The sequence below is a fragment of the Miniopterus schreibersii genome (genome assembly GCF_964146895.1).
Source record: "Miniopterus schreibersii genome assembly, chromosome: 1".
Taxonomy (NCBI): Eukaryota; Metazoa; Chordata; class Mammalia; order Chiroptera; family Miniopteridae; genus Miniopterus; species Miniopterus schreibersii.
Genome location: NC_138101.1, coordinates 140,797,345 through 140,869,433, shown reverse-complemented (window position 1 = coordinate 140,869,433; position 72,089 = coordinate 140,797,345). Strand labels below are relative to the sequence as shown.

Below are 72,089 nucleotides of genomic sequence, written 5' to 3'. Positions count from 1 at the left end.
GGATCAGAACACAGGTAAATAGAGAACAGGAAAATAGAGAAAATCAATGAAATCAGAAGTTAGTTCTTGAAAAGGATCAGCAGATTGATAAACTTTTAGCTACATGACTGAAAAAAAGAAGAATCAAGTAACTAAAATAAAAAATTTTTAAAAAGTGGGGTCATTACTATCAGTGCTGTACGATTAAAAAAGTATTACAAACTTTTGTACACCAACAAATTAGATAACCCAGATGAAATAGGCAAATCCTAGAAATACAAAATCTGTCAAGACTGGATCATGAAAAAAATAGAAAACCTATTCTGTATGATAGATCTATAACAAGTAAGGAGACTGAATCAGTAATCTCAAATCTCCTAGCAAAGAAAAGTCCTGGACCTGGTGAATTTTAACAAACATTTAAAGAACTAAAACCAATCATTCTCAAACTTTTCCAAAACATGAAGAGGAGGGACGCTTCCTAGCTCAATCTATGAGCCTAGCATTTCCCTGATATCAAAGCCAGACAGAGGTGCTATAAGAAAACTAGAGCCCAACCAGCATGGCTCAGTGGTTGAGCACCAACCTACGATCCAGGAGATCATGATTCGATTCCTGGTCAGAGCACATGCCTGGGTTATGGGCTCCACCCCCGATGGGGAATGTGCAGGAGGCAGCAGATCAATGACTCTCATCATTGTTATTTCTATCTCTCTCTCCCTCTCCCTTCCTCTCTCTGAAATAAATAAAACATATTTAAAAAACAAACAAACAAACAAAACTAAAGACAAATTTCCTTATAAACATTGATGCAAAAATCCTCAATAAAATGCTGGCAAATCAAGGCCAGCAGCATTTCAAAAGACTTATGTGCCATGACCAAGTGGGACTTATTCTGGGAATGCAAATATGATTGAAATGAAAATTGATCAATGTGATACACATTAAGAAAATAAGAATAAAACCACATGATTATCTCAGTTGATACAGAAAAAGCCTTTCACAAAATTCAACATCCTTTCATGATAAATACACTTAACAAACTAGAGATAGAAGGAAAGCACCTCAATATAATCAAAAACCACATATGAAAGACTTATAATGAACATCATACTCAGTGATAAAAAACTGGAAGCCTTTTCAGGAACAAGGGAAGGATGCTGGCTTTTACCAATTCCATTCACTACAGTGTTGGCAATTTTAGCCAGAGCAATTAGGGGGGAAAAAAAGTAATAAAAGGCATCCAAATGGGAAGGAAAGAAAGGAATAAAATAATCTCTGTTCACACATTTAATCTTATATAGAGAGAAAATCCTAAAGGTTACACACAAAAACCTGTTAGAACTAATAAACAAATTTAGCGAAGGAGTAGGATACAAAATCAACATGCAAAAATTAGTTGTATATGCAGACAATAACAGCAAATAATTTGAAAGAAAATTAGGAAAACAATTCCACTTACACTAGTTTTAAAAAGAGTAAAATTCTTAGGAGTTAACCAAGGAGGTGAAAGACTTTAATAATAAAAACTACAAAACATTGTGTAAGAAATTAAAGAATACATAAATACATGGAAAAACATCTCATGGTCATGGGTTGAAAAACTTAATATTAAGATGCCAATATCACCAAAAGTGACCTACAACTTCAATGCAATCCCTACCAAAATTTGAAAATCTCCATGCTTTTTAATTTTTTGTTTTGCAGAAAAACAAAAAACCCATCCAAAGATTTATATGGAATCTCAAGGACCAGTGGATAGCCAAAATAATCTTGAAAACAAGATTGAAGGAAAAAATGGACTAACACTTCCTGATGTCAAAACTTACTACAAAGCTATGCGGTCCACTGTCAAGACCATGTGGTACTGGGATAAAGACATGCACATAGACAAATGCATCAGAATAAAGGGCCCAGGAATAAATCCTTGCAGATGTATTTAAGTGATTTTCAGCAAGAATGCCAAGACCATTCAATGGGGAGAGATCATTTTTACTTTCAACAAATGGTGCTGGAAAAATTGATTATCCACATGCAATAGAATGAAGCTGGACCCTTACCTAACACCATATACAAAAAATTAGCTAAAATGGATCAAAGACCTAAACATAAAAGAGTTTAAACTACAAAACTCTTAGAAAAAAACATAGTATAAAACCTTTACAGCATTAAATTTGGCAACGATTCCTTGAATGTATTAACAAAGGCATGGCAACAAAAGAAAAAATAGATGTATTTGACTTCATAAAAATTAAAAAACTTTGTGCATAAAATACATTATTAGCAGAGTAAAAAGCAATCAACAAAGTGGGAATAAATATTTGCAAGTTATATACATATACATATACATATACATATACATATACATATACATATACATATACATATACATATACATATACATATACATATACATATACATATACATATATATGGTAGATTAGTATTCACAATATGTCAAGAATTCTTTTTTTTTTGGATCTGAATCATTTTATTTTATATTGTTAAATTTTATTTTTGTTTAAAATATTACAGATGTCCCTTTTTCTCCCCAATGACCTGTTCCACCCCATCCTATCCCCCTCCCCAGTCCCTCTCCCCACCATTGTCCATGTCCTTGGGTTGTGCATATATGCGTATAAATTCTTTGGCTACTCTCTCCCCCTCCACCCACCCACCCTCCTCCATCCCTCTGACATTCATCAGTCTGATCCATGCTTCCATGTCATTGAATCTATTCTGTTCATCAGTTTATTAAGTTCTTTAGATTCTACATATAAGTGAGATCATATGATGTTTGTCTTTCTCTGCCTAACTTATTTCACTTAGCATGATTTTCTCCAGGTCCATCCATACTGTCCCAAAGGGTACGAGATTCTTCTTCTTTACAGCTGCGTAGTATTCCATGGTGTAAATGTCCCACAGCTTTTTCATCCACTCATCTACTGATGGGCCCTTGGGCTGTTTCCAGATCTTAGCTATTGCAAACTGTGCTGCTATGAACATTGGGGTACATATATTCTTTCTGATTAGTGTTTCAGGATTCTTATTTACCTTTTCAAAGAACCAGCTCTTGGTTTCATTGATTTTTTGTATTTTTTTTTTGTCTCTATGTCTTCAATTTCTGCTCTGATTTTTATTATTTCCTTTCTTATACTTCCTTGGGGCTTTTCTTGCTGTTCTTGTTCTAGTTCTTTTAGTTGTGTTAGATGGTTCATTAGATCTTTTTCTTGTTTCTTGAGATAGGCCTGTAATGCTATGAACTTTCCTCTCAGGACTGCTTTCACCGTGTTCCATAGATTTTGGGTTGTTGTCTGTTCATTTTCGTTACTTTCCATGAAGTGTCTGATTTCTTCCTTGATCTCATTGGTAACCCATTCATTGTTTAATAACATGCTATTTAGCCTCCATGTGTTTGAATATTTTTGAGTTTTTTTATAGTGGTTGATTCCTAGTTCCATGGCATTGTGATCCGAGAAGATCCTTGATATGATTTCAATCTTCTTATATTTGTAGAAACTTGACTTGTGCCCTAACATGTGGTTCTATTTTTGAGAATGTTCCATGTGCATTTGAGAAGAATGTGTATGCTGCTGCTTTGGGGTGAAATGTTTTGTAAATGTCAATTAAATCCATAAGGTCTAGTGAGTCATTTAAGGTCTGCGTTTCCCTGCTGATTTTTTGTCTTGATGATCTGTCCAGTGCTCACAGTGGGGTGTTAAAGTCCCCTACTATGATTGTGTTGCTGTCAATCTCCCCTTTAAAGTCCCCAAGAAATTTTTTATATATTTAGGTGCTCCTGTATTGGGTGCATAAATGTTTATAAGAGTTATTTCCTCCTGTTGGATTGATCCCTTTAGTATTATGTAGTGACCATCTCTGTCTCTTGTTATGTTCTTTATTTTGAAGTCTGTTTTGTCAGAAATAAGAATTGCTACTCCAGCTTTCTTTTCCTTTCCATTTGCCTGGAATATTTTACTCCATCCCTTCACTTTTAGCCTGTGTGAGTCTTTTGCTCTCAGGTGGGTCTCTTGTAGACAGCATATATTTGGGTCCTGTTTTCTTATCCATTCAGCTACCCTATGTCTTTTGATTGGACCATTTATTCTGTTTACATTTAAGGTTACTATTGATATCAACTTATTTAATGCCATTTTCCCCCATTATGCTGATGTACCTTTCTCTCACTATTTCTTCTTTTTCTTAAAGCAGTCCTTTTAGCATTTTTTGCAATGCTTGTTTGGTGGTACTGAACTTCTTTAGCCTTTTTTTTTTTTTTTGTCTGGGAAGCTCTTTATTTCACCTACAATTTTAAATGATAGCCTTGCTGGATAAAGCAACCTTGGTTGCATGTTCTTGCTCTTCATAACTTGGAGAATTTCATGCCACTTCCTTCTGGACTTAAGAGTCTCTGTTGAGAGATCGGCTGTCAGCCTTATGGGGGTTCCCTTGTAGGTGTTTGCTTGTCTCTCTCTTGCAGCCCTTAATATTTTCTCTTTGTCCTTGACATTTGCCATTTTAATTATGATGTGTCTTGGAGTGGGTCTCTTTGGGTCCCTCTTGTTTGGAACCCTCTGTGCTTCCAGAACTTGTGTGGCTTTCTCCTTCGTCAGCCTAGGGAAGTTTTCTATCATTATTTCCTCCACCACGTTCTCTATCCCTTGCTCTCTTTCCTCCCCTTCTGGCACTCCGATAATGTGAATGTTGTTTCAGTTTATGTTGTCCCAAAGCTCCCTTAGACTGTCCTCATGCATTTTAAGTGTTTTTTCTTTTTGCTGCTCTGATTGAGTGATTTTTTCTACCTTGTCTTCTAAGTCACTTATTCTATCCTCTGCTTCATTGAGCCTGCTTTTAATTCCTTCCAGTGCATTCTTGATATCAGATACAGCATTCTTTATCTCTGTCTGATTTTGTTTATGGTATGTATCTCTTTTTTTATGTTTTCACTAAGGTCCTTTATCTTATCTAGTGTCTTCTTAAGTTCCTTGAACATCATCATCAATCCTCTGAACTCCGTTTCTGATAACTTGCTTAACTCCATCTCATCAAAGTCTTTTTCTGGCAGTTTTTCCTTTTCTTTAATTTGGGGGTTGTTTCTTTGTCTTCCCATTTTGGTATAGGTCTTAATGTTTGTATCTATATATTAGATATATTTGCTGTCTCCCAGTCTTGTGGTATGGGATTTTGTCTTGTGGGTCCAGTGGAGCCCAGAGGTGTATTTTCCTTATACTTCTGAGCTCTTTGCTCTAGGCGTGTCCCACTTGTGGTGTTCCTTTTGTGGTTTCTTATGTTCTCCTGTTGTGGTTGGGTCTAGATTGTCATTGATCAGTTCTTGGGAGGCCCCTCCTCTCAGGTTGGCTGTGTCTCAGCCCCAGCCTCGTCATGTAAGCTGTTGTACAGGTCCTGGCAAGGCAGGACAACACACAATTAAACTTCCAGGAAACAAGAGGTATCTTACAAAATATCTTGACAGTCACAATGAAAACAACCCATGTGAAAACAGAACTGGGAGAGTGAAGGGAGAACACACACAAAAAATGCTTTAAAAAAAGAAAGAGAGAAAGAAACTAATGCTTAGAGAGAGATGTATATTGTTGTTAAAACTGGTGAAAATTTAGAAAATAATAATAAACTAAAATGTAAAAAATTGAGAAGCTACTGGGAGATAACAGAAGCAAAGAAAAGATTCTGAGAGAAGGGCCAGCAGAAAATTAAGGGAGAGAATAGGAATAGGATAATAGTTGAAAATGAGAAAACAAAAATACAATAAAGAGAATAAGAGAAACTAACAACCAAACAAAAAGACAGAAGGGAGGATAACAAAAGAATGAAAGAAAAGTAGAAAAGGAAAAGAGAAAAAGAAAAAAAGTTATGACAATGGATCGAGAGGAGAGAGAGAGATAAAGCCCAGACAGGGAGGTAGTCTGGTAAGAGATTTGATGGAAACTATAGAGGAAAGCAGTAAACTTGGTTATAATGATAAAGTCCCAGTCAGTAAGCAGGGATATCAAGAAAGTTTTGATAGTAGAAGCAAGGATAAAACAAAAGAAAGCAAATAAACAAAACAAAATTAAAAACAAGCTAAGCAAGACAAAATTCTTTTATAAAAAAGGAAAAAAGTAGTTAAAAATGTTCTTTTAAAAAAATTTAAAAAAAAGTTATAAAAATTAAAAAAGAAGAAAAAACAAATTTTCTCCCCTTTCTCTTCTTCCTAAGGAAAAAGGAGAAAAAATAAACAAACACACAAACCAAAACCAAACCAAACAAAAAAACAGAAGAAAAAAAGACAGTCCATCAGGTGAGTTTCTTCTGGGCAGCTTATGTTGTCTGAGACCCACTGTTTTGTGTGCTGGTTTCAGTTTTCCTGGGAGGTGCTTGTGTATCAGCCAATGTGAGGAGCCGTCTAGGTTTGGCTCTGGTGTCCTCAGGTAGATGGTTGATCTGAGGCTCTCCATGGACCACCTCCTCTTGTCAGCTATTTTGCAACCTTGTAGTTGCCTGGTCGTACTCCAGAGTCTTCTGTAGAGTCTTTAGGGTGCAGGGTGGCTAGTGTATCCCAGGGATTCACTCCCCTTAGAGGTGTCGCTGTCAGGCGCTCACTCTGCGGGAGTTAGTCTCTGCTCCACAGCCAGCTCCTCAGTCCCTACCCTGTCCTCTGATTCTAGTTCCCCAGGCTCTGGCCTGCTGCAGCTTCAGATTGATTTCAGCCTGTTGCCTTTTCTGTCTGGGCCGTTTCAGCAGCCTGGATTCAGAGGGTTCGATTAAAAAAACATTTTGGTGAGTCCTTTGCCTGCCCAGCCCCCAGCAGGGGTTTTCAGCATTTCCTCCAGCTCCCAAACCACAGTCCCTGAGAGACTTATTCTTGTGATGTCCTCTGTGAGCTGCTCTCCTTCCCCCTCAGGACTGTGCCCTGCGGGGTGTCTGGGGCCTCAGTGAGGGGGACCCGCCCCTTTCCTGTTGGGGGCGGTGCTCCCGGCTGCAGGAGAGGCCGGCGGGCTCCGCCCCTCCCTGCTCAGCTCTGGTTGGCTGGTCGCTCCAGGTCCCCCTCCAGACTGTCTGCTGTGCAGACCCCAATCCCAGCCTCCGCTGGTCTGTCCGCGCAGTGCACGCCGGGAAGGTGGGAGCCAGTTCCGTGATCAGACTCACAAACGCACAAAGCAACACGCAGGCAGAGCCCGCCCTGCAAGGTCCCGCTGCCTGAGCACCAAGGCCCCCAGCGGGAGGGGACCCAAAGCCAGCTCCAGGCAGCTCCCTGGTCTCGGCAAAGCTGGGGCGGCTTCACGCGCCACCACGGCGCCCCTCAGGGCTGGTCACCGATCCCAGCCTCCCGGCACCGGGAGCTCAGGGTGGGGGGGCTCCTCCCTTCGCCCACACCACGCAGATTCAGCGCTTTCTGGGGCTCAACACAGAGCCCCACAGGGAGGCCGAGGGTCCCCGTGTGCGGCTGCTCAGCGCAGTCCCCTGGTCCCTTACCACTCGAGTGCCACAGGCCTTGGGGCAGCCTTCCCTGTGGTCGGCACCCCGAGCACTAGACGCCGGTCGCAGCCGCCACTAGAAGCTTTGTTTTGCTAGGAAGGCGCCGGCCGCCATCAGAGGCTGTTCCCTAGGAGGGCGCCGGCCGCCATCAGAGGCTGTTCCCTAGGAGGGCGCCGGCCCCCATCAGAGGCTGTTTCCTAGGAGGGCGCCGGCCGCCATCAGAGGCTGTTCCCTAGGAGGGCGCCGGCCCCCATCAGAGGCTGTTTCCTAGGAGGGCGCCGGCCCCCATCAGAGGCTGTTCCCTAGGAGGGCGCCGGCCGCCATCAGAGGCTGTTCCCTAGGAGGGCGCCGGCCCCCATCAGAGGCTGTTTCCTAGGAGGGCGCCGGCCCCCATCAGAGGCTGTTTCCTAGGAGGGCGCCGGCCGCCATCAGAGGCTGTTCCCTAGGAAGGCGCCGGCCCCCATCAGAGGCTGTTCCCTAGGAAGGCGCCGGCCCCCATCAGAGGCTGTTCCCTAGGAAGGCGCCGGCCCCCATCAGAGGCTGTTCCCTAGGAAGGCGCCGGCCCCCATCAGAGGCTGTTCCCTAGGAAGGCGCCGGCCCCCATCAGAGGCTGTTTCCTAGGAAGGCGCCGGCCCCCATCAGAGGCTGTTTCCTAGGAAGGCGCCGGCCGCCGTCAGAGGCTGTTCCCTAGGAAGGCGCCGTTCCCTCCGGGACTCGCCGCTCCCCTGGGTCCCTCCGCCCTGTGGGCAGGGCGCCCCTTCCCCTCTCGTCACTCCGGGTGTGGGGTCCCCGCTTTTGGAGGCCGTCCGCACTCCCGAGGGGAGGGAGCTCTGCAGCCTCCAGGCCTCGGGGCTCGGCGCCCAGCACAGGCTTCAGGGGGCTCCCCCTCCCTACGCCCCCTCTCTTACCGGACTCCGTGATGTGTCTTCAGTGCCCCCCACTCGCACTCCGTCCACTCAGGTATGTTTCTCTGTTTTTTCCAAGCTGGCTCCATAGGATTTTAGGAGGAAATCGGGTCCGTGGCTGGGAGCGGGGGCGCTCTGCTCCTCACAGGGCCGCCATCTTCCCCTCCCAAGGATTCTTAAAACTCAAAAACTAAAGAGCAAATAGCCTGATTCAAAAATGAACAAAGGACTTGAACAGATATTCCAAGAAGCTATGGCCATATAAGTGATAAAATGGCCAATAAGCACATGAAAAGATGCTTTACATCACTTATTAGGGAAATGCAAATCAAAACCTCGAAAAGTCACACCACTTTACACCTATTAGGATGACTACTATATTAAAAATACAGCAGGTGACAAGTGTTGGCATGGATGTGGTGAAGTTGGAACCCTTGTGCGCACTTGGTGATGTACAATGTTATAATCACTAGAAAATAATATTCCTTAAAATAATATTCCTTAAAATTAAACATAGAATTACCACATGATCCAGCAATTCCACTTTTGGGTATATATCCAAAAGAATTGAAAGCTAGATCTCTTATGTTGTTGTTGTTAATCCCCACCAGCAGGTATTTTCTCCATGGTCTTTTAGAGAGAGTGGAGAGCGGGGGAAGAGACATTGATGTGAGACACATATTGACTGGTTGCCTCCCACATATGCCCTGACCAGGGCTGGGGATCGAACCTGCAGCCAAGGCATGTGCCCTTGACCAGAATCCAACCGGGGACCCTTCAGTCCTTGGGTTGACATTCTAACCACTGAGCGAAACTGGCTAGGGTGAAAACTGGATCTTGTAGAGATATTTGTACACCCACGTTTATAGCAGCATTATTTACAATAGCTAAAATGTAGAAGTAACCCAAGTGTCCATTGATGGATGAATGGGTAAGCAAAATGTGGTATATCCATACAATGGAATATTATTTAAAAAGAAAGGACATTTATACAAATGCTACAACATGAATAAACGTTGAGAACATTGGTAAGTGAAATAAGCCAGTCACAAAAGAGAAATATTGTAAAATTCCAGTTATATGAGATGCCTAGAGTAGTCAAATTCATAGAGACAGAAGTATAATGGTGTTTGCTAGGGACTGGCAGGGGGTAGAAGGGTGTTATTGTTTAATGGTTATAAAGTTTCAATTTGCAAGATGAAAAGAATTCTGGAGATAGATGGTGGTGATGGTTGCACAACATAATTATAATTAATACCACTGAGCTATACACTTACAAATGGTTAAGATAGTCAATTTTGTGTTATGTGTATTTTATTACAATGAAAAATGTTAATGGATGGCCTTGGCTGAGTGACTCAGTTGGCTGGAGTGTAGTCCCATACACCGAAATGTTGTGGATTTGATCCCTGGTTGAGGCATGTATGGGAGGCAATTGATCGATGTATTGCTCTCACATCTATATTTTTCTCTCTCTCTGTCTCTTTCTTTGTCTCCTCTCTAAAACCAATGAAAAAGCATACCCTTGGGTGAGGATTTAAAAAAAATGTTAATGGACAATTTGAACAGACCGATAATAATTAAGGAGATTGAATGAGTAGCAAAACTCTTCCAAAAAAGAAAAGTCCAGGACCAGGACCATGGCTTCACTAATGAATTCTACTAAGCATTTAAAAAAGAATACCAATACATCTCAAACTCTTCCAAGAAATTAAAGAGGAGGGAACACTTCCAACTAGTTTTATAAGGTAAGCAATGCCTTAATACCAAATAAAGACAGATAAAGACACTACAAGAAAAGAAAGTTACAGGCCAATATCCCTAATAAACATAGATGAAAAAAATCTTTGACAAAATTCTAGCAAAACAAGTTTAACAACACAGTAAAGGGATCATACACCATGGTCAAGTGGGATTTATTCCAGGGATGCAAGGATGGTTCAACATATGTAAATCAATCAATATGACACACCACATTAACAAAATGTAGGACAAAAATCATTTCAGTTGATGCAGTGAATTTAACAAAATTCACTATCCTTTTATGATACAAATTAGCTATGAAAAGAATGTACCTGAACATAATAAAGGCCATATACGAAAACCCACAGCTGACTTTATACTCAATGGCAAAAAGTTGCAAGCTTTTCCTCTAGGGTCAGGAAAAGTGTGCCCATTCTCACTGCTTCTATTCAACATAGTACTGGAAGTCCTAGCAGATTAATTAGGCCAGAAAAAGAAATAAAAGGTATCAAATTAGAGAGTTAGAAGTAAAACTGTTAGTTTGCAGATGATACAATCTTATACATAGAAAACCCTAAAGATTCCACCAAAAAAAGCACTAAAACTAGTAAGCGATCTAGTCAAGTTGCAGGATACAAAATCAACAAATGAAAATCAATTGCATTTCTACACACTAACAATATTTTATCTAAAAAAGAAATGAAGGAAACAATTCCATTTATAATATCTTAAAAAAGAATAAAATATTTAGGAATAAATTTAACAGAGGAGGTGAAAACTGCAAAACACTGATTAAAGAGACTGAAGAAGACAACTAAATGGAACTATGGAACCTACAGATTCAATTCAATCTTTGTTCCAACGGCATTTTTTACATAAATAGAAAAAAACAATCCAAAATTTTCTATGGAACTACATGAGTCGCCAAATGGTTCAAGCAATCTTGAGCGGGAAGAACAAAGCTGGAAGCATCACACTTCCTAATTTCAAGCTGTATTAGAAAGCTGCAGTAATCAAAAGGGTATGCTATTGGCATACAGATAGATCAGTGGAACAGAATAGTGTCCAGTATTAAACCCATGCATACACGGTCAACTAATTTTTTACAGTCCTCAAGAAGACATAATGGGGAAAATAATCTCTTCAATCAATGGTTTTGGGAAAACAAGATATCCAGATGCAAAGAATGAAATTGGATCTTTATCTTATACCGCAGACAAAAATCAACTTAAAATGGATCAACTCAAAACATTTAGAGTAAGACCCAAAGCCATAAATTCCCAGAAGAAAACATAGGGGAACAGTTCCTTAACATTGGTCTGATTCTCTGGCGATGTAGAAGGTTCTTCTATAATCTAAGCATCACCAGGAGCCACCCACTCTTTGATACTAGCTAAGATTGCCTTTCCTGCCATCCTCCACATTCCATGTAGTTTTTCTTTTTTTCCCCTAAAAATTTCTGCAAGTCTTTTTTCCTAGTTACTTCTCCATTCTATAATTGATAAGGCTGTTGATCTCCAATCCAGCATTGATTCAAACTTGAGCCATAATCCATTCTTTTCTCCCAAAATTTGCTTGGAAGAGTCAAAACAAGACAACTTGTAGAGGCAAATACCTACAACCATGTGTGGTAGATTTTACTGGTGTGATTGAAGTAAGTGTGTGGGAGCATAGGTTCAGCACTATTTAGAAAATAAAATAAAATTGAATATTAGCTTTTCCTGTCATCTGAAAGTCCCTTGTTCATTTCCACCAACTTAGATTTCAGTGTCTCATTGCGTTGCTCAGCTTTCTCTCTTGCTTTCTCTCCCAGATGTGACAAAACTTCCTTGTATATTATGGTTATAAAGAGCATTTCAGCTCTAGCACTTACCACTCCCCCACAATTCACACTTTGCATAACTCAAGATTTATTAATGTGCTCTGATAAAGGTTGATGTGTTCCAAGTGTCACCCTTTCTTCTCTTGCCTTTCCTGTTAGTTTCTATAGGAGCAGGGAGAGAAATATGGAAGTTTATTTCCCCAGAAGTAAGAATTATACCTTTACCTTAGAAGACAAGATGGTAAAGTTGATTTCAGTTTTAAATAAAAATTGCATCAAAATTACCATTGTTAGTGCCCCACCCTAAAGAGTTAGGAAATGCTAGTTTACTAGAAGGACCACTGAAAAGGGACTCCGGACACCAGGTTCTTATCATGGTTCTGTTACTAACTAGTTGAGTGATCTTGGGAAAGTACCTCACTGGGCTTGAATGAACAATCCCTAAATTCCCTGCCAATTCTATGAGTCTGTGATTCGTTGGAGAGTCTCCAGTTGCCTAATTCTTCTATATATACAACCATGGCTGGGATTTCCCCCTTCACAGGTAGGAGAACATCCCAACCCTCTGGACTATGCCCCAACCTCTCCCTGGCCAGCTGTCTGGTCAACATCTGCTGTCAACAATAGGGATTTTACAGGCCAAGCTTTGGAGCCAGACATAGACTTGGATCTTGGTTGTTTCAACTCAGAACTTCAGTTGTTTCATTTGTTTTCAGAACCAGTTTCCTTATTGTAAACTGGGCATGATAATATTTACCTTGTGAGATTGTGTTTAATATAAGAATGCAAGTGAAACACTAAAGTGCCTGGCACTTAATAAGAGCTCAATAAATGAATTTATGATCATTAACATCATGTCTGTTATGAAGGGTCTGGGTGAGTGTCATGGCAAACTTATGCCTTGCTCTTTCCTGATCTGCTGAGACATCTTAGTGTGGTAGAAAGAACTCAGTTTACCGTACAGGTGACTCCTAAACTGTGGTTTTGTTGAGTGGAAAATATAATCTGAGAGGGATAGCTAATTGGTTCTGGGCAGCAATTTTATTTTAAAGCTGTGTGGAGGAAGAAAAAGGCAGATTGTTTAAAGAGTACAGAGGAGAGAGGACTTTGAAAAGTAAAAAAAAAAATTACCAGGAGGGAATTTGATTCATTTCCTGCAGAGTGATGAGGAACATGCACTCGTTTCCTCTGTCTTCATGAATCTTATCTTTCATAAAACTTAATCTATGTAGCGCTGTGGAGCAGTGAGATCTATTTTTTGGATTTATCAAAGTGTGGGGCCCTGCTTCAAGGTGGGCATAGGTACAAGGACAGAGAGTATGTAAGGAAACCTACTCAGGACACGTATTTTGAAGATTTCAGGCAAGTTATAATAGCTTTGGAATAGGGCACTACGTATATCATCTATGCTTCTGATGTTCAAACCTCTCAGGTCTAGGAACCTGCTCAAACAATGGGACAGGTTTGCCTTTATCAGGGACCTTCCTCCATAAGGTCTGCGTGTAGCTGGGGTATAAAGTGAAGAAATAGCGGGACGCCTCAGGCATCATGGAGCAGCACCCTCTACTGTTCTTGAGGGAACCATGCCTCCCTGGTGAAATCAGAAGGGATGTGCCCTGCTCCAGAGCCAAAAAGCTGCTCTGTTGTCTGCACCGGTCAGGACACTGGGAGGCCAGCTGCTGGCACCTACTGCTGGCCCGTCTCAGCTGTAAATACTCAGCAGAAGCAAGACAGCCCCGCCACCAGCAGCTTCCCTCCCCTACACTTGTTTCCAGGCAGGCGCTGACCCCACGCTGCATGTGAATGCTCCCCTCCCAGTTCTCACTGCAAACGCAGAAGAGCTCCTATTAGCTTTGCTTCTTAGCAGAAATAATTTTTATTTTTCACTAGATTACTGGTTTGTTATAAAATAAATAATTCAGGAACGGACAGATGGGAAGAGATGCATAGGGCAAGGTATGGGGGAAAGGGCAAGGGGCTTCCATGCCCCTCTGAGCACATCACTGCCCCCCAGACCTCGACAGGTTCCCAACCTGGAAGCTCCAGCAGAAAGAACTTACCACACAGTGATTTTAACAGTTGGACCTCACCTTTAGAAGACCCTTGCTTCTCAGTATGCTAAAATTTAAAATTTTAATCCACTTTAAGGAACCTGCCATAGGAAACAGTAGCTCATTGTCGCAGTTTAGACAAGCAAGAGGTCAACATATTCTTTTTTTCTCAATTTCTTCCCCTCCTCTCCTTCCTCCTCCTTTTTTATAAAACCATCTAAAATACCACAGAATCTTTTTTCACTATTTATTTATTTATTTATTTATTTATTTATTTATTTATTTATTTATTTTTTATTTTAAATCCTCACCTGAGGATATTTTTTCCATTGCTTTTCAGAGAGAGTAGGAGAGACAGAGAGGGAGAGGGAGAGGGAAACATTGATGTGAGAGAGACACACCACTTGGTTGCCTCCCGCACAGGCCCCAACCGGGGCCTGGATGGAGCCTGCAACTGAGGACCGGGCACTTGGTCAGAATGGAACCTGGGACCTTTAGTCCTCGGGCCGACGCTCTAACCACTGAGCCAAACCAGCTAGGGCTTCATGTTTTATTTTCGAGGGCTACAGATACTGTAGAATCTTTTTCTACAGTAATGATGTTGCATGGTAGAAACTGTTTTGCTAACTTTCTCTACCTTCTGGGAACAGGTTTTTTTTTTTTTTTTTACTGTTGGCTCTCCTTACCTTCGGAGCAGACATGTGTGCTCTGAATTCTCACTCTCAGCTACTGTATTCTGGGTATGGCCCCAAACCATAGTCAGCATTTACCTTTACTTAAAACAACAAAAAGGGGGATTCTGAGGATTTTAAGCCTGCAGTAGGGATTTGCAATCTCTACAATAACTTTTGAGCTGTTGTCTCAGCATTATTCCACTTAGCTACAGCAGAGAAAATATAGTGATGGATAATGAACTATGCAGGAAATGAAACATTTTAAAAAGTTTTCTTAGATGACTCAGAAGCTACAATGTGTGAAAGCACCTTTTCTTTCCTGATTCCAAGTTTCAAATTCAAGAGTCTAGATGGTATACATTTCTTGCTCTTTCCTGCGTCAGGATGCCAGTAAAGGGAAGCTGGTCACACCTATCTTTCCCTTTGGTCAAAAATAAAGTCCAGTTTAATGCAGCATTGGCCACCGTGGGGAGAAACTGCCAGATTCCACTGGATCCCACAATTCCGCTGCCATTCATTGCAGGAGTAAGTAGTGTGTGCAATGTAGATCTTATTGACACGGTGGAGGGTATTTGCATTTAGGGTGCTGGGTAAGTGACACAGTTATTTGTGTTGTCAGACTACAGGTATTTGTGCCTTACTCTAATAATTGCCAAAAGAGAAGCCTTTGGTTTCCTCTGAAGACTGGAGTTAAGAATTTACTCATTACATGAAATTTACCAGATTAAGAAAGTTGCTCAATTTTTCGGTACTTCTATTTGGTTTCTTCTGTTTATTTACTTCTGTGTGGTTACTTCTATTTAAAATATTCATCTAGGGTAGAAGATGTTTTTAGTCTTTTAGAAAAGAATGGCTTTGCTGACACATGGTCAGCTGATTAAGTACTTGTATGTCATTCTCCATCTCAGACTAGCATAATACATGGATCTGATGTCACCTATTGGACATAGACATGGGAATCCCTCTTTTCTCAATTTTTCTACTGTAGGACTCATCATGTATGCATGTGATATATCTGTCTCTCCTTCCCACCTTCCCAGTGACATCTTGCTACTAAGAGGAGAATGTCCGTTCAATGAGAGAAGAGAGAGATGAAACCCAATAACATTGCTTTGAGGCTTCTGGATCCAGCCATGCCTGAAGCCCCAGATTTTTAGTTCTATGAGGCAATACTTTTTTTTTTTTTTTTTTTCTATAAACTTCTAAATTAGCTTAATCTAAGGTCACTTGCAGCCAAAGAGTTCCAGTATAAGTAGTAAGTAATCTTCTGCAATGCAGGGATCCATTTTCTTAGATTGTTAAGATCGCTAGAAGAACTGATAAACTCTAACTGCTCAGCACCTATGACATTATTCTAAAGATGACCTAGTTTGTTTACTATCTGATACTGTTTAGCGTATCCATATAGCCACAGAAATCTATTGACAAAGCTCTTTACTGGGCAAGGTCAATCTTGGAAAGACAGCATGGGGAGGAAAGGTAATCAAGCAGACAAACCTCCAGGGGAAAACTGAAGAAAACCTTTCCCTCCACAAGCTCTGCCGTCTCCTAGACTGATACCACTTGCTTCTTTTGCTCAAGGATATTTCTTAGAGGTTAGTGGGGTAGCATGTCCTCTGTCTCGAGCGTGAGGGACGGAAACAGGAAGCATCTTAGCTTCCACAAGATGCCCCTGCCCAGTATCTTGGGAAGTATGTTGATAAGGACATCTGGATTTATAAAACTTATATGAAAAAACAAGTAGCCGAGCAGTCTGATGAAAAACAGGGTGGTGAAAAAAAAATATCGAAAAATCCTGTAAAGAGAAAGCCAAGAAACTGTTAACCAGAGGTTAGAAAACCTGAAACGAAATAGTAAGTCATATGTGAGTGCATGTGTGGCTCCTTCTTGGTACTCAGATGTCTCCCACTCACTGCTGTCTCTGTTCCCAACAATCCCGTATAAAGGCAGCCCCTTCCCATAGCGGCCTGCCGGCTAGCTACTCTCTCACCACTGGGTTTCATTTTCTTCTAGCATTTACCACTGTCCCAAATTATCTTGTTTCTTTATTTTTTTGTTTAATTTTTGTTTCTGAAAATTGTTTTACAAAGTAGTGATACCAAATTATACCCCACCAGCAGGGAATATGTTTCTGCGAATCTACATTCTGTCCAACATTTGATATGATCAAATTTTAAAAATCTGGCCAATGAAATGGGTGTAAAGCCATCTCTCTCATCATGGTCTTGGTGTTTATTTTGCTGATGAACAATGATCCTGAACATCTGATCATAGGTTTATTGGCCTTATGCGTTTGCTCTTTCCCATTTACCTACTAGGTTGTTTGGGTTTTTTATTAATTATAGGAGTTCTTTACACCAGGCCTTTTCCATTGTGTGTTTTAGTGTCTCCCTCTGCTTTAGAACTCTCACTTGCCCTAAAGTTTGAAAGAACACAAGTCATTAATTTTAATAAAGTCTAGTTTATCAGCCCATTCTTTAGTTAGAATCAATGCTTTTTGTGTCTTGTTTTAAAAAAAGTCATTCCCTACCTGAAGGCCTAAAAAATATGATTTCCTATTAAGGGTTTATGGTAGTTTAAAAATACGTCCACAGATTCTTTGCTACTTTTCCCTTCAAGAGAGTCCCCTCCACTGGAGTGTGGACTGGACCTAATGACTTGCTTCAAATGAAGAGAACATTGTGGAAGTGACAGTGTGACTTCCTGGACCACATACTAAAGGCGTTGCAGCTTCCTCCATACTCTCAGGAGGAAGCCAGCTGTCATGTTGTGAGGACACACAATCGGCCCCATGGAGAGGTCCATGTGATGAGGAACTAAGACTTCCTGCCAGTAACCAACAAACTTTTCCAGATGTGTGTATAAACTACCTTAAAAATAGATCCTCTAGCCCCAGCCAAGCCTTCTAATGACTGTAACTTTAGCCAACATGTTAACTGTAACCTCATAAGAGACCCTGAGCTAGAACCATGCCCCTAAATGGTTCACAAATTCCTGACCCATTGAAACTGTGCAATAGCAAATGTTTGCTGTTTGAAGTCACTAAGTTTTGGAGTCATTTTTTATGTGGCAGTAACTAATGCCCAGTTTTTGTGTGTGTGTTTTTGTTTCTTTGGGTTTTTTTTACATTTAGGTCTTCAACACATCTGGGCTTGCTTTTTGTATCTACTGCATAGTAAGAATCTAATATTTTTTTAATCTGAATAATCATTTTTGCCACCATATTTATTGAACAAGTCTTCCTTTCCCCTCTGACACAGTCACTGTCACACTTCAAAGTTCTGTATGTGCACTGTTTCTAAACTTCTTGTTCTATTTCATTGGTCAATTTTCTAATTCCCATGACAATATCACACTGTCATAATTACTGTAGCTTCATAGGAATTCCTGGTATCTGGAAAGGCATGTTCCCCACTCCTTGCTCTTCTTGAAAATTGCCCAGGTTATTTATTTTTAATCCTTTACTCTTCCATATATAGTATTTTTTAGAATCATTTTATTCAATTACATGACAAATCTTTTGGGGAGTATGGAATTGAATTGACTCGATTAATGATTTGGAGACAATTGATAGATTTATAATGGATGTTAAGGCCTCCTATCCATGACTATGGTATTTCTCTTCTTTCACTCATGTTACCTTTAATATTTCCTAATAAATTTTTATAAATTTCCCTATGGTAGTCTGGATTTCTTCTTTAACTGATGTATTATTTTGCTCTTGTGGTTTTAATATGATTTGCAGGAGGAAATATCCATTTTTTGTTTGTTTGTGCTGGGCTGCCTCCTGCCCCAGGACAAATTCATTACCCACTTTCACTCACCAGTCAAAAACAGCCCCTTCCCCATCAGTTTGTGAAGTTTTCCTGTAGAGTTAATCTTGGTGACAGGAGCCAGGATCCATTCTAGTACAGCATCTTGGTCAGAATTCGATTCAGAAGCCCTTTGCAAACCTCTTCCCACCAGTCCCCCTGAAGCTGGATATACCACTCCTGAGAAGGTTTTGAGATGACATCTCTAGGATGACATTTCCAGGGAAAATTGTAGGAATAACCTAGCTTTCTTATCTCTGGAGTCAATGCCCAGCATGCCCGGTATATCAGTGCCCCACAGGATGCTGGAGCAGAACAAGAAGAAATACATTTGTCGTTTGATGCAATACGCTAGACTTGCAGGATGTGAAGTTCTCTTCATATTCCAGCTTTCTGAAAGGCAGACATTTCTTATCCTGGGACTCCACATGGGCAATTCCATGCTGGGCACTGGTATTAAAGTACAAGTGAAGATAGCCTAGGCATTTTAGGGAAAATTCTGCTAGTTGTTCTGGGAACTTCATATTTAGAGATACTGAAATAAGTAATACTTCACTTATCTGATATGAAGGGGTATCCCCCTTAACAAAATTTCCAGACAACTGGAGCTGACCTTTAAGCACCAATAATTTTACATTAACCATTTTGATGGAACTATTTCTAAATCCTATTTTAAACCACTCTGAATATATGCTTCTCTATGCCTTCTTAAACAGATTATATTGAACACAATTTGACCTTTTCTTGGAAATGCAGGGGCTTCGTGAATACCAATTTTACTTTGCTATGGCAGTGAATCCCTCAGGACTAATGTCCACACAATTGTTTGAATCTTGAGTTCTTATTTAGTTTAACAAGTATTTCTGAGCAATTATTATGTGCTGGGTAGTGTTAGGTGCTCTCTCTTTCACAGCCATTTCTCTCTTTTTTCTGCAGTTAGGCAGTGCTATACTTGCATTTAGAAGTTCTCTCCCCATTTTTATGTATATTTTTCATGTCAGAGGGGTAATGTACTGACACTGTAACAAGGTTTGAGGGAGGAATGTCACACACAATAGCGTGAAAACCCAACCATCATGCTTATGAACCACAAAAGGATCTCCTCACTACTAATTTACTGACGCTACTGGGGAACCACATACATCAAGCTAATTCAAATTGTTAAAGGGAAAATCGAGTAAGGATACGATTTGCCACATCTGTTTTAGGTGATACGATTCTGGTTTCTGATGGCTATTAGGCCAGTGGTTTCTAATGCTGGAAAATTGAGATTAGTAATTGCCTTTGAACAAGGATGTCACAGAACTGAGAAATGTAGTCATTGATGACACTAGTTTGTTGACTTGACCGTGTGCGTGCGTGTGTGTGTGTGTGTGTGTGTACAAGGTCTCCTTGTCTAGACTTTACTTTCTGCCAGGATGGCTAAGCATAACTCCCAACTTACCAGGAAGTGTACTCAAAGATATTTACTTACCTTTTACAGAACCATATTCCCTTCTTTTGGAGAGAATTAACCTGGGAGAAGAAGAAACATTGATAAGTAAGTAATTTCTGGCAGCTATCGTCACTATCAAATAATATTCAGTGAACCATTAGTTAAATATTATACAGTATTTAGATAATATCTTACACATTTTTATATGCATAAACAGATGAACAATTTTTAATATTTTTATTGATTTTTAAAGAGAGAGGAAAGAAGAAGGAGAGAGAGAGAGAGAAACATCAATGTGAGAGAGAAACATCGATTGGTTGCCTCATGAATGCATCCCGGCCTGGGATTGAAGCCATAACGTGGGCATGTATCCTGACCGGGAAATGAACCGGTGATCTTTTGGTGCATAAGATGGCCCCCAACCAACTGAGCTACATCCGCCAGAACAACAGATGAAAATTTTAAAGATAACCTTGTATAAAATTTTATATTATCTTTTTACATACTGATAGGAATAAATGAAGGCATAGAAAGGTAAAGTATGTTGCCCAAGGTCAGTATGCCTGGAGACACCGTGTTCTGATTCTGGGCTCTCTCAAGTACACCCTTACCTTCTCCTTAGCCAGTAATCCTTAGGGAAGTTTACAGGCTATGAAAACCATACTAACTTATTCAAAGGGATGTTTTAAAAGTTATAATGGTGTAGTCTGACCGGGCGTGGCTCAGCGGTTGAGTGTCGACCTAGGATCCAGGTGGTCGGGGTTCGATTCCCGGTCAGGGCGCATGCCCGGGTTGCCGGCTCGATCAATGACTCTCTCATCACTGATGTTTCTATCTCTCTCTCTCTCCCTCTCCTGTCCTCTCTCTGAAATCAATAAAGATATATATATATTTTAAAAACAAACATAAAAGTTATAATGGTGTAAAGGTGAGGATAGGTCCCCAATTTCTGTGACATCTCTCTTCTAGAATATTTTCTTAGTTATTTCATTTTTTTTTTTTTAAATAAAAAAGGAAGAGGAATCATGATCATTTAAAATTGTGGAAGTGAGGCTCACAGAATTGGAATTAGAAATGTTCTGGGTTACAGATTTGGTTCTATAGCTGGAGTGAGACTAAGTGGCATGCCAGCTGGTAGGTTGCCCAGGCAGCCTCTCTACAAAGATTGCTCCAACATCATAGATCATCGAACCATCATGGGATGATATTCTTGATAAAGACAATTCTGTTTGTCCTCTGATAGGTGGTCAGAGGGAATACTTTGATGAGCCACTGGGGGTAGACAGTGGGACACATCAGGGAGCATGCCAAGCTGGTTCTAGAAAGGTTAGTTAGTTTCAGGAGTTTTGTTTGCTGAGTGGATATGCAAGCCTGGGCTCAGAATAACTTTGTTCAGGAAAATGGGAACCATGACCATTGTGAACCTTGTCTAACATATATCCAAACATCTGGATGACTCCAAGGACAATCAATGGTTAATTATTGATACTTGATTTTCAGGAATAGATTAAGTTCTCTTTTCTGAGATTTTAAAGATTACCTATCTCAAGAACATAAAATGCCAACCTTGGCTCTAAAGTCAATATCAGTTTCAAAATAAAGTCCCCTAAAATTGATCTTTTAGTTTTATGTAGTTGCTGCCACAAGATGCCACATGAGCCAAGAGGCCTGGTGCTTTATATCCAATTCTATTTGCTTCAGACCTTTGCATATATTCTGGTGACATCATGATGTTAAATATGAATGGACAATGAAGCTGCATCATAAAGAAGCAATGCCTTCCTATGTTTTAATTCACAGGCCAGCTCTGGTTAGATGGTGAGAAATGCCTGGTGCTCTGTGTTGTGAAAGATTCAGGACATGTTGGGATCATGAGGAAAGAGAACTGTGGCTGTGGGAGGAGGAAGGAGTGAGTGGTGTATGTGTCATGTGCTGGCCTCTCCGTAGAGCGTAACCTCAGGTAAATATTCCTTCTTGCTTCCATTCTGAATTCTCTTAGGTCTTAGGCTAGTTTCTCTGAGAACATGTCATGCCTATAAAAAGTGAAGGCAATTGTTCCTCAGCATCCTCTTTGCTTGTTTAGGTTTGGAATGCCTTGGAATGATGTCTGGCACTGTTCTTGGAAGATGCACATGGGAAGATTGGTAGATGGTTGGTGGCTTGTGGTATTTAGGAAACTCCTTCGAGAGGCAATGACACTGAGAGAAGCTAAAGATGGAGTGGAGTGCTTACCTTACTATTTTTGTTGTTATACTCTTTTCTTGCAGAGTTCATGCTCAAGACTTTTGATCTAGGGAAAAAGAACCAAAATAAGAATTGAATAAAGTACACTCAGATATTCATATTATGTGATGGTTATTTAAAAACAGCTTTAGATTCTAAAGCTATTGTAGTTAGTGGGTACATGTAGATATTTACATTTGAATTGATTTAAATAAAAGAAATGAGTTCCTCAGTGACAACTCAGTAGGTGACTAGTTGCTATCTATTGGATAGCACAGAAACTTCTATTGGGCAGCCCTGTTTTAAGGATCCTGGCTTAGGCGTCAAACCATACCTAATGGTCAGGAAGAATTTGGGGAGACTTGAAGGTGTCCTTTAAGGGGTGAGATCTCCAAGTGCTGGTGCCCTTACCCCAGGCCACGGTATGTACTTGGGCTACTTAGAGGCTGTATGCAGTTTGGGTCTCTGTCTCTTGATTCCCAAATATTTAATAAGTAGAAATACTTCTTGACTGAATTGAGATTTGAATTCTAAAGGGGGTCAAGAAGTGGAAGTGAGGTTTTTGGTTTTGGTTTCTCACCATTTAGACTCTTATTTATAATTTATAATTTATAATTTTTAGTGTTCATAGTTTAATATAGTTTGAGTTTTATACTATGATAGCTCTAATCTGTGTCTATAGATTAGTTTCATTTTTATCACATATGGTTCCCGTTTCTTGTTTGGGGAAAGTAAGGCGGGTATTAAGTTTTAAGACATTTTCTGTGACACATAAGGAATGTCCTACTTATCAAGGTGACTGATCAATAACCCTTTTTAAGCATATGTTCTTGACCTTAATATAAACTTGAATAATTGATACTATGATAACACTATGAAGGGAGAAGTGTTTCTCAAGTCTTTTAAGAAGAATGGGAGAAGGACCTGCACTTCAAGTTGGTGTGGTTTAATGGGGGTCAGCCAGATCGCTAACAGGGGAAACTATGGGGTGGTGGGGCTCACGCAATTCCAACTAGGAACTGGTCAGAGCAACGTGTCCTCTGACCCAGGCTGAGATGGAGTTACCACTAAAACCAGGATGTTCCTTTGTTAGCCAAAGCTCACACTTCTCTCTCAAGGAACCGAGTCTCTAATTCTTCTTCTATTTTCCTCAAAGTTTCCTGGTACTTCTTCAAAGAGAAAGAAAAGAAACCACAGTTACTAATGAGAAGCTTTAGGCTTTTCCTAATCATAATAAGCATGTATTACTATGTTGTAATATGAATGCTTGGTATTCCCACTGCCACTTTATCTTCTGTCCCAGCCCCCCCCCCCCCCCACTATCGATTTCTCACTATGCTTCACCATTGGGCAGGTCTCTGGGGTAACAGGGATTATAAAAAGGAAAAGTGCTCATTATTAATTTAAGAGCACAGAGGTTGGGAGACCAGGGCAGTAACAGAACAACATTGGTGGTGAAGTTTCAAGGAGCCTAAAGTATTTTTGTAGTACCACCTTGAAGAGTTAAAATTGTTCCAGATGGCGTCCTTTGAAAACATTTCATCCTGTACCTTAACAAACCCTTTACTGTCCCTTTACTTAGGAGCTGTACCTTTATGCAGAGGGCCTGATCTTCACAAAGCTGGGCCACAAATGCAAAGTCTTCCATTACCTGAGAAGCCAAGATTCAGTCTTAAATTTCTCTCAGTAAATTGCTATAGCAATAAGAATGTACTTGTTTCCTTCTACATCCCAGACCCCAAATGCATTTTTCTCATTGTTCTAAATATGTTTTTGCTGTGCATATGACCTCACTTCCTTTTTTGAGGATAAACAAGCAGTAAATATTTTCCAGTCCCCATGGGAAATATTTGGGAACAGTTGGGAGAATAGATACTAATTTTTTGAATTTATAGATTATGGGATGTACCCTGTAAAAATGTTAAAAAGAAGTAAACCTGGGGGACTATATTCATGTTTTTTTTCTTCATCTCCTCCTTGGCCCCATCATAGTCTGGATCTGGAAACTAATTCTAACTCAGTCATTTGAGGAATGTATCAGATGGTCTGACCGAGGATCAGGTTGCCCTTTTTTTGGGAGAAGCAACGTTGAAGTTAGTCATTACCTTGGTCAGCTTCTTCTCTTGGTCAGCGCAGGCGGTTTCCAGCTGCTGTAGCTTAGCCTGTAGAAAGGAAAGGCGATCAGTGACGCAGCAAAGTGAAAACCATACAGGGTCCCATCTGAAATGCTCTCTCAGAGGTTATCTCACAGGTGGCCAGAGTACCACAGGCATGGTTGCAGATGCCTCACAGGCATGACTGCAGATGCCTCACAGGCATGATTGCAGATGCCTTTCTGATGGAGGAGCCAAACCATCCAGCGTCCTTTGCAGCTGCCTTGGAACCTGCTTTTCTACACTTTCAACCTCTTCCCATCCGTCATTGCTTCCTTCACCCTGAACTTCAATTCTTAGCTTCCTTCTTAGCTTTTGCTCTTAGGAAAAACATCAGTGTTGAAAAAATTCACTGTTCCTTTTCTGTTCATATATTCACTGCTCACTCTCTTCTCCCTCCTTGTATTCCTTCTTCCCTCTTTTCCTTCCTTAAATATTTGATGAAAGCCAATTGTTTACTGGCCACTTTGCTGGAGTGACAGGGAGGGGGCAGGGGGAGCACTGGGGATACAGTGGTATTAGGATTAATAGGCTCTCTGCCTCGCAGAGCTGACATTCTAGTCGGGGGACATAACAAATAAGTCAACACAATAATGGTAAGTGTTACAAAGGAAATGAAAACAGAGTAATGTGATGAGTGTGTGTGATGGTGTGAGAGCTATTATAGGCGGTTGGCTAAGGCCTCTCGGATGAGATGATGTTTGAGCTGATGTCTAAGTAATAAATATTAGACAAATGGATATCTGGAAGAAATATGTTCCATGTAGCAGTCACAGCAAGGGCCAAGACTGTGGAGTAGCCCAATCTGGTGTGCATGGAGAAGTTATATGGCTGGAACTTAGGAGAGGCTGGTAAGAAGAAAATGAGGTGAAGAATGTTAGACACAAACGAGGTTAAGGTGGGGCCTTATCGTTTCTAGAAAGAGTTTGGTTTTTTATTCCAATTGCAGTGAGAAACCTGGAAAAAAACTTGAAGTAAAGACACAATCTGATTTGTGTTTTTAAAGAGGACTTTTCTATGTGCAGCAAGTGGATTGTTTAGGTGTAAGAGCAGAAGCAGGAAGACTAGTTAGGAGGCTACTTCAGTGTCCAGGTGAGAGGGTGTGGTACCTTGCAAAAGGGTAGTAGTAATAATAGTAGTGCATAGAGGCAAATGGATGCAGTTGGGATGTATTCTGTAGAGAGAGCAGACATGACTGCATCTTTCCCTTTTTCCAATTTCAACTTTATTGTTCTCACTTTCATCTAGGTACCATTATTTCACGTCTGGGCTCTTCCAACAGTTCCTTTCCCCTCCGGTGAATTACAGCCAGGGCCAGACAGCCAGATGTGCTAAGGGCTATATTTTCAAGACAATGGTCTGAGTGACAAGGAGTGGAAGCAAGCATCCTATTAAATTACTGAACTGATCACTCACAAGCAAGAACAGAAGCAAAAGAAATGCTGTATATTTCATAGAATTAGAGATATCACCTGATAATTCTAAAACACAGGTGGGCAAAAGGGAATGATTGGAATGGGTAATTATATTCTAGAACTCTTTGGGGCTGGGCTGGTTGCTGCCAGGAAAATAATGACCGTTGTTCTGACAATAACCAGCATAGCCAGACTTAAAGTGCCACCACTAGATTTTGGCCAGGCTACTGTCAGAAAAACTTGTTCTGGGGAGAAGAAGGAAGAAAATAAAATTCCTGACTGTTGTAGTTATATGGCAAAGATAGTCCAGGGGCTTCATAATAGTTCTGGTCTTAGCTCCAATTTCTTCCCGACATACTTGCAGGCTCCAGATTTCTTTCTTTCCAGATAAGTTTCCTGGATAAGCATGGCCAAGGAAGTTTACTTGGTAGATTTGGACTTCCTGTGTTTGTTTGTTTGTTTGTTTGTGGTGTTTTGTTTTTTTTTTTGCCATCAACACTAATTGGACCAAAGGAAGATAGGAGTAATTCCCTGTTCTTTCATTTTGTTTCTATTTTTAGTGTTTCCATATCTTCATACAGTATGGGCTTAGGTGTGGACTTAAGTGTGGGTTTAAGAAGCTAAAGAGAAGCAAGACAAGGCAAGGACAAAGATTAACTCTACAGAAAGTATTAAGAATTTTATCTGCTCTTTGAGTAAAATAAATCTAAAATTCTTCTTGTATCTTTGATCAGATGGGTTGTGGTTGTGCCCAGATTCCTAGCTCTGGAACACAATCAGCGAAATGCCAAGCACTGTAGGATGTACTTAGCAGGGAGAGATCACTAAATATATATATTTTATATTATTTTATATTTTATATATTTTATATGGATGATGGGGATACTTTTGCCACACTCAGAAAATAGCAAAGCCTTATCAATGCAAGTGAATGAAGCAAGGACTGAGATGTGGGTGGAAGGGTGGATTTTTCTTTTCTTTTTATTTTTGTATTACAGATGTCCCCGATTTCCCCCTTTTTGCCCCTTCCACCCAAACCCTGCCCTACCCCAGGCCTTCCCCACACTATTGTCTGTGTCCAAGGGTTATGCATAGATGCATATATGATCTTTGGTTAATCTCTTCCCATCTCTTCCAACCCCCTGCCCTCTGAGATCTGTCAGTCTGTTCCATACATCCATGCTTCTGGACCTATTTTGTTCATCGGTTTATTTTATTCATTAGATTCCAATATAAGTGAGTCATGTGATATTTGTCTTTCTCTGACTGTCTTATTTCACTCAGCATAATAGTCTCCAGGTCCATCCATGCTGTCACAAAGGGCAAGAGCTCCTTTTTTACAGCTGCATAGTATTCCATTGTAGGTCACTAAATATTTGAGTGAACAATTGAGTAAATTCTTTCTGGACTGGAATCAATGACAAGGTGTGTGAATTATCTAACACATAGTAGATTTACAAATCTTAGCTTTACCTCTATGAATTTGTACATACACTTCAGTCAGACTTTTAAATAATTCCCTTAAAATTTTGTGACTTTTCAAGGTTTTAGCCCTCCAAAAAAGGGGAAAATATTTTATATGCATAATTTTTTATATGCACAACTTCATTCAATTTTCAAATTGTGGCTGGCAGAAAGAGATTAAATGTCCCAGCTTCATCTACCACATTAAATTCTGGTGCCAGGATTTAAAGCAGGGACTTCAACTACCTTCAGCATTATATATGTATTTGTGCATTTGTGTTCTGCTTTACCTGATGGAAGAGAAAGCAAAATATATGCTTTCATAGTGAAATTTCTTACTAAGGGCAGAGGAGAATTAAGCATTCAGTGAATCAGGGTTAAGCCTGACATGGTCCAAAACTACAAAGAATTTATGCCAGTGTTGACAGTTGTTTCCCTTGAAGGCTTGTTCCTGGTCACACACCCCCTAAACCCATTTAAAATTGCTTTTTTGTTTACCTTTGACTCCTCTGGGGTTCCCATTTGATTGCTTTTTTCACATCTGGTTGCCTTAGGTGATTTCCTTGTAAGCTACGGTTTCAAATAAAAAAATACACTTCAAATAAAAATACATCTAGTTAAAAGACATAGAAGACAAGGACATCCTCTGGTGTGTGGGGGCAGTAACTCGGCCTTGATGAAAAGTGCCAGGAGACGGCCTCTTGGCGGATCCTCGGGGACATCTTTATTCTACCTCCCTCTTCTCACTAGTCTTAGCCCCCAAAGGCAGTGTCCACTCAGGACAGGAGTGCTTCCCTGAGCCCCTAACCCATGCTGGGTCACTCAGGGCTGCAGGCATGGGCCAGACAGTAGGGCGATCATAGGAAACGCACTGTGTTCTAGTAGGAGCTGAGGTAGAGGGAATGCCTGGACAAGAAAAGGGAATTCTTGGGAATTGTTTTTCAAAAGTCTCTGTTGAAAGTAAACTTTACTTTTCACCACAAAGGTTCTAGTCAGTTCCTTCTGGAGAGTGTCTGTTGGAATCCACTTCCTTGTGGTAGAATGAAGAACACATGGGATCACTGGATACCCTGGAGGCCCCACCTATTGCTTTCACTTGATGCTTCCAGGGAGCATCCATGGCCATTAGGTCATGAAGTTCAGCCTCAGGAATGTGGAGCAGGGGTAGAACCCACCCCCAGCACTGGCCCCCCTGACGTTCGGGCTCCTCTATAATGGTTTCCCCTCCCTTGTCTCTTTGATGACTGGGAATGCTGCGGGAACACTGGGGAACACAGAGCTGATCCCACCTTTTTCTGAAGTTCTTCTATACTGTGGACCAGAGCTTCATTCTTCCGTTCCTGTTGAAAGAGGCGGGGTGTGAGTGTGAACCTGCGTACCACCAGCTGTCCTTGTTCCGTGGCTTGTTCTCCACCTCACCCAGTGACATTTTCCTGCAGTACCTCTACCTTACTTCACAGTGTCAGACGCAGCACCTGGGGTTTGATCTCAGTATATATACACCAACTTTCCAGGGACAGAGATGCCCACATGCACGGCTTAGCAACATCAAACGTTACTAGAGAAGCCCTGCCCTCCACACATCCCCTTCCATGCTGGGACCCATTCTGCCATGATTTTTTTTTTTTTTTTTTAAATTCAATACTTTTAGTTCTTCCTCTTTTTAAAAAATTTATTGTTGACTGTATTAGAGATGCCCCCCCATTCCCCCACCTCCACCCAACCCCCACCTCCCCTCCCTCTGGCTGTCCCTACACCGTTGTCTGTGTCCACACGCTATGCATGTATGTTCTTTGTGTGCCATGGCTTTTGAGTTGACTCTTCTTTGAGTGTAAACGGGGGGACTAGCTTATCTGACAGTTGACGAGGGACAGGAGGAGGAAGGAAATGTAGCGAATGGCTCTTCCCTGCTTCTCGCTTACGAGTCTGTCTGTTTCTTCTTCCAGCTCCTGCAAGGCCTTCTCCGTCTCCAGCGCAGCGCAGCTTTCCCTCTCCCACTCCTCATCTTCTGCCGTGTCTCTGCTCTTAGTGATCTCGCTTTCCAGCCTGGATGACATGAGCATGCACACTGTGAGAAGCTGGCGGTTTCAGAACTGATGGAACACACGTCTCGGTTTTAAGGGCGCTTCGATGACAGTAAGTACAAGTCTCAAGTTTGGGACCCTTCTTTCCTGATTTAGAATCGGGTTTGCTCTAAAGGTAGGGCAAGTAGGATTCCCCCTCTTCCCGAGTCAAACACCCAGTGTTCTTTCAACTCGGGTAAGTGTCAGCTAGTCTTTGAGAAATCGGTTTGAAACTGGCTATATTTCAGAGAAATGCCAAAGACTGAAGAAGAAAGCTTTGGCTCTACAAGATATAGGTCTCTGGAGCCAGCTAGAAAACTCAGTTTTGTCTATTTTTCTTCAGTCTCCTCCCCTTTTTTGGATTGGGAGCTTCCCTTATAAAACCCAACACTCACCTCTGAATCTCATCTTCTTTCTCTTGGATTTTGAAAAGAAGTTCCTGATTTGCTTCATCTATTCTCTGCATGTCCTTTTCAAGGTCCATGTTCAAACTGTTAATGTTCCTTTTTGACTGGGCCAGTCTTAAGATTTCCACTTTCTCCGACCTATAGGCTCAGCCCCCCAAATGAACAAGGGCCAGTTATCTTAAGATCAATAAACTTTGGGACAAAGGGGATATCTAGAAGACATGTAGTTCATTTAACATGACTGTTTCTGGGAGCACACCTTTTCTTTGTCATTATTAGGAAATTATATTTCTTAATCATGCTATATGATTTGTTTCAATAATTCTAAACTCAGTCAGCAAGGGAGGTCTTCCCCAGGCTTTTTCGCCCAAAGTACTCCACTCTGATTCCAGGAGAAGATTTGCATCCTTAAATAGTCTCTTGCATTGAAGAGAATGGTTTCCCACACAAAATTGTTCACAAAATCTGCTCATGCAATACACTTTTATTTAGTACTCTTATCCAGGCAGCTGGCACATCACTTATGGTTGGACCCAGCTTTATGCAGAGCCACAAAAGGTTTCTACTGGCAGGTAGGGTTTTAGTCTTTTCCTCCCTCCAACCATCTTAAAACTTCCCATTGCCCACTATAAAGCTTGAGAATCTGCTATGGGAAATCACTCCATTGAGCACACGCAAATATGATCCAGGCATTCACTTTCAAGAATGCAAGCACTGGTGACATCAGAGGAATGGTGATATGTGAGGCTCCCCTGGTCTCTCCCCTTGAGGGCACAACAATTTAAGTAGCTATAATTCAACAGAAAATTCCCTGCTCAACACACAAACACATCTGAGAGATCTGCACACTGAAACTTCTGAAGGTGGGTGAGTGGGAGCGAGCCAGGGAGGAGGGAAGGGAGAAGAGCGGCCATGGCCCTACTGATGGACACAGCTGGTAGCTCATTGTGGGTCCTGGGAGAGGGGAGAAATCAGGTTATTACCTGTACCCCCTGAGCCTAGACAAGTAAGGAGATACTGTGAGCTCTGTGGGAGCGGTTGGCCCGAGCTGTGGCTGAACCCAGTGGCCATGGTGGAGATGGAGCTCAGAAGTGTGGCTGCCGTTGTCTGGCAGAAAAACAAAGCCAAGGAGCCTGGCTGCCTCCCTTCACCCACCCAGAGCTCGCTGCCCCTCACCCGCTCAGAGCTTGCAGCGGGCCCCGGAAGAGGCTGCAGTGGTGTTCTGGGTTACAGAGCACATTGTCTACAACCCTGAGGACTGGAACAACCGAGGCATTTTTTTCCTTGGGTGGTGGGCACATGGTGCCACTGATCCCTGTGACAGGGGATACAGATACAGAGGTGAGGTGGCTAATGTCTGGCAGTCTCCATGACTGGGAAGAGACAAAGCTACAAAGGCACCAGCTGACTTCTCCCAGCTCACCCCACTCCCGCTCATTATGGCTGCACTGCTGGGAGAGTCTGGTTACAGGGCACAGCTTGGAACCCCAAATGCCCTGCACATTCTCCCAGGGGTGGGAGGTGCCCTGAGACCAGGGAGACCTGATCACAAAGGAGATGCCCACCTCACCAGGGAATAAAGGGCATTTTCCACTGCCCTCAGAGATCCCAGAAGCCAGAACAGTACAAAAGAAACTAAAAAACCTGTGCTTCAGTGACCCCAAATGGAAAACAGAAAGACTTCTTATCAACCTACTAGAGAATGCCACTCTTAATAATCTAACTCCCATAGGTCCCTAGACAGAGAAGGAATCCATAAAATACCTAACATAACCAAGGTAATGAGGCAGCTCAAAAGAAAATGAGAAATCTCCAGAAAATAAACTTAAAGACAGGAATATGTGATTTAAATGACAAAGAATTCAGGATTGTGGTTCTAAAAAAACTCAAAGAGATACAAGAAAACACAGATAGAAAGTTTAATAAACTCAGAAGTAAACTCAATGAACAAAATTAATACTTTACCAGATTGACTGAAAGTTTAAAAAAGAACCAAATAGAAATTCTGGAGATGAACAACTCGATAGGAGAGATGAAGGATGAACTAGCAAGCTTAGGAAACAGAGCTGATCAGATGGACGAAGGATTAGTGACATTGAGGATAGAAATCTAGAAATTATGTGGATGAAAAAAGAAACTTGAAAGTAAAAAAAAAGATGAAAGAACTCTACAAGAACTATGGGACTTCATCAGAAAGAGCAAATAAGAATAATAGGCATAGAGAAGGAGAAGAGAGGGAGAAGGGAACAGAGAACCTATTCAAACAAATATTTGATGAAAGCTTTCCAAACCTATGGAAATAGCTAGACCCTTGAATCCAAGAAGCACACAGAACACTTAATTATCTCAATCCAAAAAGGCCTTCTCCAAGACACATTATATTAAAATTGTCAAAAATTAATGACAAAGAAAGAATTCTCAAAGCAGCCAGGGAAAAGAAGACAGTAACATATAAAGGGAAGCCCATTATATTGTCATCAGGCTTCTCAGCAGAAATCCTACAAGTTCGGAGAGAGTGGAATCAAATATTTAAACTATTAAAAGAGAAACTACTAGCCAAGAATAATATATTCAGCAAGGTTATCCTTTAGATGTTAATAAGAAATAAAAACATTTCCAGACATACAGAAGCTGAGGGAATTTACCACCGCAAAACCTCCATTACAGGAGAGTGTAGGGGGTTAATTCTACCTGAAACAAGGAACAAAAGGATACAAAACTGAGTAAGATTACTAACAGACAGACAGAAGCAGCATATTGCAACCCCCTTTCAGAAATGGGTATTATATATTTACAAATAATGGTTAAAGGAGGTAAAAACATTAAAAATAGAGAGAAGACAAAGACAATAGCTACTGTAATTCGGAAATGAACTCTCAACATAGAGATAATTTCCGACAATAAAAACATAAAAGGGAAGGAGGTAAAAGTCTTAATTTGCAAAGAGGAATGGAGATAAGATGCATTCAGAAGGAAAAGGACTACTATATATAAGAAACTTTCTTTTGCATATACCCAATGGTAACCACACACAAAAAATCCAAAACTGAGACACATTACTTAAAAAGAGGAAACAGGGAAAAAAATCATAGAATACTGCCAAACTAAAACAACAGACAAACACACAAGGAAAAAGAAACAATGGAGATGCAGAGCTATCAGAAAGCAAAAGGTAAAATGGCTATAAGAAATCTTCATACATCAATAATCACCCTAAATGTAAATGGACTGAACTCAGCAATAAAAAGGCAGAGTAACAGATTGGATCAAAAAACAAAACCCAGTCATATGCTGCCTTCAGGAGACACATTTCAGCTGCAAGGACAGATATAGACTTAAAGCGAAAGGGTAGAAAAAGATTTTTTGAGCAAATGGCATCCAGAGAAAAGTGGGTGCTACGTAGCCATACTTATATCTGAAAAAAAAATATTTCAAGATAAAAAAGGTAACAAGAGACAAAACTGAACTTTTATTAAGATAAAGGGAACAATACTTTAAGAAGACATACACTTCTCAATATGCATGCACCCAACCAGGGAGCACCAAAATATATAAAGCAACTACTAAGAGAATTAAAGAGAAAAACTGATAAAAACACAACTATGTAGGGGATCTACATACCCCATTGACAGCTATGGATATATCATCCAAACAGAAAATCAGTAACGAAATATCAGCTTTGAATGACACATTATGACCAAATGGACATAATTGGCATTTATAGAGCCTTTCATCCCAGAACATCAGATTATACATTCTGGACAGACCATATGCTGGGATGCAAAACTATCCTCAACAAATTTAAGAAGATTGAAATCATACCTAGTATATTCTCTGACCACGATGCTTTGAACTTGGAAATCAACTGCACAAAGTGGGAAAAACCACCACAAATATGTGGAGATTAAACAACATACTACTGAAAAACAACTGGGTCAAAGAAGAAATAAAAGGAGAGATCAAAAGGTACATAGAGACAAATGTGAATCAATAGGACATATTAAAACTCTTGAGATGCAGCAAAAGCAGTAAAAAGAGGAAAATTTGTATCATTATAGGCTATTAAGAAACAAAAAATCCCAAATAAACAAGCTAACATTACATCTTAAATAACTAGAAAAAGAACAAATGCAGCCCAAAGTTAGCTGAAGGAAGGAAATAAAAATTAAACCAGAATTAATGAAATAAAGAACAGAAAGACAATACAAAAAAATTTAATGCAACAAAGAGCTGGTTCTTTGAAAAGATTAATGAAACTGACAAACCTCTGGCTAGAATCACTAAGGAAAACAGAGAAAAGACTCAAATAAACAAAACCAGAAGTGAAAGAGAAGTTATTACAGACATCACAGATATACAAAGAATCATACAAAAATGCTATGAAATCTTTATGTCACCAAATTCAATAATCTAGAAGAATCAGACAAGTTCTTAGAAATATATAACCGTCCTAGACTGAATCATGAAAACCCGAAAAATTTAAACAGACTGATGATCAACAGTGAGGAAACTGAGGCAACCACACAAGGCAATATACAGATAGTGTATTATAGAACTGTAACCTACCTAATTTTATTTACCAATGTCACCCCAATAAGTTTAATAAAAAATGCAAACATATTTTTTGAAGTAAATTTGAAATAAAGAATGGTAATGCTAGAGTCGTCTAGAAAGGGTACCTGGCACATGGGAAACTCTTTCCTTGGTTTGACTTTGAAATGATTAACCAGGAATGAGGTAGTGAGATAGAAGGACTTTTGAGAGGGAATGGGATGGTTTTAGAAAAGAAAGCCCTACCTTGGAAAGACTGACTTAGATAGGAAATTTACAAATGCCCTCACTTCAGGAGGGCTTGGCGTCCTTGGGGTGGAGTGCGATGGGGGATGGATAGATAGGATTGGAAGGAGGGAGGGAAAGCAACAATAGCAGACCTGCTTCATACCTTTGTCCTTGGATGTGGCTTTGTATAATCATGATTACTTACTCATAATCTAGCTGGTTGTCCTTGAGTTCCATTGCAGATTCCCTAAAATACCAGCAGACATGTATCTAATGAATTGGGGGAATGAGTCTATTTATGAAACACAGATAACTATCCAATAGCCCGAAATTAAGTTAACTGGTTTTCTCCCTCCAACCCTCACATTTTGGCCATGACAGAACCCAGCCTTTTGATTCTTCTGCCCATGATCTGATTATGCCTCGGATATAGGGATAATGCTGGCAAGCTGAATATATGTCCTGATAGCAGGTATATTCAGAGATGGTTCACCAACCCAAAACCCTCTGGAAATTTATACACAGCAGTAAGAATCAATAAAGGTTATCAATTGTTCTTAAGTCCCTTTTTGCTCTAGGCCTAGCTGCTTCCTTTAAGGACCTATGGGAAGGGTGTCAACTGCCCTGAAAGGTAATCTCTGCTCTCTAGCCTGGCCCCTGCAAGGATCTCTAGATATTAAGGTCTTTAGTATTAAGCTGCGCTGAGGAAAGCCATGCAGCTGTGATTTGGCTCATTCTGCCTCTTAGTCTCCTCTTTTTCTTCATTTCTTTGACAAACTCTACCTCCCCTCTGATGTATAAGATCTTTCTGATTCTGCCCTAGTCAGTTTTCTTCTGAAGCGTCTAATCTTTTCCCACTGGAACTATCTAGTAGAATTTCAGAAACATCCAAGGGGGTCATGACTCTGCCCTTGACATTGGATGGGTGGGGCATCATGTCACAATGGGGAGGGTGACAATGGTTTCTCATGACTGGTGCAGAGCTCAGAGCCCAGATGGGCCCATGTGTTTCATCGCCGAGTCTTTTCTCTGGTAGCAGTAGGTTTAATGGGCTCGGTTTCTGGGAAGTATGAAGGGGTAGCCCCTTTCTTTTATTTCTCTGGCAGGTTGAGCTCCCTCCCTGCTGGAGTGTGACTAGTATGGGAACTCTGGGTCCGATGGCCAGCAGTCTGATCCCATCATGTAGCCAACTAACTACTCTTTCATTCATTTAACAAACACTGAAACATTGGAAGAGCAACTGTGCATGCCAGGCAGGCGCTGTCTAAGCACTAGGCAGTCAGAGTGAACTAAACAGCCCAAAGCGTCTGTCTGCATGGAATTTACATTCTTGGGGGGGTGTATGTGGGGGGAGGGGTAGCACCTGCAACAAAATAAATATGTTTATATTTATTTGGTGTGATAAGAGAATGCTAAGAAGAAACAAATGGGTGAAGGGGGTAAGAGGAAATGCAGTGTGCATTGTGTGTGTGGGAGGGAAGTTGTCGCAGTTTTAAATGGAGTGGTGCAGGGAAAGCCGAGGAGCATTTTCAGACCCAGTAGTGTAGATGTGTTATAACGCCTAGTAAGCGGGGGACACCTTAGGTACTGCTGAGATGGACCCACAATCCACAGACCTCACAATCATGGGCAATAGCAAAGTCCATGGTCAGTAGCAGCACGGGCCAGCATGCAGCCTGAAAGGCCAGGAGCACCAAGGGGAGGCATGAAGACCCGAAGCTCCTCCTTCAGTGCTCTAAGGACACATAGCTTTTCCCTGCACCTCCTTCTTCCTGAGAAAGAAGAGAGCTGGGGAGAGGGAGACTCTCCCTAAAACACTGGAAGATTGCCCAAAAGAGATTTTTAACTGGGAAAAGTTCATGAAGTCTTGAAGTGGCCTCATTGAATCTTTTTTGCCAACTTTAGGAAAGCAGCCGGGGGAGGAAGATAAAATCAGTTGCAGAATACACATAATGAATATGCTCCTGCATACTGGAGTATGTACATTTTGGCCAGATTCTGCACCAACTGTAACTTTGTTGTGTGTGTGAATCATGTTAACCTGGGAAGTTTTGGATCTTGACTTAATAAGGACTACATTGAGTTGATTTGTGGTCCAGAGTGACTTCTTAACACACTGTAGTTTCTAACAAACTATTTGTAAAATTAATGGCCTCTGATGACCCCATTACCATCTCCCTTCTTCCTGAAAGAAGGCATTTCATTGCTTTATGAAGCTGTACACAGAAGAGTAATTAAGTAACAATTCAGGCCAATGGCCTCTCCCAGGAATTAATGGTAGGGAGAGTTCATTAACCCCAGCAGGTTATAGCTTCTCCAGGAAATGCCCTGGACCAAGGTTATCGTAGCTATTAATGGATTGGATAGGGACTTGAACTGGGATAAAAATAAAGCTCTCTCTCCTTCCTGGGGAGCTTTTCTCCTTGAGGGGCTACCAAAGGCAAGCCCATAGGAACAGCCAAACCCCAAGGCTGGGGCCTTGTTTGGGATGAAGACAACAGATTGCTGTTAGTGTGAATTGCTAAATCAAGGTACAAACAGGGCCTTGGGGGGCAAATTAAGGTCCTTGATATAAGCCTTCCTGCTGTTCAGGAGGTGGCTTGATTAACACCCAGTGCAGCTTTAGAGCAGCTGTGTTCACCTTGTTGACTTTTCTATGCCAGGCCCTGCCCTGTGCAGAAGAGTTGCTCAAAAAATGTCAGATTTTGCTGCATTGCTGCCAGGAAGGCAGTCGCCTTTGTGTGGAAATTTGTTGTGAAAACACTCTCTCTCAGGCTGTTTACTGGGCCTTTGCCCTTTTGCTGGAAGGGCCTGGCCAGGGACGTGAGCCCTGAAAGGAGGTCCCTGGGCCCGGGCCTTCCTGCTGCCTCACAGGGATAGAGAGCTATTTTTTCTACTCACCTTGCCTGCCTGCCTGCCTGCATGGCACTTTGGGAAATTTTTCTTAGATAATTTTATAAATGAGCCCAGTTTTGAGGCTCATATCCAGGCAAGGCTCTAGCACCTCATTTTAGGTCACTATTTTTTGAATACAGAAGCAATTTTGCTATTTCCCTTATGTCCCTACTTATTTTTATTTTTAATTTTTTTTTAATCTTCACCTGAGGACATGCTTATTGATTTTTTGAGAGAGAGACAGAGAGAGAGACAGAGAGAGAGAGAAACATCGATGTGAGAGAAACATTAATTGGTTGCCTCCCATATGTGCCCTGACCAGGGATCGAACTCAAAATCTTTCCGTGTACAGGACAACGCTCCAACCAATGCAGCCAAACTGGCCAGAACTATTTTTATTTTATGTTTTTGGCTCTAGTTATTTTTAGTGGCTATTTCTGTACAGTATTTAGGTTCATAAACTTTCTTTGAATTTCCTTTCAGAATCTTCTCAGAATCTCAAAAGCAAAACTTCAACTGAAATGTGGAGAGAGAGAGAGAGGGAGAGAGAGAGGGGGGCCATTAGCAATAAACTATGGTAGTTCGAAGTGGTTAAAAAAAAAAAAGTTCATCAAGGATCTCGCCTTAGCAAAAACCCTGTATTTTTTCAAGTTTCTTCTATTTTTTCTATTACTAAACCATCTTTTATAGTTATCATAGAATAGATATGTTGTGTTTTGCTTTTTCACTTAACATGTATATATATATTTCTAATCCTCACTCGAGGATATTTTTTCCATTGCTTTTCAGAGAGAGTGGAAAGGAGAGAGAGAGAGAGAGAGAGAGAGAGAAACATCAATGTGAGAGGGACCTTATTGGTTGCCTCCCACGTGCTCCCCGACCTGGGCCAGGGATGGAGCCTGAAATGGAGGTATGTGCCCTTGACCAGAACTGAACTCAAGACCTCAGTCCTCTGGTCGACTCTCTAACCACTGAGCCAAACGGACTAGGGCTTCACTTAATATTTTCATAAACACTTTGCAAGTCACTACTACTCTCTGTATTTATTATTTCATTCACTGCATAAAATTCTGCTAGTTGGTCATCTTCATAATTTGCCTCACCATTTCTTTCTTACCTTACAATTTATCTGTTTACAGGTATGTCTCCTCCTGATGGCCAGGAAAGTGCCTGTACTAACTTTCTAGGGCTGCCATAGCAAAGCACTGTAGACGGGTGATTTAAACAACAGACACTTATTTTCTCACATTTCTGGAGGCTGCGAGTCCTGATCAAGGTGTTGGTAGGGTTGTTTCTCCTGAGGTTGCTTTCCTTGGCTTGCAGATGACTGTGCTCTCTCTGTTTCTTACATGGTCATCCCTCATGTGTGCCCAAGTCATAATTTCCTCTTCTTATAAGGATACTAGTCATATGGGCTTAGGGTCCACCCTAATGGCCTCATTTAAAATTAATTATCTCTTTAAAGGCCCTATCTCCAAATAAAGTCACATTCTGAGGGATTAGGACTTTAGTACATGAATTTTGGAGACACAACTCAATCTACATGAGGTATTCAACAAATGTTTAACTGTTACCAAATTTATAAACATTCGGGTTGTTTTCCCATCCCCCAAATAAAAGCACTTCAAAAAATATATTTGTATAGTCATTAAATTTTTTGTTATAACCAAAATATGCACTTAGATTATTTTCCATTTTGGATTTCTATTCACTAGCATATCAGTTAACTGTTTTTTACTTTACAGATGAGGAAAATAAGGACAAGAGAGATTAACTGTCCTGCTGGGATTAAAAAAGATTAAAACATTTCCCATACCTGAGACCACACCCCGCAACATTTTCTGATTTATCCTTCTGTAATCCTGGAGAAGGACAATAGGAAGGGGGAATGTCCCTAATTATAACATGGAGCAGGTAGTACAGAGCAGTTATTCAGTGTACCCCACAGATTAGTGACATTATTTTTGTTTTCAATGAGGTCATTTTTTTCTGAAGTAACAGATGCTTGATCTCTGCTTTGATCACCCTTTGCTTTATTTTAAATGTGCTTCTCTAGCTTTAATTTTAAATATTTGCCATTAGAAAGTGATCAATAAATGGAGGATTCCTAAAAAGGATAACTAGAGTCTCAGCAAGCAAATGTTGATAAAAAATTTACACTGAAATTTGGTGTAATTCTATACTACCTTCTGTTCTGTGTTCTTTTGTGGTAAACTCTTGTTTGTCCCATTAGATAATTACAGACAAGTCTTTCCTACATTGAGATTTGGGGACGTCTTTTGTCTAACAGAAGTAATATGGTTCCAGAATATTCATACATAATGACTTATGATTGGCTTAGCTTTGGCTATATACAGTCATGTGCTGCTTAATGACAGGGTCTGTTCTGAGAAATGAGTCCTTAGGTGATTCTGCCATTGTGCAAAGATCATAGAATGTACTCACACAAACCTAGATAGTGTAGCCCACTACTATAATTGTGCGTGCTGTGCTTTTATGCGACTGGCAGCACAGTAGGTTTGTTTACACCAGCACCACCGCAAGCACGTGAGTGACTCTTATGCTACAATGTTATAAGAGCGATGATGTCACTAGGTGGTAGGAATTTTTCAGCTCCATTTTAATTTTATGGGACCGCCATTGTATAGACACTCTAACGTTGATTAAATGTTATGAGGTGCATGACTGTATTCCATCATTCTTCATTTATTTAGTAAACATTTTTATGAGTACCCAATAGGTATTGATGTAGATAATGAAATGACCCAAAGATGACTAGAGTACTAAGTTTCATAAGGCACTACCGTGTGATAAATGCTACAGTGCTGGCAGGTAGAAAGTGCTTAGGAATACAGGGGGGAATATATAACTATGATTTAGGGAAGCTTCAACGGGGAGATGTCTTTGGGGTTGAGTTGAGTCCTAAAGAAACAGAATAAGTTTACAGATAATACGAAATGATATACCAAGTGTAGGAAACTATAGGTTCAAAGGCACAGTATGTTCAGTGCTAAACAATTCACTGTAGTTTCTGTCTAGAGTAGCATGTCCCAGTGTGTGTTGCATGAACAATTGGTGGTGTAATAGATGGTTTAATTTTAAAAATGAATTTCAATTGCAATAGGTAAATATTTAGTAAAACTGCAAGTAGTACATTAAAACATGATTTAAAGAATAGCTTTGAATGAGAATAAATTTGAGTAAAAACAATACTTTGTTAATAGAAAGATATTAAGTAGAGAATTATTATGGGGGGATGTGAACACAGCAAACACTGTGAAGGTGGTGTGTGGGGACCTGAAGGTCGGGAATCAGTGCGCTAAGAGCATTTGCGGCAAGGTGGGGAAGGGACAGGTAGGTCAGCTGGGGAGCACTGCATACTTGTACTCCACTTTGGGCTCATCTTGAAACACCCAAGAGGCTCAGATAGTTTTTTGGTAGAAGAGTAACACTGCCATTGTACTTAAGAAAGTTAATTCTGGGGCTGCGAATGGTGAGTGGAAGGAAGAAGCCCCAGTGCTGATGCAGACTGTGTATTACCATCAGACATCTTAGGGGAGCTAGGTGACCTTATGTTTCCATTTGGAATGGGTGTTCAAATTTTTGTCATCATTTTTTCCCTGTTGGAAATTGTATATTTGAGTTTCCCCTTTTGTATTATTTATTCTCTGTTTGGTTCATGAAGGCAATATTAAATCTTCATGGTGAACAGTGCCTACCAAAGTTGCAGTGAAAGAGTTTTTATCCCCAACTCCTCCACCTTGGCCTACGTGACCATTGCATTGAACAACTGTAGTCTGTAGGTTGTTTGGTCTTCTCCCATGTTCTTTAAAATTGTTTCCATTAGGGCGAATTCACCCCCCAGTGCAAATTTGGCAATCCCATGACATTTTCTGGTTGCTTTCAGTCACAAAACAATGTTCCAGTTTAGTAATCAAAGGATCCAGTACTATGTCATAATCAAAACTCTAAACCTGGTGTAGAATTGAAGATTCTTCCCTCTGGCAGCTGAGGCCTACTGGTGGGTGGAAAGGCAGCAACTGGGAATGGGCTTCACTGACTTATCTCTTTCCACATGGAGCACATCTACTTCTCCTTCTCACCAAGCTGGCCATGCTTGCAGACACGTACTAGGTCGAAGAGGAAGCGGGGACTTGAACGTCCTTACTTAATTGATCCAGTTGTGAACTGGCACCCTGGGGCCTGGTTGGTGTTTAAACCTGATTCTTTCTCTTGGAGGTTCTCTCAAAGTTTGTGGAGGTCCCCCAACCAAGATCATGATGCACCTGGAATCTCTAGCTCTGACCTGGGCCATTGCATGTCTAATCCAGCTGTTCACTTGCTTTTCCCTCAGCCACTAAGACTCCTGCCATTCTGCCAGCTTCTCTGCTGGTTTTGGCCCTTCCATTTGGCCAGTACTGGTTACATAATTTGCTGAACTCTGTGCAAAATGAAAATGCAGGACCCTTTGCTCAAAAATTATTAAAGATTCCAAGTCAGTGACAGCAGAACATTAAACCAAGTACAGATTCCTTTTGAGAACAGGTCCCTGGGTGACTGCACAAGTCCCATGTCTATGAAGCTGGCCCTGCAAATGGCTTTCATGATAAGACCTAAGAGAAATCCTATATAGGTAGCACACACTGAGGTATGCTTTGTATAAACAGGCTCCGGAACGTAGACCAATTCCCACTTGTTTACTCTGCTGTCAAAGCAGTTACCTGACCTGTATCATGTCCTTAGATTTTTTAGATGAATCAGACAGCAGTTCCCAGTATTTCCTGTGCTTTAGAGGGCACATAATAAGATCTCCTAGTGAGCTCCTGAAAGCCTTCTCTTGTTGTATCAGTTTCCTATTGCTGCTATAATATATTACTACAAATTTTGTGGCTTAACACAACATCAATTTGTTATCACACAGTCCTGGAGGTCATAAGTTTGACATGGTTCTCACTGGGTAAAATCAAGATGTTGGCAGACCTGCATTCCTTTTGGAGGCTCTAAGAAAGAATCCATTTTCTTGCCTTTCCCAGTTCCCGAGGCCACATGCATTCTGAGGCTCATAGCCCCATCTTTCATTTTCAGTGCCAGCAATATAGAGTCTTCAAATATCTGATTCTCTGACCTTTGTTTCTGTCATCGAATTGCCTTCTTTCACTCTGACCCTCCTGCCTTCCAGTTAGAAAGACCCTTATGATCATCTCTGGCTCATCTAAATAACCCAGGATAATCTCCCTATTTCCAGATCCTTAATCATTTGCAAAGACTCTTTGCCGTATGAAGTAATGTATACACTGGGCATCAGGACATGGCGTGTGTGGGGCCTACCTCACTTATCTTTGGCACTCACATCTCACTGGGCTGAGGAGCAGTAGCACTCTCCCGCTCCCTGTTGTGGGCTCAGACGCACAGCACAACCCTCTGAAGAAATCCTCCTTCCAATCCTGCCTCAACTTTAATTCTAAAAGTTGGTGAGGGGTTTAAGAATCACCTAAGAAGTTTTCCAAATAAATTATTTATACTCAAGTCCTTATCTCAAGGTCTGTTTCAAACTCATCTTTTGTCTTATGCTTTCCTGATTTAACTGTTAAGAAGTTCCAGTAGCAATTTGTATGTCAACTTTGGTGCTTACAGAAAATTTATAATTATGGTCAAGTAGGAAAGCAATAACATCGTTTCATTTTCTATGACTTAACTGATTTATTTCCCTCTGATAAAGGGTTAATGTGAACATCTGGGAGGTTATAGTTTTCTTCTACTTCGGCTTTGAGTCCTAATACCTTGCAGTTTTCACATTTGTGTGACCTGGAGTGAAATCTTCAATTGGCATTTCAAAGAAAAGGTGTTTTTTTGTTTTGTTTTGTTTTTGAAAATGTAATATGGGAGTGGATGGCTGTGTGTCACCAACAGCTAGCTAGATTAAGCTCTGAGTCAGGCTCCAGGATCACTCCCTCACTGATCATGTGACTCTGAACTTGGGTAGAATCCATTTAGCCTGCCTTCCTCTTTTCTCTGACGGTGCTCCTTGTCTGGCACCTCAGCTTGTGCATAAACCTGTGACCAGTGACCTAGTTTATTCCTGTTTCAGGGTCTGGAACTCTGTCACAAGTCTACCCGAAAATGCACTTCTGGCTAATTCTGTAGTTAGACTCTGTTCTTGTCAGAACCTCTATGCATGGATCTCTGACCCAAAGCTGGGACCCATCCGGTGCTTCCCCATCTCTCCAAGGTCCTGCCTGCCCAAGTCCCCATGTGTCTGTGTTCTGCCTGTTTATGGGGCATGGCCTGGTTACCATTTGTTGGATTTCCTTTGTTCTAAGCACTTGCCTGTCCTTCCTCCTTTGTCTTTAGCAATGCTTCTTGTGTAACCATCCTCCCCTTTGCTGCTGAATCAAAACCTTGATAGCTCCCCCTTCTAAAAGCTTCAGCGGCTGGGGTAGAATGCTTGTTGTAATGTTAATATATAAGTTGGGGTACTTTAAATGAGCTTTGAGAATTAAGATACTTTTTGAAAATTCTACGCATGGGTTGTAGTCTGGTGACACTTGAACACATAGATCACTTTAGGGAGCTATTTTCACGAATAACATAGTGTTCTCAAAGTCTGAGTTATGCTAATGTTCAGGAGAGAGCATCCCTTTAAAGTTGACCTTTTTTCCCCCCAGTAATCACGGATTTTTATTTGGGTCCCTGTAATATTTAATAGTACTCTTTCCTGAGAAGACGTAAACAAAGAAAGATAAGGTTGAATGTTTTCTTAAGTCAACTTTAGTTTTGAACAAAACATATCTGAAAGGTGAAACTGAAGATAATTTTGGAATTCTAAACAGGTTTTATAACCTCTATTGGCAAGAGATCTGTATTTGCAGAATCCATAAAGCTTTTAAGGTATAGTTGATATTGAAACAATAATGACCCTGGAACAGGATATTTCCTGGAGATTAATGACTAGCTGGGAGGGGTTGATGGCCTGAGGTGTAGTTGAGGGCCATTAACCTCAGACAGTCATTAAAGCCCAGGAAATGTCCTATGTCTAGGTCGTTATTGTTATTATAAATTGAAAATGGAAAAAAGAAACAGGCACACAGATGATCTGAAGGGCGACTCCATTTCCAATGGTCTGAACAGGGAGCGTTTTGGGAGAATTTATTCCCCCGTCCATTAGCCAACCAATCTCTCTGAATCCTCTGTCACATCGCCCTTCAACTGATGGGTCTTTGTGCTGGAAATCCCTGAACTCTCCAGATACTGGAGTGGAGAGTACAGTTCCCTGGTTGTAGCTACCTTTGCTCAGAGTGACTGGATTAAACAAATAGTAATGGTGAGTTACTTTGCCACTGCTCTTAATTGCTTCCTACATTACCATTTACTTGCTTCCCCTGGGATCTTCTGTATTCTTTTCTATTTAGCAGTAGTAAATTTCCCACATCTAAATTTTAAGCCCTTGGATATTTTATCTGTGTTTATTTCCCAGGTCTTTAGGGTGAAAGTGCATGTTACTTGCTTTTCAGTTACACTGTCTCTAGTCATCCTAGATATGGCACCCCCATCCAATTCCTTGTTCACTTTCCAAAAAGTAATATAATTCAGAGGTGTTTTGAATTCCCAACTAATGAGTATTGCTTAGATTGCAATGCACTAAATTTCAATTTTCTATAAGTCCTAGAACAGCAGATTCACCTTCCTCTTTTTTTTAAAGCAATGCAAGGCATTCAAAATAGAGAAGTCACCACTTAGTGTTTACAGTATCACTTTAGGCTTTTTACAAATAGTTGGGTGTGACATATTCGGATGGAATATTCTGAAACAGAAGTTGCCAAACTTGTTTTATTCATAGGCTTTAGGAAATTTCATGTCAGACTTAAAAAAAATCAGAAGAGCATGACCGGAGCATCATGTAACCATGGCTCTACCATTCCATTTATTCAGTTGTCACAGGAGGTTTGAGCCATGTGTCGGATGAGCTCAAACTCATCACCAGTGAGTGTAAAACAAAAGAAAATCCTTGGAACACTGGCCTTGATAATATTGGTCAGAAACAGTGGCTTTGTAGAATAGCCAGTGTTGTTATGGGTTTATAAATACACAGTTCTTCCTCAAAAGACTTCTCCCTGTGGTGGTGCCTAAAATTCCTGTTATGTAGGACTTTGGCCTAAGATATTGAAAGGCCCAGTTAAAATACAAATGCTAGTTTTCCAACATTGACTTACCTTAATTATAATGTATTAAATCTTCCAGACCACAGTTAGCCTAGGTATTCAATATAACCAAAATTATAAGATTAATAAAAAATAAAAGGGAAATATCATGAAAATATGCTGTTTTCAAATCCCCATCAATGTAATCTTTGAAATCCCTTTTCCTGGTAGGGTCGTCAGAGTAGGTCATATTTTCTTTGCTGTCCCGAAAATTACTCCTATTCCACCATTCATTTTCATGTTCACAACTGTTTATTGAACATGTGTTTTGTTCCAGTCTGTGCTCTGTTGCCCTCTACCATCCCTTCTTTAGGTTGATTTTCCTTGGTGAGGTGGGCTAACTTTCATGCAGGCCACAGGATTTGTCCTTGCCTTAGGGTGGCACAATTCTTGAAATGAATGTCACTCTCTAGTGTGGTTAGTGTTATCCAGGCAAAGAGGGGAAGGAACTCTCTTTTCACCAGAACAACTTTTTTATTTATTTATAATAATCAGATCTCAAATTTTCGTTTTCTTAGTATGCCTATTGATTTCCTAACTTATTTTAATTTAATAACTTGCCTCTCCAACTCTTTGATTTACTACATCACCCCTTTTGTGGATTTTGGTGCGAGTTACTACTGGAATGGGTTGGGAGATTTTAACTGATTTTGCCTGTGGTGATCTATAAAATCCACCCTTGGCCCTCTACTGGAACAGGCATCTTGAATCTCCTATCAGGGTGAATTCCCTCCATTTCTCACACTGCCAAGGAGTCCCAAGGCCCTCTCTTTGATGTTTATGTAACCACACCTCTACCCCATCTAGTCATTGCTTCTCTATGAAGGCCCTGCAATCTTCTAGTCCCAGGTCATCTACACAGAAGCCCCCTGGCATGTTTGAATTCTTTCATTGCAAAGGTGGGATTGGGGTGCTTTGAGGACTCTCATTGCAGATTATTCCTTCAAGTCACTTTTGTGCTGCTATAGGTGACACCAAGAGGCATAGGCATCCTTAGTGCACAGCTACACTATAACTCAGACAAGGGAAAGAAAGGGAGCACATCAATGGTAATTTGGCTCTTACCATTCTAAAAGAAGATAAAAGCATGGGAAGATACAACTTCCCATAAATATGTTTGTTGAAGAATTTCCATTAATTTGGGTATAAGCTTTCAATAACTGTTCTTCACTGTGCCTAATCCATGCAATTAATAACAGGTACCTTAATAATATCTTGGCCAGATTGCAGAATGTTCTAATTACTTTTAATTAATAGAATAGTTTTATGTTGATTCATAATTTTAATTTTAAAAGAAATTTGAAGCTCTTTTCTTCCCTTCATTCTACAAAGAATTGACTTTTTCCTCCTCTACCTTCTGGCCAGGAGTGTTTCTCTCATGTTCAGGCAATGTAGAGGAGGAACGGGGCAAATTCCTCTCTATTTAACTGCCCCTGGTGAGGCTGAGTTCCCTGCTGGGTTACTTGTCACCACCTGTTTGCCTCAGGGTAATCTTTAATGCCTCTGTGTGGCAGGCATGTAGTTGCTGGTCCTCTCATATGTAGGTTCTTTTGAGGGTCTTCAAAGTCCTCCCCTTCTTAATATACAGTTTCTGATGTGAGAAACCTGGCTTTGCCTTTTCCACTCCCTTAACTCCTGAAAAAGTTGTCCACCCCAAAACAGACATCCCCTTTCCTGGTGGTCAGCCCTTCTTGGTAAAGTCTGGGAAGACAGCTAGAATTCAGCAATTTTTCTCCTTGCCCCTTAGGAAAGTCATTCTTGTTAAATAACGGGACAGAGAGCTTAACAGCTGCCTCTTATCCAGCCTCACTATGCCCACTAGTTTATTTTCCGTGGTTCAGGTAGCCCAGGAATCTGTGGTGGCCAAACAGATTGCCACCTGGAAAACGAATTGCCCATCTTTCCTTCTTGTAGTCTTCTCCTTTTCTTTTTCTAAATTCTTTTTTTAAAAATATGTTTTTATTGATTTCAGAGAAAGGAAGGGAAAGGGAGAGAGAGAGAAACATCAATGATGAGAGAGTCATTGACTGGCTGCCTCCTGCACACTCCTCACTGGGGATCGAGCTCGCAACTTGGGCATGTGCCCGACCGGGAATCAAACCATGATCTCCTGGATCCTAGGTTGATGCCCAACCCGAGCCACACCTACCAACCCAGCTATCCCCTTTTCTTAACATGAATTTTCTTTCAACCCTCTTTTCTGGGTTTTAGTAACAAGATAAACTGCTTTCCTACTCCTTAATGGCATAGAGTCTCTTTAGAAGGCCGCTCTCCTCACTGCCCTCTCAGGGCCCAGGAAGACGTGGTAATGATCGGCAGCAGGGCCTCTTCTAAACTGATGGGGATTAGTAAGGCTATAGAGATATTTTAGATGTTAGAATATGGGAGTCAGCATATTTTACTCTTCAACTTTGATCTTGAATACAGTTCTGGGGAAATTGGAAAATTCCCACTTGATACCCTGCTTTAATCCAGAGGAAAAAGAAAAGGAAGAGATAACTAAAGTAACTAGCACTGTTCCTAACCAAAAACCAAAAAAATTCTAGTCACGTAACTAGAGATAAATGGGCAGAAACCAGTTACATACCATAGAGGGAAAGTTGCTGGCCCAGAGGCGGAGAGGCTTGACAGAAATCTCAAAAGGAGTCGGAGAGATGAAACTCCTTTCTGGAGCCCCTGGTGCAATATTAACAATTCACAGAGAAAACAAAAGTCCCACTATGCTCCTATTGGCTCTGAGTACCTGATTTCCCCCCAGGAAAGTGTAGAACTGAAAGATGAGGAGAGAATTGAATTGCAAGAGAGTGGGGGAGACATAGACCACCGGTGGGCTGTAAGCAAGTTCACATCTTCAGACCCTGATACCTTAGGATGCAAAGAGCCAACAAATACAACTTCTGATGACCTGGTAATAATCACTCAAAGTGCCTGCTTTTTTTTTTTTTTTTTTCGGCTGTTTTACTTTTTATCTTGAAAGTTCACTAAGATGTTATAGAGAAAATGCTAAAAAATAAAATGAAGAAAAAAATAGAAAAGGAAAAATATAAGGATTTTAAAAAGTATAGCCAAGGTCCTGGCTGGGTCGCTCGGTTGGTTAGAGCTTCATCTCGATACTCCATCGTTTGGGGTTCGATCCCCGGTCAAGGCACATACAAGAATCAACCAATGAATGTATAAATAATAAGTAGAATAATAAATTGATGTTTCTGTCTCTCCCTTCTTCTCTTTCTCCCTTCATAAAAAAAATAGTATAGCCTAGCAATTTTGATATTATTGTAATAATTTTGATGTTATTGTAACTGTAATTCTTGACTAGACTGTTAAGCAGTTATCAGCAGTTATAAGGGGACGGTGACCACTGAGAGGAACGTGGTTCAAGAGGAACTTTAGTTGGACCAGTTAGATCTCTTTTCCCTTTTTTAAACTAATAATCCAGACTCAAGCTGAAATAACGCTGTATCCTAAGTTTATAGAGCATCTCACATTCTCGCCTTCCATTCTCAAATCTATGGTAGGGAAACCTGAGTAGTTTATTGTTTGCATAGGTGGATTCACAGCTGTTTCAGAAACCATTCATTCATTCAACACATTTTTTTGAATTCTTGTTGTATTCTAGGATAAAAGAATTAACTTTTTTTTCCCCCCAAAGCCAAATCCCATAAATTTTGTTGTATTGTATTTTTCTTTTTTAAAAATTAAATGCATTGGGGTAACATTGAAAGAATTAACTTTCAATCAGTACTGTGTATATTTATACTAGGTACTTTACACTTGAGGTCTCTTTTATTTGTCTGAGAAATGGGTATCATTATCTCCATTTTACAAGTGAGGAAACAAAAGTTCAGAGCTGTTTGCCCAAGATCATAATACCACTACAACGCTGCAGTAGAGATTCAAACTTTGATCTACCTGATGATAAAACCATGATCTTCCCATGACATAATTCTTATTCTCCAAAGAATAGAAGTAGGATTAATGCTTTGGAGTTACCAAGAGGTGAGTCAACGTAAGTAGATTCAGCATAAGATGCTGAGTCAATGTAAGGGGGAACTTTCCATCACTTAGAGTTATGAGTCCTCTTGAATATGAAGGAGCTTTGTACCTTCCCCTCCCACTCTCACTGCAAGTCTTCAAATAGAGAGGAAAGGACTGTCGGAGATGCTGCAGATGTGGTAGCTGTACCAAGGGAAATGTGGATCTGCATCACCTCTGAAATCCCTTCCAATTAGAGCACCCACTGAACCTGATATTCTGCACCCTCCAAGAGTCCATATATGTCTGAAAAAATGGGGCAAGTAAGCTTTTAAAAATAATTTAAAATTTTTTCTTTGATTATCAAGATGATACTTATTATAGGTAATTTGAAAAATTCAGAAAAGTAGTATGAAGAAAACAAATATTACCCAACCACCCAGTGATAGTCACTATGAACATTGGTTTACTTTTGTCCCTTCTTTCTTTGTCCCCATAATTTTTTAGCCACAATCATATTAAATACAAGTTTGTTTCCTGCCTTTTTGATTTAAGGATATAATGAAAATACTATATCTTTTTGTAAACTTCCTTTTAAAGGATATGATTTTTGAAATGTCTTAAACATAATGTTTTATCTCTATTTCTGAGTATTCCTTAGGATAGATTCCTCAATGTGGAATTATTTTAACAAAGTGTTAGAGCCTTTAAGTGTGTGTGTGTATATATAAATATTTGTTTAAAAAGCTGGAGGAGGTTATCAAGAGGACGTGACCACTGATTAACCTAATTGCTGGACCTGGGCGATAGGAGGCTCCTCACCTCTTCCTCTGTCCTTGGAATATATGCTCTGCCCACTCTCCCTACAGTGGGAGCCATTTCCAAGGATGCAGCCTTGAGACACCAGTGTGTTGCTGAGACCGTCTAGATGGTATGCATGACAGAGCCCGGTTAAGGCCTTTACATAAACTTTTAATTCTGCCCAGTGGATGTGGAGATGTGTTCATCTTGAGTCACCCAAAACAAGCCTTGTATGTAAGTTCCCTTGCTGAGAAAAGTGCCACCTACCAAGCCGGAGTGGCCTGCCTCTCTTCGGTTTCCCTGCCCTCCACGCACAGGCCAGTTTCCTGTTTCATGTGGGGAGACCCTTAAACCAGCAAGTGTCTGTACAGACGTGGAGTCCCACGGGCAGTGCTTAAGAGCACTCATCTACCTCATCTTTGCTTCTATTTCGGATGATTATCACAACTTTTAGGTAAACTTTATAGGTCAAAAATGATACTTAAAGTATGCTTTAATTGTATTTCTTTGATTATTAATATGGTATATTTTAAAATTTTTGTGTTTATTAGGCACTTTATCCTTTTATTAAATTGCTAATTTTCTACGAGATAAAATACTTATCAATTTTTATGAGTAATATAAATATTCAGAAAATCACCATCCTTACACAGTGTTAAATTCTATCCCCACCCCCTTGTTTTGATCCTTAATTTTTTGTTTGTTTGTTTGTTACAAGAGGCCGGAAGCCAATTCAAATTAGCTGAATAAAAATGGGGATTTAGTGGCTCACTGAAGGCTTCAGAAAACTGCCTTCAGGTAGAACTGAGTTCAGGGACTCAATACCATCACCCAGGCTCGGAATCTGTCCATCTCTCAGCTCAAATTCCCTCTGGATTGACCTCATTCAAGCAGACCTTTCCTATTGGTGGCAAATGACCGCGCAGAGATATTCAGCCCTCTCTGCCACCCCAGTGAAGGATTCTCTTTCCAGCCATTCTAGTACAATCTCTTGAATTAAGTCTCATTGGGTGGACATGAGCATATGCCCCTTTCCTAAAATAGTCACCTGCCCAACGTTATAGAATGCAGGATGGGCCACATGCTTCTTCACTCAACCATTGTTGGGGAAATTGACATAGACCCAAATAAGCCAGGAGGGAGCACCGTTTGCCCAAATACATATAAAGGTACTGCTACCAAAAAAACCCACCTAGATGTTTATTGTGTTTTTAATTTGTTCCAGGGGTTTTCTAATATAAAGACAAAGTATTATGTTGTCAAATTTAACTCCTTCTCCTGTAATTCTTATTTAACTTTAAAGTTTAAAAAGCTAGAGAACTGATAAAATTACTTTTTAATTTTCAGGTTTTTTTCTGGAATATATTTTTGCCCTTATCACTTAAATGAACTAGAAATTAAATTGATTTGGCAGCTCCTAATAGTTAACTAAACATTGCAGTAATATTTATTGGTGAAACTGATTTGGGTTATCATATTTACAATATATAAATTATAATAAACACTGCTTCCTATTTCTGAGCCACCTATTAATTTTTTTCCTGTCAATTCTTATACCAGCACCACAGCATTTTAGTTACTGTAGCTATATAATATGCTTTGATTTTGGTGGGGCAAATAAATGGTAGGTTGCTTGAATGAGAGGGAATAAAAATACCTGGAGCCAGGAGTTCTATTGAGCACAACAGAGCCTATTTTTACCCAGAAGCAGCTGCCTGCGTACATGGGCTCTCCTGGAGCTGTACTGAAAAAGCAGTTGAAAGGAAGGGGAGAGTAAGAATGGAGGGGAGCGTAGGGTCAGAGAGTCCAAACATTGCTGCTGCTTTAAAATACGGTGGTGCCCACGTGTGACAAAGGATACCGTCTTCTCTGTTTGGAGCTGAAGGCAAATTAAGCAATTAACAGGTTCCTTTTGTTTGTTTGTATGTTCTTTTACCTCACTTGCTTCTCACATTTCCAAATCAGACTATCAATGCCACTCATGCCTCAGAGAGTGATGTCAGTTAGATGTCATGAACTTGCTGCTTCCAGGGCGATTTGCCCGAGAGAGAGGGTGATGCCTAACACCGAGAAGTGGACCTTCCATATTTAAACAGGTTCTGCAACCTACAGGGTTCCCACCTAGGCCCACTTTGTGGCAGGGGCTCTCCCCCTCTCCAATGCCTCCTGCCCCATCCTGGGCCTGTCTGGCTTCATGCGGGTGCAATGTTAGCATCTTTTTTGGTTTTACTCATGAAACTTTGTCTAATTTTTCAAGCTCTACGTGCCCCTTGTTCTATTGTTGATGACAAGATTTTCCTGCCCTGACATCTTGAATCTGAGAAGCCTGAGCTTTAACTTACATCTCCATATTGTTGCCATTCTTGGAGTTTGAGGTACTTAATCATTACATTTTACACTATTCCTATGAAATTCTGTTGTTAACAGAGACCTTCTGGTCGGTCAAAAGATGAACTTGTAGCTGTGTCAAAACCATCTCCCTCTCAACAAGTCAGAAATTCATCAGCTCTGGGTGCTTCTCAGTGGCCAGGGATATGCTTCTTTCTTCATTGATCCTGTTAAGTGACAAGATCCTATCTTTTGTGGTGAAAAATATCCATGTGATTATATGCTTTAATTTATCATGGGACGATTGTATTAACTCTGTCGCCTTCTTACATTCTGTCACCTGGGCCCCACTGAGTGGTGAGGCTATTATCTTCTCAGGAAGGCTCTGACTCACTCATCAAGGGGGTGCTTCCTGTCCACACTGCTGTGTCTCCCTGGAAGCTTTCCAATGGGGACATCCATCGTTTACACATTGATTTGCACTGCCGTGGCCAGCATGTAATTGCATTTCCGATTTCTTCTCCTGTAGGCCTTCTACAAAATTCCACTTATTCTCTCCTGACTTTCCCTTCCCCATTGTCTAATAGTTGTTTTTCAGTTTTGCTTGTTTATTTGCTTTGACAAAATTTACCTTAACCAAGATTACTGATCCTTCAAGGCTCTATTCATTTTCCAGCTCTTCCAGGAAGCTTACCTGAGCTACATGGACTGACTTTAAAGTTACAATAGAGATACTAATTAGGTGCTTAATTATTGAACACTTTGCATCACAGCATAGTGGGAAGATCACAGGCTTTCCAGATAGATTTTCTAGGTTTTCAAGCTGCTTGACCTTGAGCCAGTTATTTACCATTTTTAAAATTCAATTTCTTCATCGGTAAAACGAGGCCAGGAATAACCCTTTTCCTCATCACTACAGAGTCGAGATAGTGTTACATATATAGTAGATGCTCAAGAAAAACACAGGAGTGTTTCTTTTTGCCAATGATGGGTTTACTTTAGAAAATATTTCCTTGCTGCCCTAGGACAAAATTTCTTATAAATGTTGGTAGTCTGTAGGCTGAAACCTTATGGAGTTCATAGGCTAAGGGTTATGGACTAATGGATTACAACCTCAAAGTTTTCAAATTAACAATATAATGAGAGACTAACACAATCTCATTGGAGCGCAAACCAGGGTAATAACAATTGTCTTATACGTACCTGACAGATGTCAAAAGAATGAATAGTACATTGACAAAAAAAGTGACTAAAATAAATTATACTATTTATTGAAACATTCAGAGTGACTTTTCTCATGAATAACATTGAAGTGAACTAAACAGACTTTTAGGAAGTTTTTTGAATTAATGTCTTTGTCTGACAGATTTTCTCAGCAATCTTCTTTTTCTGTTTTCTTTTTATTTATATTAAATTTATCAGGGGGTCCAGCAATCTTCTTGATCATATTTAATTGTAGGCGTATAAATGAACATTGATTTAGTAGAGGGGATTTTTCCAGAGAACTTGTTCTGATGTTGTTCAGGGAAAACCACTGGTTGGTCCATTAGGTGAAAGCATTTCCTCTCACGTCCTCCCAGGCTCCGTTTTATGAAGTCCCCTCCTTCACCCCGCTTTGCTCGTACTTTCTAGTTTGTCTGTCAGAGCAAGCTATGGAAATTTAGGACCTTACTTTTCAAAACAAAGGAATGAATAAGATGATTCCCAACAATTCTGAAAACTAGCCTATTTCCTTTCACATCCCCATCAGCTTTTTTGTTGTTGGTGGTGGAAGAAACAACATAACTGTATGCAGATTTTATGTATGATTTTTTAAATAATCAATGATGTACATAACTTCATGCCATTTTCATGACTATTACAATCAAAATTTGTGCTTAAGTCTTTCTCACTCGAGCATTCAAAGGTTCTCAGCTTCTGACCTTCATAAACGGCATGGTGATACGCCCTTTTTAGGACCTGGAATATAATCTTATTGACACTAGCAGGGTTTTGTTTGCGTTTCCATTTTGTTCTGGTAAAATTCATATATATATATATGTGAAAGATTATATATATAATATATTGAGTATATGTATAATATATTATTGAATATATAGTCAATATATAATTAAATTAAGGGAAAACTATATACAGTATTATTTATACTATATCTAATTATATATTAATTATATGATATATTCTGTTTATTGATTATATTTTATACATTATATAGAATTAATTATTAATTGCATATAATAGAATTAATAATATATAATATATAAATTATATATAATGTATAAAATATAATCAATAAACAGAATATATCATATGATTAATATGTAATTAGATAGTATATATAATATAATTAATTTTATTATATACAATTCTATTTATTACTCTATAGATGAAATTTTCCCCTGAATTGATTGATATATTGAAAGTCAGAAGGTTTTTTTCAGATAGGTGTTCTAGCTTAAAGGTTAGTCTTCATGATGTATATGCTTAACATTACAATCTCTACTAACTTCAAAAATTTTGAGTTAACTTAAGTGATTTAGTCATTTCCATTACCTTTGATTATACTGACTGTGTGAAACAAATGACTGTAAACTAAAAAAAATTAATGCTGTATTCAATGTAAGCTTTTGAAAATATTTTAAGCCAAAACTTGGAATCCTAATTTAAGTTAAAAATTCAATAGTGTTGATTTCAACACTAGAAATAACACACCTGAGGAGGTTGGATGAATGTTCACCTTTGAATGTTCCCCAGTTTGCACATGTGCAGGCAGTAATGACTGTTGGCACTTCACAACTTATTCTGCTGCCCCAGGTTGTCGGATAGGATTTTAGACATCTATGCATGTAGAAATGCAATTCTAGAAATATTACAATGAAAAAATTATATCTTAGACACAAGAAAGCATGAGGGATAACTTTGTTAATCAGGTGTGACTTACCTCCCTTTGCTGCCCTGCTCCCAAAGACATGTTAGCGTTATTTACATTGGTGTACCATACATATACGGTCCTTAAAAGATTTAAGGGGTTGAAAGCCATGAATACCAGTGATGCTGGGTGTGACCAACATAAAGTCCACCAAATTGGTTGAAAAGCTTGGTGAGAGTTTGGGTACCCTCTCATTTCTTAGGGGAGCCTTTCCATTAAAGTTATCAAAAGCTTTCCTCTTGTTCAAGAAGCCTATTGTTCTAGGGAGAGAAATTCAGCTGGTAGGGCACTCTGTAGATCTATTTTGTTCCTCTAGGACAAAGAAGGGACAGCCCAGTACCTGACACCTGCAGAGCTCGAGCCTCTGAATGAAAAACTGCCATGCATTTGAATGAAGATGAGCGAGACGGGGCCAGTGAAAGATGTTCCAGCGGTGAGGGATTGTCTGTGTTGGCTGCTGCCCATCCCTCTTATCTCACCTAATGGCGGGTGCCTGCCAATGTTTATTTGGCCATCACCATTCACCAGCTGCTCCTCTACCATGTTGTTTTTCTTCCCAGATGGCAACACGATGTTTCACGATAAAACTGACACAAAAAACAATGCAAAATTTGTCTGAGAGAGGTTCAGCAAGCATGAGAAAAACATCTGATATCTCTCAGAGCCCGCCAAGTCCGCAGCTTACAGTGCCAGAGTAATTATGGGATGATCTGAACGGAGGCAATGCATGGGGAAGCCACTTCCAAATGTAGCAGGTAGGTTTTCAGAAGAGGCAAAACATTCAGCCCTCTCATTCCGCTGGCAGCCGGACAGAATCGATGAGCGCAGCCCGTGGGTCCCAGAAGCCTCCTACATTACTGAATCCCTGCTTTACCCCGGGCCGCCTAATTAATGGCCCAGTATTTTAAAAACTCTTTTATTCAATTAGACTCTGCTTTCAATAAGATAAACACTCCTGCTATCAAAATCCTGGGACACCAACATTTACAGCCGGCCTTCTCGCCAAAGCATCTGCTTTTCTGTTGCCCCCGGTCTGTTAATCTGACCAGTCTTCTTTTGGCTGTTTGATTCTGTAAAAATTGACTGCTGTTCTGGGGATAGATATGAAAGGAGAGGGTATCCCTGCCATCTTGTTACTCGGATGGGTATTTCTCCCTTAGCCTCTACATGAGAACACAAACTAAAGAGAATCATTTTATTGTTATTGATTACAAAGAGCCACAGATGTTATTTAAAATGGGGCATTTCATATTCGTCACTATTACTCAAAGTACCGCCTTTCATGTGGGTTACCATTACTATAGTCTTTGTCAACCAGATTTTAGATAAAATGCTGGCGAGCTCTTTTTTCTTTAATTTAGCCACGTGCCTCTTCATTTGACATAGAATTGTCACTAGGGGTGACTGCATTTATGTCGTTTGGTTAGATTTTTCAATTATTACAGTTTATTTGACTTATTTTAGAGACAAACTGAAAAAAAAAAAAAAGGTTTTAAAAAATGCTGTCTAACATTTAAAGAATCTGCCCCAAACTGGTTCTACTGCACAATTGCTGGTTTTAAACTGTTGTTAATGAAAGTATAGAAAATTTCCAGTAATCTGGACATTTGAGAAAAATATTATTTTAGTGAATGGATTCATTTTTCTGACTTGTGAGTGGTATAATAATTGATAACATTTAAAAACAGATTTTGCATTTCTTTGGTCTGGGAAGGAAGTTTTTATTGTAGGTAGTATCTAACAGGAAAACCTGTTCAAGGAACAATTGACACATTCCCACATAATGGGAAAGGCAGTTGAAAGAGCTCAACGTTTCCTGACTGAGGACCTGAGTTCAGGTTTTATCTGTGCTGATAACATTGGGTGAGTCACTTGACCTCTTGAAATCTCTATCTCTTTATTTAGAAAGTGGAAATACGAATAATACCAAATACAGCAGTTGTGAAGATCAACCGACAGATATAAAAGAGCTTTGTAAGTTATGAAACATGTCACAATTACTAGGTATCAATGTGCACTGATAACATTTTTCTCTTTAGCTGTGTGTTCCTGAAGTCTTCCTTTTTCTTAGACTATAACTTTCCTTTACTAGGAAATTTCGTTTCCCTTAATTTTATAGCTACTGAAGTCTCAGAGATCCTGGGAGGATAGAGTGGTGTAGATTTTATGACTGTTGTGAATATTTGATCTTCTAAGGGCAGAGGAAAGATCTGCATATATTAACATTTGAGGTTACACTATAATTCGATTTTGTAGGAAGCAACGTCATTTGACATTTCAACCTTTTTGCAGGACAGATTGTTGGGCATTTTCCAAGGCAGCAAGAGCAGAAATTTTCCTTCCAGCATTGAAATCACTTGAATGTCTTTATACAGGTGGAGTTAATATAATGTACATATTCTAGTTTATATTCATGTTGCATCAAAATGATTCCGTGGAGCAGAGCAGGGTCAGGTTGAAGATTCTCAGAACAGAGAGGGAGGTTGTTCTTACTAATCCCCACCGGTTGGGGCTCATCTAGATAGAGCAGTGGTTCTCAATCCTAGCTTAAAAATCATCTGTATAGCATTTGTGTCTGTTTGGTTTCAAGTCTTCATAGCTACTGTAGCTTAATTATCTATGATGAAATAAAGAAATTAGTACTGATACCCAGCAGAACCCATGTTCAAACATTCTGACTTAAATGGTTTTGGGGGTGGTGGTTAGTCATAAAATTTTTTTAAGCTTTCCAGGTGATTCTAATATACAGTTAGGATGAGAACCACAAAATTAAAGGTAAGTGGCAATAAATTACCTACCAGGAGGTATGCACTCCTTAGGTTTTCAGCTCGATGTCTTTTAGCTAGGCATGATTTTTGAGTGATCACTTGAACTGACATTCTATGGTGGTGTAAAAATCATGGGGTTTTTTTGGGGGGGGGTTTTATAAATGTTGACACTAAAATTTTATTTATTTCTGAGCATTGTTTAGTTTTTTTATACTCAACTTGGTGTTTCTACATTAAACACATCACCAATTTTTGAATTTGGAAATGGATTAAATAGAATAAAGTTGTAAAATGGTAAATATTGACAGATATATAATACATATATAAACACTTTTGGGGTTCAAGAGGAAAAGGGAATCCCTAGATAAAAATATTTGAGGACCACTGCTCTAATTCATTATTTTACCTTTTTTTCAGAACACATATGTCTATCTGAAATGATCACTTATTTATTTCTTTGCACATTTATTGTGTGACTTTCTCAACGAGAACACAAATACCCTAGGTGCAGTATATTCACTTTCAGGCTGCCAGTACCTAGAAGTTTCTGGAATATAATAGGTATTATAGGTTGAATTATATAAAAATTTATATATTTAAGTCCTAATCCCAAGACCTCAGAACGTGATCTCATTTGGAAATGGAATTGTTGCAAATGTCATTATTTACAAGAAGAACACACTTGAGAAAGATGGATCACACTAATCTAAGGTGACCAGTGTCCTTAGAAAAGAAAGTTTGGGCACAGACAGACTCACACAGGGAGAAGGCCTTGTGAACGCCGGAGTTATGCCGCCCCACACCAAGGTACTAAGCCAAGTGAGGAGAGATGCTGGGAACAGACCCTTCCCTAGCAGCTTCAGAGGGAGCAAGGCCCAGGTGACCTTTCGATTTTAGACTTCTAACCTCCGGAACTGTGAAACAACAAATTTCTGTTGTTCTAAGCCACCTAATTATGGTACTTTGTTACTACAGCCCTAGGAAATGAAGACAGGAATATATTTAATAAATGTTCATAAAATGCATGAATCTTCTACAGCTTCCCATGGACTGCCACATTTTCCAGAACAACCTGATCAAGTGTTATTCTCTTTCTGCAAGTGAGCAAGCTGAGGACTACAGAGATTAACTAACCGGCCCCAGGTCATGCCTGCCTGCCTCTTGAGCCAGAGCTCCTAAGCTCTGCCCGGCGTGTTCTGACGTATATGCTGTGTAACAGGCACGTGTGAAAACAGCAAGTTGCCAGGAGACGGCAGCACAATGCTCAGAAAGAGTGCTCAGCTTGGAAGCCCAGTATCTGGAATGTCAAACATTCAGTCTCTCCTACTCAGTTTAAAGATCCTCTCCCACCGCCACACCCCATAACTCCCAGCCTGACTCAGGCTCAGAAACCTGCAGTGGGGAAAGAAGACGTGTGATCTGTCTTTGCCTTTCGTATTCCACTTTGTCATAGTCACCTCTCAGGTTCAGGATGAGGTGAGGGGGAGGAGGGGAAGAAGAAGTAAAAGTCTTTCCTAATTAGTACAGTGATGATGTGACTTTGTATCTGAGTGTCAGATGGAAGATTTTTTTGGGTTCCCCTGAAACCCCTATTGTCCCCTGGCAGAGGAGATGTACCCTCTGGCTGACCTGGTCCCAGGTTTTTCTGTTGGAGCCATCTGATCCTGGAGGGGGAGCACTTGGGCATGGTCCGTTGATGGCAATTCAAGTCCCCCTACGTCCCTTGGCATCTATTCTGGCTCAGGAAACATTTGTCTCTTTCGTATTATAAACTCTGGGAGTGCAGGTTGGTCCTCGGAAGGCCCTCTCTTCTCCTTCCCCATAAAAGGCAGCAGTTCCTGCCCTCTTCCTAGGCTAGAATCAGCCTCCAGTCTCTGTCCTCCAAACTCCACAGGGGTTGTGTGTTTAGCCTTCTGGGAGGTTTTCCTGGAGCTTCCCTCACTCAGCCTGAGTGGTTGTGCTGGGAAGCATCCTGATGCATCTGGATTTTAAAGTAAGTTTCATGATGTCATCATAAATCAGATCTTGCTAGGACTGTTATTATGACCAGAATACTAAAAGGACTGGGTATAACATAAATAAATGTCCATGTTCCAGTCCATGGATCCTTTATCTTATATATTTCAATCATTTTAAGTAATATAGCTATTCTTACTGAACATCCACTGTATGTCAGGCACTGCACTTGGAAAAGATAGACAGCCCCGATTCCTAAATTCATGTCCAAAAAAAAATTCCTTTGAACACTAGCCTGGTGTACATGCTAATGAACTTGGATGAAGGTTAGAGACTGGGAAGAGCACTAGGTAGAGAGACCAAGGCACTCTGAGCATGTGCACTCACATGGCCAGGCCCACATAGGCCAACGTGAATAGTGCTGTGTCAGGCAGGGGCTCTCACAGGGCTGAGTGCAGAGAGGCCAATCCGACTACTCATCTCATGTTTGCATATGAAAGCTTGAAGAGCCCATACTGTAGCTGGAGAGACAGCCTTGTACAAATAAGCACAACACAAACGATATTTTATACTAGATTAACATTTTGGACAAAGCATTACACTAGCTTGGATGGCATATCACAGAAAAGAAGTGTGGTTTGGTAGACAGAGCATGGGCCAGAGCACCTGTATGCATCTCAGCTTCATAACTGAGTGATATGTGTGGCCTTGGACATGTTTATTAAACTCTCCGAGTTTCAGTTTCTTTACTTGCAAAATACGGATAATGAAACTTTGTATATACACACCCACTATATTTAGCTCGCTTGCTCTTTTTATCTTGTTCCATATATGATTTAAATAAAAATAGATAAAATTTATGATCAGGTAAAATGCAGAGAAAGTGGGTAGTAGAGATTGGGGGGAGTGAACTATAAAAATATGGTCCATATACTTAAAAAATACATATGACAGCCCTGTAAACTGTAAGGTTCTATTCAATATTAGTTAATAATATTTATAAAACATTATTTTCTAGGTTCTAGGTACCCATCTATGATTAATACATTCTCACTAAGTCCAGATCATAAAGATGCCTGAAATTTATGGAGAATTTCTGAAATGAATATTTTGAAACATTGTGGAACTGATTTTTAAAATGAGAATCACACCCAGAATCCCAAAGGCTCAAGAGGACAACTTCTGAGTTCCATATCGCAGCTTTTGTCCTTTCTGGAGATTTCTTCAGTTCATATTCCAGTTTTGGCAAAACTCTTTATTCTGGTTTTTTAGTAACCAACTAATTTGGTGCCTGCCAATCATGCCCCTTTACCAGTCTTTAGGTCTAAAGGACATTAACTATCCCCAAACACATGGCTCCTTTGCCTTCTTTCTTCACACACACACACATACACACACACACACACACACACACACATACACAGACCCTTCCTCCTAAGTGCAACCTGAGAATTCGGTATGCTAATAAACTCCAGTGATCAAGCAGGGAGTCCTTAAGTCAGTAGAAAATTGTCTAATTTGTCTCTGGAAGAAAAAAAAAATTTAATTACTATTTGGAGAATTTGTTTAGTTTTAAATGATTTTAGAATGTGGCTAAAGCTTATTATGTTAAGAGCCTATTAAGAGCAGAGTGTAATTTGTGCATTTATTCAACAAATATTTATTCAGCACCTACTAGATATCAGTTAGCATTCTAGGCCATAGGGATGTATCAGTGATAAAAAAAAAATGAAAAAGCCAAAAATTCCTTATTGAGCTAACATTTTATTTAGGCATCAGACTATAAACAAGATAAATAAGTGAAATATGCAATGCTAAGACCTAAGGGGAATAAAGAAAGCTTTGGCAGGGCAAATAAATCACAAGGAAAGGGAATTTAATTTAGGTAGGTGTCCAGGCAAAGTATCACTGAGAACTTGGGTTTTGAACTGGCCTGTGGGACCAGCCAGCCTCCTACTTGTCCTGGAAGAGCAAGTTCAAAGACCTAGAGGCAACAATGGGCCTGGATTAGAGAGGCTAGAGAGGAGGCCAGTGCGCTGAAATTGGGCGAGTGAATGTGACAGTGGGATATGAAGTTAACGGGGACGAAAGGGGTGGTTCTTAGGGCTCGTAGACCACAGTAAGAACACTGACTCTTGAGGCCGATGGGGAGCCATTGGAGGGCTTTAAGGAGAGAAGTGATGTGACCTCATAAACTTTTTAACAGGGCCACCCTGATTGCTATGCTAAGGTGCAAAGGTACATAGACTGCAAAGGTGGAACTGGAGACCATTTAGGTAGCTATTGCAGTGATCCAGGCAAGGGACGGTGGCGGTGCTGGGAATTGGTCAGGTTCTGGATGCATGTTGAGGGTACTGCCAGCAGGATTTGCTGGTTGACTACCACGTGAGGGGGTGAGTAAAAGGCGAGTTAGGGAGGATGCCAGGGCTTCTGGCCTGCGGAGCTAGAAGAACAAAAGTGCTGATGGGAGACATCGAGAGACCCGTGCCAGCCTTTCCTACCCTCTCTCCTCACCTCTCCCCAGATCCTACCCCTACGTTGCTTCTTCTGTCTTTCTCAACTCTTCATAGCTTGTCCACTGATCTCTTTCACCTTCAAGTTCAGGGCTGCACCCATTCTTCCTGTGACATGCCATTTGACATCTTATTAATTTTTCCATTAATTTTTAATTTACAGTTACTAAAAAAAGGTGCAACTCAAACTCCCTAGTATCCGAATTTAATAGGGCAAGAAGATGAGAATTATGGCCGTTCAACCCAGAGCTCCTGTTGTCTTCTCTCTCTCTTTTTCTTAACATTAACATTCAAATATGTTCCGATTCTACAGAAAAAGCCACTTTTTTTCTAAAATGAAGTGTATATAAGGATGTAGCTTGATTTCAGGTAAAAGGAAATGATCTAAAGTTTAAACAGGTCACCTTTTTCCCCTTTTTTTATTGAATTTATAAGGGTGACACTGGTTAATAAAATTATAGAGGTTTCAGGTGTACAGTTCTATAGCACATCATCTATATAGTGTATTGTGTGCTCACCACCCCAAGTCAAGTCTCCTTCCGTCACCATTTATCCCTCTCTACCTTCTCCTACCTCCCCCACCCCACACTGTTGTCTGTGTCTATGAATTTTCTTTTTTTTGCTTAATCCCTTCACCTTTTCCACCCAGCCCCACACCCCACCTCCCCTCTGACAGCTGCCAGTCTGTTCTCTATCTTTGAGACTGTTTCTAGTTTGTTCATTAGTTTATTTTGTTCATTAGATTCCACATATGAGTAAAATCATATTATACTTGTTTTTCTCTGACTAACTTATTCCACTTATCATAGTGCTATTCAGGTCCATCCATGCTGTTCCAAAGGGTAAGATTTCCTTTTTTTTATGGGTGAGTAGTATTCCATTGTGCAAATGTCCCACAGCTTTTTATCCACTTATCCGATGGACACTTGGGCTGCTTCCAAATCTTGGCTATTGTAAATAACAATGAAGTGGACATAGGGGTGCATATATTTTTTAAATGAGTATTTTGGGTTTCTTCGGATATAGTCCCAGAAGTGGAATTGCTGGGTCATGTGGCAGTTTCATTTTATATTTTTTGAGGAACGTCCATGCTGCTTTCCACAGTGGCTGCAGCAGTCTGCATTCCCACCAGCGGTATACTAGGGCTCCCTTTCTCCACACCCTTGCCAGCACTTGTTTGTTGAGATATCACAGATAATTTTAATAGCATATTATAGTTGTTGAAGATCTCTCACAATGTCACTTATGCTCATCCATACTTTAAAATTGTGGTGGCTATTAAATCCATCTCTAGATATTTATATTTAATAAGTTAAAAGCTCATATACTATTTTATCATAGTTTTCAGTTTTAAAATAGTTTAATGCATTTAAATATAATTGTTCTCTTTGTTATTTTCTGTATTTTATTGTATACACTTAGAAATATTATTATCAAAAAAGGATCCATGGATCTCAACAGACTGTCAATGGATTCCATGGCACAAAAGAAGTTATGACCCATAGACCGGATAGTTTTTTTAATTAGATCTAGAATTACAGGTAGATAATTAGATAGACAGATAAGTAGATAGACGGATACCATCGCCATAAAGTCAGCCTTCCTCCTTTGCCTCTCCTGTTTTCATGAGGCAGTGGGTGACCCAGCAGCAAGGGACATTCTTAAATTGTTGACACTACAGCCATAGCAGAGGACTGAGCATATTTTTCAGAAAACCTTCTTTTCCGCTTAACTAAGTGGTTATGCATCATGACCAAATACAGAATGTTTCAGCCCAGAGAGAAACTGTTAATAAATATATCGTGTTTAACATCGTATTTTCTTTGTTTAGTATGTGTTTAGGGGAAATGCTAGCAAACAGTTTCTGCAAAAGAGATTTACTGGTTTGTTTCTTAATTTAAATATTTCCCCAAGCAACTATGCATTGTGATTAGGTCTGATATGTACATATATTCAAATGCATTTATACATACAGGTCTATATTTATACAAACATGCACGGACATACATAGATGTCAAAATTTATCTACCATGCAATGAAAAGTCATTTTTATTAATGATATACTTTAAAGCTAAGACTTAAAATAAAAGTTTCCTATTGCCTTAAAGACTGGTATTCTCCATTTATAAATCTCTCTGCTTCTTATCTACTGGAGACTTTAAAAATAAATTTATAAAATCCCCATTAATTAAGATTTTGTCCCATTAGACTGTATTGCTGCCACACTGCAATCAGTCCTTCAAATGTTAGTATAGACAAAGAGGTAAAATTTGGGGTTTGAAAACTTACTTTTCAAACAAGTGGTTTATTGCTGGCAAATATATTTGTCCTATTTATATGTTCCCCTATCTATCTTTTTATCCACTGACACTTCATTTTTGGTCCTTTGCCACAGCTTTTAATTGAAAGCAACATTCTTGTTTTAGTTACTTTATAAAGACTTCTTCGGCTAAGGAAAGGCAGAGGTGATTTATATTTCCTACTTAGCCCTGCCAACAAATATCATTCAAAAGACATTATTTTTTAGTGTATTTTTTCTATACAGATACTGAATAGGCTTGAGTGTGACATTTATTACTATCTTGCTACAATAGGTTTTATTCTATTCATTTAAATTGGGGTGTCTAGTTGGGCCTGTGTTTCAACTAGTTTCTGTAAATTTTGGCCACTCAAGTGGTTAAATGGACTGAGTCCCCCTGGTTGGGGACCATGGTACTTGGCACCATCTATTACCTTTCCAGTCAAGTAATGGCCGTGGTGCTCTGGGTCTGGCAGGTGCTCAGCAAATGCAACTCATGACAAAGAATGGCTTTATCTGATCAAAGTATGCCCACTGCATCTTCAGATTTCTTTTGAGATAGTGCTGATAGAACTTAATTTGGGCATGTAGGTAGTCATTATGGACTTGTATTGTGCTGTGTGACTTAGGCTGTAGATGGTACATACAGCCGCCTCTGTCCTTTGGATTTTCAGAAAGTCACGTTTAATAATATCTGAAGTATACATTACATTAAAAAAAATGTCACTATAATTTATCCAGCAAGCATCTCCAACAGCCATCCACCATTCTCAACAGAAGCACTAATCAGAGTTGTGAAGTTGATCAGCAGATTGCTTGAGAAAATATTTAGGATATTGTTCAAAATATTTTAAGATTGTATCTTTTTTTGTTTTTAAAAGGCAACATGCCCCATGAGCATATATTGTAAAATTGGATGTTGACCTAGTAGTAGGTTTTGAATTTTTTTGCCTGAGCATAACAGCTCTTTGCTAAGGTGGAAGGCTGAGGGTTGCAGTGAATATTACACTACATTGTCTGTAGATGTTTTAAAGGCAGAGACCCAGTAAGGGGATCATAAAACCCTGAGTTCCTTCTCTTGCCTTTGAAAAACTTATGCCACTTAATACCACTGAATCCTTATTGCTGTGCTCCAGTTCCAAAAGTCCAAAGGAAAGCTATTGAAAATTTTACCAGGGAATTGGGTCAAAATAGATTGAGGAAAGAAAGCCCATTCCAGCAATGATACTACTAAAGATTTTCTCCAAGTGAGTTCTTGCACATCCCAGGATCCTTTCACAGACCCCAACGCCATGCCAGGCACGGTGCTGAGTTCTAGGGGTAAGAGATAAACAATAAAAGAGAATTGCCCTCATGGAATTAGCAAACTAGTCTGCCAATAGTTATCTACAGTTTAAGATGGAATGATATAAATTCCAAATGGAGATGGAAGAAGAGGACAGGTGACCGTTGGCCATGACCTGTCCTCGGAGGCAGCTCATAAGAGGGATCCCTGTGCTCCCTGACCAACTGCTGTTCGAATCCGGCCTTTGAGGGGGTGAGTAGTGAGCGGTGTCTGCTGACCGGGGTGGAGAGGGATGTATGTTGAAACTCAGTCAGTGAGGCCTTCCGAAAGCAGAGGCACCTTCCACTTGTCTAGGCATCACTGCGGTTTTCTCCTAAGGAAAGGGCTTTGCTGTGAACACATGCTTTTTTCCAAAGGGCTCCTTCGGCAAGGGAAGGGCCTGCAGTGCTCCCCGTCGGCCAAAAGAGGGCACCCGGAGCCCTCAGAACCGGTGCCGGGCTCAGATTTGTCAGGGTGTTTTCTGACGCCCAGGGCAGACCTGATTGAAATATGGCTTTGGAACCTGGAAGGGCTGTGCAAGGCGCTGTTGGTCTCTGGTTTCGGTCTTTTGAAACTGAAGACACACATTCGTTTAGGTGTATCTATATTAGTGATTCATTATCTTAACTCCCTTTGTATTTATAGTGTAGTCATAGTGTCAAAAGGAGCTGCTGTCTTGATAGCCACAGAATATAGCAGAAAAAGACTAATATTTATCTTCACCCTGGAAACTTACCTTTATAGATCCGTTGCCAAAACATTGCTCAGCTATGATTAATTTGAACATATAACTATAGAAGTCTTCCTCCTTCCTTTTATTTATTTCCCTTCAAAGTCCTCCATTTCTCTACTGAGAATGTTAGACTGTTTTAAGGTCTATAGGGTTATGGCAGCTCATAAAGTTCTGAAGATGAGGCCATTAAGCTTGAAAATAACATCCCAAAGATTGGTTTGTGGAGCCAGTATAAACATGACTGGCCAACTTTGTTCACAACTGCAAGGATTAGCCTTGTTTTTGTTTTGCCTTTAAGGGCAATCCTGCCTGGAGGCCAGGATGAGCTAGGAGATCTCTCGAGGTAAGATCAAGGACACTGCAGGAATTTCCATTCATCTTTTAAAAACAAAGTAATGAACTGGCTGGGGCACGGATGTGAACCAGGATTCCTGAGTTTTAGCTTCTGTCCAAAAGGAACTGAGTTGCAGAGTGCTCTGAGGACCTCACCTTTCTGCATGTTAGTTGTCTCCCCAATGAAATGGAAACAAGTTTATCTTTATTCATTTGGACTTTTCCAACAGGGCTAATTTTACAGACACAACAGTGTAAAATCTACGGATGAAGAAGGGCTCATTTTTTTTTTTTTTTTAACTGTATCTCTAGTGACAACTAGTCCCTGGCTTATACCAGTAACTCAATGAATATTTGTCGAATGAGTGAAGGGAGGAAATAAAAAGGACACATGTTTTCTTAAGACAGCATGCCTTATTATTTGATACTCTATTGACAAAACATTTCCAATCATGGTGATGATACCTTACCAGTAGGTAGTACTTCAGAGCGTGCAAATACCTTTTGTGTATATTATCTCAATTTGGCCCTCAGTTCTGCAATCGAGGAAACCAAGGTCCTGAACTCTTGAATGAATCTTCAAGGTCAGATATAAGTAGGGTGACCATATCATTTATTATTCAATGGGGATGGTTTTGAGATCAAAAGACAATAGCATTAATAAGTACGTCAGTTCAACAGCACAAACTGGGGCCATCCTGGGAAAACAGAGTGTACCGTCCCCCTTTTAAGATGTGACAGTGTGAGGACTTGTATCGTGGTCTCTGACCATGTTCTCTATGCGCTCAGAGGATATGACTTGCACGCCTTCCCTTTGTTAGCAGGGTAAATGATGGTCACGAGGCAGTGAGAGATTGAGGTGCCAAATAAATATCCGCTAAAATGAATTGTACTCAACAGAGTTTTTGTATTAAGTAGATTTACCTGTTTTATGATTCCTTAGAAATTGGCAAACTACAGAAGACTGAAATACTCCGTTAAAGTACTAAGGACCCTATTGTGCCAAATAATAGAGGGTTTTGTATATCCTTATACATGTTAACAATAGTATTTTGCATATGCTAAAGAGTTTAATAGTTTTACAACTTTATAGATGAGAGAGACATGTAATTTGTCCACTATAATCCATCTGTCATCATTATTAGACTCAATTATAAACTTCTATTAACCCAACTCTACAAATTTTGTGGAACAATATAAAACATACCTTAGTTGGCCTTCAAGGGTAGGTATCTCTGGGTATGAACATCACATTTTTACATTTTCTATTGGATTGTGTACTTGATTGCCTTAATTCTCTTGTTAGTGCATATCAATCCCTCACATATTTGGTTTATATGTATATATAGAATCTAAACTATTTTGTGATTTAATTAGAGTGATGGAGGTATGGAGGGTTCCCAAATACATAATCAAATTAGCAATTTGGAAGCCAGGATAAATTACTAAGAACACGTGCCTGGACTTGTGTTGAGAAGATGTCCTTGGCGAAGTGCTATGATCTCCCTGTCATCTAGGCCATTCATCTATTTCTTTGAGTCTTCCCAGTTCCAATTATCCATTGCTGTCTGAAATAAGAATAAATTAGGTAATGCTATGGTAGCAACCTGAAATTTTCCATGCATATAACCACGATGATTTACTTTTTGCATGTCCACATGGGTTGTCTTCTCCATGTTGTCGTCACTTTGGGATCCAGGCTGAAGGCACAGCCACTGTGACTACATGGCCAGTTTCTTGGCCCAGGAGAAGAGGAAATGGCCAATTACACCCTGGCTCCAAAGGGCTTGTCTTGGAAGTGATACATTCATCCATACATACCTATGTATGTCCCAAGCAAGTCACGTGACCAAGCAGATGGCAATAAGGTAAGGAGTAGGAGGACCATAAGGAGGGATAATGCAATCGACCAGAGTCTAATTCAGACTTAGCTGAGGTACTTTATTAGGATCATTTCCCCAGGGAACCATTAGGATTCTCATTTCTCATCCTTTATCAGTAAGAATTTGACTTTACAAAAACAATTTCAGATTAAAAATTAGACGATTCCCATCTTACTAAATTTCAATGCTACTTGGCATGTCTCTTTGCCAATCAATATTTTCTTATCAAATTCTAGGTGCAAGTTATCAAGCTAAAATACAAGCCTGTCTTATGGGAAATTATAATACAATGGTTTAAAAATATGTGCAATCAACCAGCTAAACAAGCATAGGTATTTGTAATTCAATGCTCTAGGAAACTTTTTCTCTTGAGTTTATCAGATAGTTTTGATTTTGAATTATAGGTTTTTGTATCATTTTGTATCATTTGTATATTTTTTAAAATTACATTATATTTACTGAATCCAAGGGGGTTGTTTTATTCATATTGTTTTACTTTAGTATTACGCCTTAGAAATTTTCTTTACCTTTGTCAATTTCAGTACACATTTTCCAGGGTGGGGACAGTTAGGTGTTTGCCTGTTGCCTTAACTGATTACTTCCTTTGAGAGGCAGAAACTGGCTTGTGAACTCTTCTCTTGCCCCCTGGATGATGAAGTTCGCTGAGGTGCTGGTGAGCAGGAAACAGTGTCTTGGTTGACACCAAAACTCATGGAGAAGGCACCTGCTTGGTGTGGGTAGGTTTGCTGGAGGGTGTCCCTGTACACCACTGGCCAAAATGCCACCCACTGACCACTGTATGGCAGGAAAAGAAGAAAGAGCTAGAATCAGGAAGAGAGGTCTTTTGATCTTATCCCTTCAATGCCCTCTACAGACAAGCCATAACATTGTGGCATAGGGAGAATGTTTACAGTGTCCAGCTCCACTATTACAAAGTAGACCAAGAAGGGTGTATTTGGAACCGAAAGCAATAGGTTGGTAACTGGCATCGTGACTATAAAATTTATTGTCCAAATTAGAAAGCAAAAGGGAGAGTCATTAATAGTTATACAAACTAGGACTGTCCTAGGAGCAACTAGGGATCTGTTTACCCTGTGTGGGGCTGAGCCTGAGGGTGAATAGAATCTGGATGTGGGGAAGGGGAGAACCAGTAAAGAGCACTGTGGATGCAGGGAACAGTGTGAGGGAAGAGACAGGCGCTGGAGACGTGGAGCAGATAAGCTCAATGTGTGGTCTGAGAGAGAAGCAAATGTAAAGACAAAATAATAGTAATTTCTGAAGAAAGTTTTTCAATAAAAAGCTTAACAATTTATCTGAGTTTCTTAATGTTAATTCCCATCAATGTGTAGCCATCCTTTGCAAGAATGTATGTTTCCCTCTATTCTAGTTCCATCTTCAGGACTTGAAGTACCTTCTCAAGCATTTACTGTGCTGTCTACTGTATTGAGAATCCAGTGCCTTCTGCAGACCCACAGGTCAGTTGTTGAAAAAGCTGATTGGGTCTCTCAAAATTACATGAAGGAAACTTAGTGGAAAATTGTTTATTGTTAATCTTTGAATGTGATTTTATTTTGTAAAACTTACATGTCTTGATAAGAGAAAATAGGAAAAAACGGAAGAATCGCTTTTCTTCAATATATGGTAAAATTCATACCCCAAATAATTTTGTCCAGGTTATTTTATTTTTCAAGTGGACAGGTGTATGTATACATTGAGAGAGAGAGAGTAGAGTATTCTTAGTTTTGAAATCCTCAAAACGTATAATTTTAAGAGCTTAAGCAGGTGATTTCTCATCAGTTTCTTGATTACCTAATGCAGCCCCAGTAATAAGATCTCTTTACATGAAGTCTGTTATCCAGATTCTTTACACAGATGATGAAGAAATAAAGGCCCAGAAATGTGAAGTGTTCGCTCAAGTCCCCAGCGAGGCGACGGTTTCCTGCTTCTCACGCTAACATCCCTTCTTTCCCACTCGGATTTCTTGCTCGTCTCTGAGCCCATGAAGGAGTTATCAAAACTTCAGTATCTGAATTACACATGTAAGTGAGAGTGAGCCCCTGAGATATGCCTCTGGACATTGCTTTCCAGATAAAGGGATACTGATTTCAGTTGTCATGCTCTGGGGCACTGACCCCACAGAGTAATCTTTCCTCCTCCCTCCTTGGCTATCTTCTAATTTACTTTTGTTCCTTTCATTTCTTGCCCAACTCCCCCAAATCTCAGTTATATTCTCCTCTTTTGTCGAAATGTCACAGGTTTGGAGAATAAGGACTGTGTTCCTTTGGAAGACAGTCCACTATCCCCCACCTTGAGTCACTGCTTCAGAGCATGTATCCCCACTCAGGTCCCTTCATCCTACAATATTTCTTGAGCCCTCTGGTCCTTAAGCTCCCTGGTCCAACCCTGACATCTGGTAAACCATGTTGATTTACATTCTTCTGGAATTTCTATACATCCCTACGCACATTCCAGATAATAACTGAAAAGTATTTGGGAAAAAATGAGAAATGAACAGTTCTTAAAAGTTTATTTTAGATTGATTTATTGGCTGACCTTTCTGTACCTTTCTAACAAAATTGCTATTAAAAACAGACCCATCTATTCCAATTTACCACGTGACCCCATTAAATTCATGGCCTGCTTTCCATTGTATAGAACTCTACAGAGACTTGCAGGCCTATTTCCAGCATTTAACTTCCCCGGTAAACACTCAATGACTTTAATAATAATTGAACACGAGGGAAAATACTTTTTAA

General features: G+C 40.1%; 1 protein-coding gene across 1 annotated transcript; it reads right to left on the bottom strand.

Moving 5' to 3' along the window:
* Window positions 1–16,246: 16,246 nt before the first annotated feature.
* Window positions 16,247–34,596, bottom strand: TMCO5A (transmembrane and coiled-coil domains 5A; the record flags this gene model as incomplete). The annotated part of the gene is made up of 11 exons (XM_081145374.1): window positions 16,247–16,445; window positions 19,937–19,977; window positions 22,130–22,187; window positions 23,225–23,289; window positions 23,712–23,771; window positions 24,226–24,282; window positions 27,651–27,722; window positions 28,442–28,492; window positions 29,075–29,198; window positions 29,611–29,760; window positions 34,565–34,596. 11 exons carry the CDS (start codon window positions 34,594–34,596, stop codon window positions 16,247–16,249), a joined length of 909 nt encoding a protein of 302 aa, XP_081001500.1.
* Between the last annotated feature and the right edge of the window lie 37,493 nt (window positions 34,597–72,089).